This window comes from Zingiber officinale, chromosome 8A, assembly GCF_018446385.1.
Source record: "Zingiber officinale cultivar Zhangliang chromosome 8A, Zo_v1.1, whole genome shotgun sequence".
In the NCBI taxonomy this organism is placed as follows: domain Eukaryota; kingdom Viridiplantae; phylum Streptophyta; class Magnoliopsida; order Zingiberales; family Zingiberaceae; genus Zingiber; species Zingiber officinale.
The window spans coordinates 41,380,018-41,443,737 of NC_056000.1; the positions used below are offsets into that span (position 1 = coordinate 41,380,018).

General features: G+C 39.8%; 4 protein-coding genes across 4 annotated transcripts; 2 read left to right on the forward strand and 2 right to left on the reverse strand.

Moving 5' to 3' along the window:
• Positions 1-7,939: 7,939 nt before the first annotated feature.
• On the reverse strand, positions 7,940-9,394 carry LOC122011437. The gene is made up of 3 exons (XM_042567829.1): positions 8,608-9,394; positions 8,351-8,523; positions 7,940-8,272 (listed from the first exon to the last, which is right to left on the reverse strand). Exons 1-3 carry the CDS (start codon positions 9,388-9,390, stop codon positions 8,125-8,127), a joined length of 1,104 nt encoding a protein of 367 aa, XP_042423763.1. The 5' UTR covers positions 9,391-9,394; the 3' UTR covers positions 7,940-8,124.
• Positions 9,395-27,502: 18,108 nt separating this feature from the next.
• Positions 27,503-38,378, forward strand: LOC122008604 (cyanelle 30S ribosomal protein S10-like). The gene is made up of 3 exons (XM_042564389.1): positions 27,503-27,756; positions 27,827-27,886; positions 37,856-38,378. The coding sequence occupies exons 1-3, from the start codon at positions 27,562-27,564 to the stop codon at positions 38,165-38,167; spliced, it is 567 nt and encodes a 188-aa protein (XP_042420323.1). The 5' UTR covers positions 27,503-27,561; the 3' UTR covers positions 38,168-38,378.
• A 1,880-nt stretch (positions 38,379-40,258) lies between these two features.
• LOC122010718 (cysteine-rich repeat secretory protein 8-like) lies at positions 40,259-48,618 on the forward strand. Its single transcript, XM_042567213.1, has 2 exons — positions 40,259-40,839; positions 48,042-48,618. Exons 1-2 carry the CDS (start codon positions 40,259-40,261, stop codon positions 48,616-48,618), a joined length of 1,158 nt encoding a protein of 385 aa, XP_042423147.1.
• A 3,801-nt stretch (positions 48,619-52,419) lies between these two features.
• LOC122008605 (DNA damage-binding protein 2-like) lies at positions 52,420-56,997 on the reverse strand. The gene is made up of 11 exons (XM_042564390.1): positions 56,611-56,997; positions 56,438-56,528; positions 56,176-56,303; positions 55,558-55,680; positions 55,375-55,463; positions 55,175-55,295; positions 54,167-54,258; positions 53,677-53,806; positions 53,301-53,549; positions 52,947-53,143; positions 52,420-52,874 (listed from the first exon to the last, which is right to left on the reverse strand). Exons 1-11 carry the CDS (start codon positions 56,824-56,826, stop codon positions 52,661-52,663), a joined length of 1,650 nt encoding a protein of 549 aa, XP_042420324.1. The 5' UTR covers positions 56,827-56,997; the 3' UTR covers positions 52,420-52,660.
• Between the last annotated feature and the right edge of the window lie 6,723 nt (positions 56,998-63,720).

Sequence of the window (63,720 nt, forward strand, 5' to 3'; positions counted from 1 at the left end):
GTGATTTGGGGAGTGAATACAGTTCGAATCAATTTTTACATTTACTTGCTTCTGATGGTACTATTCATCAAACTTCATGTACAGATACTCCTGAACAAAATGACGTGGCTGAATGAAAGCATAGACATCTTATTGAAACAGCTCGTTCATTTTTATTGTCTGCTAGTATTCCTAATGCCTTGGGGGGGGGGGGGGGGGGGAGCAATCCTTACTGTTGCTCATGTCATTAATAGAATTCCAACCTCATACAATTCAGGTTTGTCACCTTTTGAAAAATTGTATGGGTATACTCTTGTCTATTCCACTTTGCGTATTTTTGGTTGTACTTGCTTTGTCCTTCATCCGCATGCAGAGCGTAATAAGTTAGCCTCTCCGTCTGCTATTTGTGTCTTTCTGGGTTATAGTGTTAGTCAAAAAGGATATCGTTGCTTTTATCCTGTTAGTCAAAAATTGTATATCTCTCGTCATGTTGTGTTTCTTGAGCATATTCCATTCTTTTTTATTCCGGATAGTTCGCATAATATGACAAAGTCAGATCTACTTTGTATAGATTCTTTCAATACCGATACTGAGGAAGATTCACCCACAAATCCTACTAGTAGTTCAATTGAATCTAGTACTTTGGTTCCTGAGATATCTTCTTCACATGTTCCTCCTTCTGCCACTACCCAATTATCTCATGAGGTTGCGGATAATCCTTCTCTCCACCATCGTCAATCCACTCGTGTTCGTAAGTCTACTAAACTACCAGATTTTGCTTACTCTTGTTATTCTCGTTCTTTTGCTTCATTTGTTGCATCTATTCATTATCTTTCTGAGCCTGAATCCTATAGAGAGGATGTTTGTAATTCACTTTGACAGAGTGCTATGACTGAGGAACTAATTGCTTTGGATCAGAGTCATACATGGGATTGGGTTCCATTGCCACCAGGAAAACATACTATTGGTTCTCGTTGGGTATATAAGATCAAGACTAAATCTAATGGATCTATCGAACAATGCAAAGCTCGTCTTATTGCTAAAAGTTATTCTCAGGAGTATGACATAGATTATTAAGAAACATTTGCTCCTGTTGCAAAAAAGACAACCATTTGTACTCTGATTGTTGTTGCTTTTGTTTGTCAATGGAGAATATCTTAGATGGATGTCAAGAATGCATTTCTAAATGGTGATCTTCATGAAGAAGTTTATATGACACCTCCTCCTGGTATTTCACACAAACCTGGTGAAGTTTGCAGGTTCATAAAGTGCTTTATGATCTCAAACAAGCACCTCGTGCTTGGTTTGAGAAGTTCTCTACAGTGATTACTTTGTTTAGTTTTCATCCCAGTAATCATGATTCAACATTGTTTATCAAATGTACGAGTGCAGGTCGTATTCTTTTATCATTATATGTTGATGACATGATTATTACTGGTGATGATTCTGATAGAATTACTTCCTTGAAGTCTGAGTTGGCTCATTGTTTTGCTATGAAAGACTTGGGTATACTACGCTACTTTCTGGGCATTGAGGTTGCTTATTCCCTAAAGGTTATATTTTATCTCAGTCAAAGTATATATCTGATCTGTTTGAGCGTGTTCATCTTATTGATAATATAGTTGTTGATACTCCTATTGAGACTAATGCTCGATCTTCTCCATCTGATGGCTCACCTTTGTCGGATCCTAGTTTGTACATAACTATTGTTGGAAGCTTGATTTATCTCACCGTGACTCGTCTAGATATTGCGTATGTTGTTCATGTGGTTAGTCAATTTGTCGTTGCACCAACTACAGTTCATTGGGCTACTGTTCTTCGTATTCTCAGGTATCTTCGGGGCACTCAATTTTAAAGCCTTTTATTTCCTTCTACTTCATCTCTTGAGCTGCGTGCATACTCTGATGCGGATTAGGTTGGTGATCCTACGGATCGCAAGTCTACCACTTGCTTCTGTATTTTTCTTGGTGATTCCCTCATTTCTTGGAAGAGTAAAAAGCAAGATGTTATTTCTAGATCTTCCACAGAAGTTGAGTATCGTGTCATGGCCTCAACTACTTGTGAGATAGTTTGGTTGCATTGGTTGCTTACGGATATGAGTGTCTCTCTTCATCAACCTACTCGTTATATTGTGATAATCAGAGTGCTATTCAAATACACGCAATTCAATTTTTCATGAGCGAACGAAACATATTGAAATTGATTGTCACATTACTTGTCACCATCTTCAGATTGACACCATCACATTGTCTTTTGTTCCTTCAAAGTTACAGATTGCTGATATATTTACGAAGGCACATTCCGCTTCACGTTTTCGTTTCTTATCTGACAAACTCTCAATGCTTCTAGCTGTAACATCGTGAGTTTGAGGGGGGGGGGGGGGGGGTTTGATTATATATTTATTTGTTTATAGCTTTTAGGGAAATTTGGACCTTTTCCTTTTTTTTATAGAGTTTAGGGTTTCTTAACTATATAAGACCTTATACTTTGTATCAATTTCAAGATTTAATAAGATGGTTAGTTTTTTTCCTTTTCTTAATTTTTTACATTGTTAAGAATATAAGTGGATGTCATTATGATTGAAGATCTATCCTTTTACCTTACCTCGATTAATGATTGAGACTTTTGGTTTTGATCGCCCCCCTTTAATGTAAAGAGACCTATCACTTCATTTTATCTTCATTAATGTATTGTTTATATTCTTAGTCCTATAAATAGGACATGTACACAGTTATTGAATGTACTTGATTGGAAATCAAATAAATATCTCCCCCTTCTTTTCTCATGTTCATCTATCGCTCTCTTGTTGTTATGCTCTTAGTTTTATAATACGTTATCAGCACGAAGCTTTTCCCATTTGAGGAAGTTAAGTTGTTTGGGGTAGTTAACGGTAATTTTGAAAACTTTCATTCATTTTGTTTCTAAAGTCATCATTAATATTTCTTTGAGTTATCATGCCGAACCTCATGAAATTGGAGTTCATGTCTCTTGATATCACCGGAAAGAACTAGATATTGAAATTCACTTTACTGTCAATGGTCTTAGAAACACCATTAAAGACAAAATTATGACATCCGACCTAGAAAAGGCCAAAGTGATGATCTTCCTTCGTTGTTATCTTCACAAGGCTTTGAAAATTGAATATCTCACCGTGAATACCCACTTGTTCTTTGGAAAAATTGAAAGAGAGGTATGATCATCTAAAGATAACAATCCTCCCAAAAGCTCAGGTTGATTGGATGCACTTGTGTTTACAAGATTTTAAATTTGTGAGTGAATATAATTCGGTCTTATTTCAAATTACTTCTCAATTGAAATTATGTGGAGAAATTGTTTTTGATTGAGGTATATTAGAGAAAACATTCTCCACTTTTCATGCATCAAATGTGCTCCTATAACAATAATACTATGCAAAGAGTTTTGAGAAGTATTTTGAATTGATCTCATCTCTCCTATTAGCCAGACAAAATAATGAGCTTTTGATGAAAAATCATGAGGTCTGTTCGACTGGATCAACTCCATTCTCTAAAGTGAATGTGACAACATATAACTTTGGAGGTCAAGCTCGTGGTCGTGGTCACGGCCCTGGTCGCGGCCCTGGTCGTGGTCATGGTTAATAATATTTTCGCATTGATCATCCTCGCTATATGAAAAAGGGGGAAAGTACTACAGGGACACACGAGGAAAAAAGGCCAATGCAGTAAAAATATAAAAAATATATGCTACCATTGTGACATGAAAAGTCGTTAGTCGCATACTTATCATATGCTGAAACATCTTATTGATCTCCATCAAGAATAAGTGAAAAACAAATGAAAGAAAGTGACAAAGACAAATTTTGTCTCTAATGATGACAAAGTTGATTATGGTTTTGATGATATCTCCCAATTTGATTTGGTAGATTTCTTTGTCGAGCCTGAGAATAATGTTGATCACACTATTAAGTGATCATGAATTAGTATTTTATTTTTATGTTGTAATCATGAATAATAATTGACATTTACTTTATTACTTTGTGATATATTTTATTTAAAGTTTATAATTTTCCTATGTTTATATGAAGAAAATGAAAAATTCTCAAATCAAATTCTCGATCAACGACAATGATGATTGTCTCGCAGATAGCGCATCAACTCATACTATTTTTAAAGACAAGAAAATTTTTACATCATTAATAATGAATAGTGCAAATCTGAACATTATATGCGGGAATATAGAAATGTCTAAAGTCTTTGGAAGAGCTAATATCCATTTACCCAAAGAAATAAAATTTGTTATCGATGATGATTTATATTCCTAAGTTTTGAAGAAATATATTGAGTTTTAAAGATATTCGTCGAAATGGATATCTCGTCAAGACTATGAATGAAAATAATACAAAATATTTATGCATTATGAATATTATCTTGGGTAAGAAAGTTATATTAAAAAAATTACCCACAGTATCATCGGGATTATACTATATATATATATATATATTAAAGTATATACCATTGCAAACCAAATGTTTGTTGAGCAAAATAATTTCATCGCATGACATGATCGATTGGGGCATCCTAGATCTATAATGATGCAGTGAATCATTAAGAATTCATGTGGGCATTCATTGAAAACTAGAAGATTTTTCTTCCCAATGAATTTTCATGCACGACTTGCTCACAAGGGAAGTTAATAATAAGGCCATCAATAACTAAGGTTAAGGTAGAACACTTAACATTTTTGGAACGGATTTAAGGTGATATATGCCAGCCCATACACCCGCCTTGTGGACCATTCAGATATTTTATGGTATTAATGGATGCATCAATAAGATGGTCACAAGTGTATTTATTATCAACTTGTAATCATGCATTTGTGAGGTTACTTGCACAAATTATTCGATTACGAGCTTATTTTATGAATTATTCGATTAAAGCCATTCGTCTCAATAATGCTAGAGAATTTACTTCCCATACTTTTAATGACCATTGCATGTTCATTGAAATAAATATTGAACACCCCGTAGCACATGTTTGCACAAAAAATGGCGTCATAGAGTCATTGATTAAATGTCTTCAATTAAATACAAGACCTTTATTAATGAAGACAAAACTCCCAATTTCTGCTTAGGGACATGCTATTTTATATGCAGTGGCACTAATTCACATCAGACCTACAAATTATCATGAGATCTCCCCTTTACAATTAGTACATGGTCAGGAACCAAATATTTTCCATCCTAGAATTTTTGGATGTTGGTATACATGCCTATTGCTCTACCACAATAAATTAAGATGAGTCCCCAAAGGAGATTGAGAATTTATATTGGATATGAGTCTCCATCTATTATTAAATATATAGAACCATTGACAAGAGATTTATTTACGACACATTTTGTCGATTGTCAATTTGATGAAATGTAATTTCCAACATTAAAAGAGGAGAATCAACAGTTAGGAAAGGAAATTATACGGCATGAGTTATCATTATTTCATTTTGATCCTTAAACAAAGCAAAGTGAACTAGAAGTTTAGAAGATTATTCACTTGAAAAATTTAGCCAATCAAGTATCAGACGCATTTATTGAACTAAAAAAAGTGACAAAAACATGTATTCTAGTTGCTAATGCTCCAATCAAAATCGGTGTCCTTGAAGGATGACCTAAGATTGTTAATGAGCCTAAACTACAAGTGAAACATGGTAGATCTATTGGTTCCAAAAATAAAAATCCTCAAAAAAAGAAAAACAAAATAGAGGCTCAAAACGAGGAAATAATAACTCCAGAAGAATCTCCAATCATTAATAATATGATTCTAGAAGAACCTCAGATACCTGATAATCAAGAGATCTCAATAAATTATAGTACGACTGGAAGAAGATGGAAGCGAGATGAAATCGACGTCAATAATATTTTGCATATCATATTGCATGCAATATTATAAAAGATGATGAGAATCTTGAACCAAAGTCTGTTTATAAATGCAGACAAAGAATGATTGGCGTAAATGGAAAGATGCGATTGATGCAGAATTGAAATCATTCACAAAACAAAGTTTTTAGATCTACTATCCCTACACCTGAGGATGTAAAACCGATTGGATATAAATGGATGTTTGTGCGTAAACGGAATGAGAAAAATGAGATTGTCATATATAAGGCATATCTTGTTGCTCAGGGTTTTCTTTTAGAGATCAGGAATCGATTATGAGGAGATATATTCTCCTGTGGTGGATGGAACAACATTCGATATTTGTTATGTTTGACAATCCATGAAAAATTAGAAATGTGATTAATGGATGTCATTACAGCCTATTTGTATGACTCACTTGATAGTGACATATACATGAAACTCCCTAAATGATTCAAAATGCCAAAAACATATGATTCATATCACCGAAAATTATATTTGATTAAGTTATATAGATCTCTACATGAATTGAAACAATCTAGACGTATGTGGTATAAACGTCTTAGTGAATATCTGTTGAAAAAGGGATATCTAAATGATCCCATTTATTCATGTGTATTTATTAAGAAATTTGGATCTAAATTTGTTATAATTGTAGTATATGTTGATGACCTAAATATTATTAGTACTATTGATGAACTTTTTGAAACGATAGATTGCCTAACGAAAGATTTTGAGATGAAAGATCTTGGAAAAATAAAACTCTGTCTTGGTTTGTAAATTGAGCACTTTGAAAATGAATTATTTGTCTATCAAACTGCTTATATATCAAAGATGTTACAGAGATTTTAGGTGGATAAAACACATCCATTGAGTAGCCTAATGGTCGTTAGGTCTCTTGATGTAAATAAGGATCCATTTTGATCTTGAATGATTGACAAAAAACTTATTAGTCCTAAAGTATCATATCTTAGTGCTATTGGATCACTAATATATATATCTTACCAGTCATACAAGACTTGATATAATATTTACTATAAATTTATTAGCAAGATATTCTTCTCCAACAAGAAGATACTAGAATGACATTAAACATATATTTCAATATCTTCAAGATACGATAGATATAAAATTATATTATCCTCATACGCCTGAAGCGATATTGATTGAATATGTTGATGCTAGTTATTTATCTGACCCTCATAATAGTAAATCTCAAACAGGTTATATATTCACATGTGGCAGCACAATCATATCTTGAAAATCTATGAAATAAACGATTACTGCTACATCTTTTAATCATTCTGAGATCATAGCAATTCATGAAGCGAGTCGGGAATGCGAATGGTTGAGATCTGTAATACATCACATTCGAAAGGCATCCGATTTACCTTTAAATAAAAATGTCCCAACGACATTATATGAGGATAATGTTGTATGCATTGCTCAACTAAAGGAAGACTACATTAAAGATGATCGAATGAAACATATATCACAAAAAAAATTTTTTACGCATGATCGTTAGAAGAGAGGTGATATTAATGTCTAACAAATCTGATCATCAGATAATTTGGTCGATTTATTTACAAAGGTTTTGCCTACTTTGACATTCTTTCAAAAATAATACATAACATTGGGATGTGAAAATTGAAAGATATAAGGAGATATGATAAAGAGGGAGAGTAATTATATTGTACTCTTTTTCCCTTCACCATGATTTTTTCTCATTATATTTTCCTCATAAAATTTTTAATGAGACAGTATCATAAATAACATCCAAAGATGAGTGTTAAGAATATAAATGGATGTCATGATTGAAGATTTATTCTTTGCCTTACTTTTGGTTTTGTCTTCCCTTTAATTGCCAATAGACTATCACTTCATCTTATTTTTATTAATATATTATTTATATTCTTAGTTCTATATTATTTACATGCACAAAGTTAGTGGAATATACTTGATTGGAAATCAAATAAATATCATCCTCTTCTTTTCTCACGTTCATCTTATCTTCTTAGTTTTATAATAAGATTCAATATAAACTAACTTTATTATCATAAAACTCTCCCAACAAGACAAGGAACTATTCTTTCATTCATATTCCCAACATGAAAACCAAATACTTGTAAGATTTGGGAGGATAAGATACATTCTCTTATCAAACAACTTTGGACACCACAACCCCACTTGATTATCCTAGCAAAATTTACGGCCGCATACAGTTGCACCGGTAAGAAAGAGCTAGCACCTCAACATTTTTAGGAAGCAGCAACAATTGAAGGTGGTGGTGGTAGAGGAGGGGGAGGAAGTGGCGGACTTGATCCTTGAAACACGGCAGGCGGGCTCTCGATGCCGCTCTCATCCTCCGTGTCCCACAGGAATTTAGCATAGGAAGCCATGATGTAGCTGCAATTCCAAACATTAGTTTAATTAATGCTCGTCGATGAATTAGCAGAAAGATGGATCTGTTTGTACATGCGTCACCTGTCGTGGGGCGCAGCTTGGACGGCACGGGCGAAGTAGCCCTCAGCTCGAGGCGCATCCCTGCTGCTCTGCCACACCAGATCCGCGTAGAGGGTGAGCACGCTGGCGTCGCTTGGATTAGCCAGGATCGCCTGCTCGCAGGACGCTTGCGCTCCGGCCATGTCTCCTCGAAACTGAAATGAATCGCCCAGCACAAACGCTACTTAATTAACAGAGGAGATCGAAGCGGAAAGAGTTAGAGAACCGTTTTAATTTACCTTTATCAAGAACTTGGCATAGTTCCCAAGGATGAGAGAATTGCTCGGGTTGACTTCGATCATCTTCCGGTAATACGCATCGGTGGCTTCTATTCCGCCATCCGAATCCGACAGATGGAATCCCCGGTCTCCATCGTCGCCGCCGCTTCCGCCGCCGCCGCCGCCGCATATCTTTCCACCACCATCCACGCCGCCAACGCAACCCTCGGAAACGACGACGCACTGATTCTCTTCTTCCACCACCATCACAGCGCCGGGATCATCCATCCGGGAGCTGGAGAAGAGACTGGCCGACGAGGAAGAAACGGAATTGGATTTTCGAAATTGCCTCAATCCATCGGTCTTCCCTATTTCCGCTTCGTCCTGAGAGACGGATGACGGGAAGAGGGAGGGCAAAGGTGCCGCCCTCGGCTTGAGGTGGGAGAGGCCGCTGTCAGACAGAGCGCGGGAAATGGGCGTGGACGTCCGCCTCCGGGAGGCGGGAGACGAGGCAGAGGATGAGGAAGAAAAAGTGGAGCTTGAGCAGAAGGAGAAACAAGAGGTGAGGTGGGAGCGAGACCTGTATAGGGGCAGTTCTGCAACCCCCGCCGAGAACTCGTGTGCAGTCGCCTCCTTCGCCGCAGCCACCCACGGCGAGTTGAACGGAGGCGACGAAGCGCTGCGAAGTAGCATCGTTCGCAACAGATTAAGAACAGGACAGCGAAGAGGAAGAAGAAGCAGCAGCAGCAGCGGCAATAGAGGCGCTCGCTTTGAGAAAAATAGATTCGACGGAGATTGATACATTCTCGGTCATTAAAGCTTGGTCACCACTTGTCGTGGGACCCTCGAGTAGGGCCGCTGTGACGTAGCGAGAAGACGTATAATTAGGTGGATTTGGAACGAGGGTACGAAATAATAACAAGGAATAATATTTAAATTATGAATTTGAAAATAATAATTTAAAAATAATTCGATAATTTATCAAAATGTATACTTAGATTTTTTGAATTTACTAAAATAAGTATACTACTTTAATATTTACCAAATGACTCACCTTTTTACAATAGTTTTCTATTTTACCCTTCTGACAAATTTAATTGATTTCCTTTTTCTTTTTTTGTCATTTCTCTCTCTTCTTTTTCCTACTATGCATACAACATATCTTCTTTTTCCTTCTTCTTTTTATTACCTATATTGGGCCTGATAACATTTAGATTGATTTCTAAATGTATATAAATTTAAAGAGGGAAAAAACAACAGGTCCACTATTATCAGGTCTAATAACAGGGAAAAAAAAGATATTTAGATTTTTCAACACCTCTGGTCCATTACTATAAATGCCGAAAATAACGTGAGTCTAATATCTCTTCATATCAGGCCCAATGTGGGCCTGATATCTCCCCATATCAGGCCCAACGTGGGCCTGATATGGGAGATATCAAGTCTAAAAACAAAAAAAATAAATAAATAAAGAAAGAAAGAGAGATTTAGGTTTTTCAAAACCTCTGGTCCACCACTAGGAATGTCGAAAATAATAATGAAAGGAATATTTGGACTCCTTGCAATTTTAAAAATCCACACGAACTGAAATGGGTACAATCGGAGCTCTCTAGGTCCATTAATGGGTTTCGATCAAAACCCACTGATGGACCTACAGAGCTCCGATTCCACCCATTTCAGTTTCTGTGGATTTCTAATATTGCAAGGAGTTAAAATATGCTATCTATTATTTTTTTCAACTTCTAGAAGATGTTAAAATATAATAAGAAAGAATCAGCAAAACAATCCCTATGCATTTTAGGTTTTTCAAAACCTCTGGTTCACCACTAGGAATGTCAAAAATAACAATGGAGAATGTATTTGAACTCTTTGCAAAATTAGAAATCCACAGAAACTGAAATGGATGCAATCGGAGCTCTCTAGGTCAAAATCTCTCTTTTTTTCTTTTTTTTTTTATTAGGCCTGATATGAAGAGATATCAGGCCCACGTTGGGCCTGATATCTCTTCATATCAGGCCCAATGTGGGCCTGATATCTCCCCATATCAGGCCCAACGTGGGCCTGATATGGGAGATATCAGACCTAATAATAAAAAAATAAATAAATAAATAAATAAAGAAATAGGGATTTAGGTTTTTCAAAACCTCTGGTCCTAGGAATGCCGAAAATAATAATGAAGAGCATATTTGGACTCCTTACAATTTTAGAAATCCACACGAATTGAAATGGGTGCAATCGGAGCTCTCTAGGTCCATCAGTGGGTTTCGGTCAAAACCCATTGATGGACCTAGAGAGCTCCGATTGCATTTATTTCAGTTTCTATGGATTTCTAATATTGCAAGGAGTTAAAATATGCTATCTATTATTTTTTTTCAACTTTTAAAAGATGTTAAAATATAATAAGAAAGAATCAGCAAAACAATCCCTATACATTTTAGGTTTTTCAAAACCTCTAGTCCACCACTAGGAATGTCGAAAATAATAATAAAGAGCATATTTGGACTCCTTGCAATTTTAGAAATCCACAGGAACTGAAATGGGTGCAATCGAAGCTCTCTAGGTCCATTAGTGAGTTTTGACCGAAATCCACTGATGGACCTAGAGAGCTCCAATTGCACCCGTTTCAGTTTCTGTGAATTTATAATTTTGCAAGGAATTCAAATATGTTCTCCATTGTTATTTTTAGCATTCCTAGTGGTGGACCAGAGGTTTTGAAAAACCTAAAATATATAGGGATTATTTTGCTGATTCTTTCTTATTATATTTTAAGATCTTTTAGAAGTTGAAAAAAAAAATAGATAGCATATTTTAACTCCTTGCAATATTAGAAATCCATAGAAACTGAAATGGGTACAATCGGAGCTCTCTACGTCCATCAGTGGGGGTTTAACCGAAATCCACTAATGGACCTAGAGAGCTCCGATTGCACCCATTTCAATTCGTGTGGATTTCTAAAATTGCAAGGAGTCCAAATATGCTCTTCATTATTATTTTCAGCATTCCTAGTGGTGGACCAGAGGTTTTGAAAAACCTAAATATCTCTTTATTTATTTATTTATTTATTTCTTTTTTTTTATTAGGCCTGATATCTCCTATATCAGGCCTACGTTGGGCCTGATATGGGGAGATATCAGGTCCACATTGGGCCTGATATCTCTTCATATCAGGCCTAATAACAAAAAAAAAAAAAAAAAAAAAAAAAGAGAGAGAGATTTTGACCTAGAGAGCTCCGATTGCATCCCTTTCAGTTTCTATGGATTTTTAATTTTGCAAGGAGTTCAAATATATTCTCCATTATTATTTTTGGCATTCCTAGTGGTGGACCAGAGGTTTTGAAAAACCTAAAATGTATAGGGATTGTTTTGCTGATTCTTTCTTATTATATTTTAACATCTTTTAGAAGTTGAAAAAAATAATAGATAGCATATTTTAACTCCTTAGAATATTAGAAATCCACAGAAACTGAAATGGGTGCAATCGGAGCTCTCTAGGTCCATCAGTGGGTTTTGATCGAAACTCACTGATGGGCCTAGAGAGCTCCGATTACATTCATTTCAATTCATGTAGATTTTTAAAATTGCAAGGAGCCCAAATATTCTCTTCATTATTATTTTCGGCATTCCTAGTGGTGAACCAGAGGTTTTGAAAAACCTAAATCTCTCTTTCTTTCTTTATTTATTTTTTTATTTTTTTTGTTATTAGGGCTGATATCTCCCATATCAGGCCCACGTTGGGCCTGATATGGGGAGATATCGGGCCCATATTGGGCCTGATATGAAGAGATATCAGGCTCACGTTATTTTTGACATTTATAATAGTGGACCAGAGGTGTTGAAAAATCTAAATTTTTTTTTTTTGTTTTTTTCTATGTTGTTAGGCCTGATTGTAATGGACCTATTGTTTTTTTCCCTCTTTAAATTTATATACATTCAGAAATCAATCTAAATGTTATCAGGCCCAACGTAGATAATAAAAAAAAAGAGGGAAAAAGAAGATACGTAGGAAAAAGAAGAGAGGGAAATGATAAAGAAAAGAAAAAGGAAATCAATTAAATTTGTCAAAAGGGTAGAATAGGAAATCATTGTAAAAAGGTGCGTCATTTGATAAATATTAAAATAGTATGCTTCTTTTGGTAAATTTAAAAATCTAAGTACGTCTTTTGATAAATTGTTGAAAATAATTTCTAAATTTATAGGATTCAATAAAATTCATAGAATTAGATAATATTCATAGTCATTCGCTACCTCAGTTATTATTTAAATATATATTATGTAGTTTAGATGTGACCTATAATTATGAGATAATGAATTTCTGAAGTATTGTTTTTCTTAATCCCGATGGTTGATAGGAGATAGAAAATTTTTATGGGATAAGTCAATTGCCTCAAATTCGATGTTAGTTGATTCATGATTGATTTTTTTTAATAGGACATACATGGCTGAGTTCCTTACGTGAACGATCCTATGCGTCAATATTTAATTGACCATTCTAAATGAAAGTAGGACCATCTCTCTGTATCTCCCGAAATTTAACAAAGGATGCACATAGATTAAAAAGAAAAATTAAATCATGCATCATAATCATATTTGAAGGCGGATTAAAGAACGGATTTGAGTGACATTTTTAATGTATCCGATTCATATTTGAAATATTGAAATTTAAAAATAATTATGGTATTTCGAATGCAGCAATATCAACATCTTTCTCCCCTACTCTCTTCGTACATGCAAACCTAATCTCTTCTCCATTAAGTCACCAGAGGTAAAAATTCAACACTCTATTTTAATCCGCGAGATTGTCCCACGCAAAAAGCGTTTGCAAGTGTCTTCTTATGTACCTCTTAAGCAACAACCACTCGCTTAGAGGGTTCGATGAAACCCATATATTGGCTTGGTTCGACTCTCTGTATTTAAGTTTAGGATTTGTTTGTTGTCTATACTATCATTTCATAATGGCACATAAGGTGTGGCAAATGTTTTAGCCTCTGGTTCTTGATCATCCGCGAAGATATGTATCATGGACATATTTAGTCTTTAGTGTTGGTGTTTGTCTCATGTGAGTTAGGATCTCATTGTTTTTAACAAACACATTGAGTTGTTTAAGTTTGTAATTTCATTGACCAGTTAGGATGTAAATTACATTAGATTTCAAAATAGCATTACTGTTGTACTGGATATGTTTAGAATAATGTCCATCTGAATTTGAAAAATCACCACAAGTGTGAATTTAGTTGTTAATAATTTCAATATTTAAAAATTATAGTTGATGTTAGACAGAAATTGTATTAAAATAGTATGTTAGGTTACTTTAACAGTTTTTTTTCAGCATCCACAATGAAAGGAAGACATTGTAGTTTTGTTCGTTTACATGATCAACATATAATGATTATCAAACAATCTCCCTTTAGTACTTTCTTGGACATACAAGATATGCAACATATCTGTGGTAACTTAAGTACGAAGTAGTAAGTATTTTAGTAAAATCAGATAGTTTGAGAAACTTAATATTTTTTTCTTTTGGTCAGCAGAAAATATATCCTAGAATATAACTAATCATTTTAGAATTTTCGGATGTGTCGATTACCTTCTCTAGAAGATACGTGTCTTTATTACTTGGTATTGCAGACCTAGGTTCTTAGGTTCCTATGAATTCAACTAAAACATTGGGTGACCTTTTTGTTGCTCACTTATCAAATTAAAAAGAACATACCAAATCAAGAATTGAGGAGTTGCTTAAATTATATTCCTATAGAGTTGAAGTAGGTGATAATGTTTTAGTATTTTATAAATTATATATTTTGTATATATTTGTTTGTGCCTTATTATTATTATTATTATTTTGTATATATAAAGTTTCTTTAGGTCTTGTAGTTATAGTAGATGATTTTGACAAACTTAGAAGATTCAACAGGGTTAAAGTCATCCATCAATTTATGGCTTCACAATTACCTAAGATTGAAGACCTATTTTCATCAACTCATATAAATCAATCCAACATCATACTCCTTTACCTAAAGGGATTTGCTAGTCTTTTGACTGTGAGTTTATTTTTGATATTAAATTTGATATTATCTTATGGATGTTTATGAATATGTAACCCTTGTTATGATGAATTAGGCATGATTTTTTAGAGCATGTTCCAATCCAGAAACTATACAATAATGAAAGAGCACGAATAAACAAGTGGAGAAATATTCCTTCATATATTAGTAAGGTGAGAGTCATGTTCGATAGAGTCTTACTTGAAGAGATAACTATTGAAGATTGTCACCTAACTTAGGTTAATATACAATTTCTAAGATTTATTTTTATAATTTGACAGATTATGATTGAACTAATCGCTATCCAATATAAAAATATATTGGTTAAGAATCTTGATTTCGTTGATGATATTCCATATCCAATGGAGACTTCATAATTAGATGGCCCAGAAGCTAGATACCAAAGTAATAACAAATGTTGTAACTGCATCATTCAAACAAACCGATTCAAGGAGCTAACATTGGAGAACATACAGTTAAATGAAATGGTGAAAGAATTACTCAAAATAATAGAAAATAAAGGTATGCCGGCTAAATTAATCAATCCTGTAGTTGATCCTCATCTTGAACTAGTGACTTTCAGAACAAGAAGTTAGAGAGGGCATGCTCAAAGTCGCTATGATTATAAGGATATTCCAATTGATAGTTCATTGTGGCTCTAGCTTTTACCTAAGAGAAAGTAGAGCAAGAAACAAATCTGTGAGCCTTTGGAGAACATCATAGCAAAAGGAGGTGAAAAATTTATAAAAAAACTTGATGATGTTGTAGACAGGGGAAAGGAAAAAATTGATGGGAATGGTATAGATGGAAGAAGAAAGAAAGACTCTCTCAATTATAGTAGGCAATTTTGAAGAAGAGGCAGAGAATGATACAATAAAGATTACCCAACGTAACAAAATGAGAAAATAAGTCATTGTCATAAGTGTGTATTTGCACATAAATTAGTCTTAGTCATTTGATTTAATTTATTAATTAAATATGTTTTATGTTTATGTTGTAGTATGTCAAGAAGCAATTTAAGACTTTGAATAACAAAAAACAAGACAAAGATGAGACCTATTTGTTAAAATAATTAGAGAAGTTAAAGTATGATAGTATGAATTCTGAATTACATAGTTTATTTAATTAAGTGACAAGTTAAGATAATTATTTGATTTTGAAATTTATTTTCTTGATTATAGTAATTGATTTACTTTGTAGGTTTTCAACTAAATTAGTTTAGGAGGAATCACATTTTATTTTAACTATGTCTTTCTTCTTATCTGGTGTGAATAGAGAGGTTTTACAATATGATAGTTAATTGACACCTATTGTTTTATTCTGTTTTGAGGGGCATTCTCATCTGGTAGGCTATACAATAAGTTTATATATCGTTCAATATTCTTTACTATAAGGAATTTAAATGATTTAAGGATATATATTAAATCCACACGACCAAAGAATGGGAAAAACTTGATTTTCACATGGCTGTGTCTCATAGGCACGGTCCGGACCTTTTGGAGGCTCTAGACTCCGTTTAAGTTTCGTTTTCTATCAAATTTCTTCCGTAGGATAATGTACGTGTCAAGGAATATGGCTAGAGCGTATTTCTTGACTAAATCTCTAATTTGAAGGTCTTTTGAAAACCTTTTCCTTCATGTATGTTTCGTGTGAGCATGCTCCTTCCTTCGACTTAAAGTTTTAAGCTTTTTTTAGTCCATTTTTCCTCCAAAAATACGTCATATCAATTAAAATAAGTAAAGAACAGATATCTGAATAAAAGGAGTGGAAATATGATATTATAATTAAATAGAGGGTAATAAATATAGATTATGCTCATGAAATATAAATAAATATACATCAAAATATATATAAAAGTTTATAAAATCTACACACATCATGCATAGAATCAAATCTTGTTGTTATGCTGTCGGTCGAACAAATAAAATAAACGTTGGGACCTTGATGCCCGGCTAAAGAGGGTGAATAGCCAATCATCTACGATGTTCGCTTCCTATATTTGTTAGTGTAGCAGAATACAAAATAAACAAGTACTAATGAAAGCTAACCCTAGAAGACTATAACGACAAGAAGAACAAACCACAATATACATTGTGTTTAACACGGTTCGGAGATTAAGACTCATATTTCATGGTTATCCATAAGGTGGATGATCCTAATTCATCGTTGGATTATTCCCCAAAAAGCTCCAGCTAACTCAAGTTCCTTGTCGATGGAGAAACCTCGCCATAATCTCACACACACACATTTGATCACGCGAGAGCTTGAAAGACTCTAATAGACTTTAACCAAATTTATTTCGTCAACTTAAGCCACTCACCCCGAGCTCTCATAAATAGAGTTTGGGAGGAACAACTTATTGTTCATGTTGTTACTAGTCGACTGGTCCTCTGTGAAATGATCCTTTATGAAATTCGATTGTTACAATTCAATGGCTTGATACCAGTTGACTGGTGTCAGGACCAGTCGACTGGTCCACTTCAATTGAGAGAATAGAAGTATTCTATTCTCTTTCAGTCCAACCACCAGTCGACTGGTAAACCCTAAACCTAGGGTTTTACCCCGATTATAATCTCTTAGCACTCGTCTGTTGGTGCAACCTTAGGTCAAGGTTGACCTGGTTGACCCGACTCGAGTTGACTTGACTCGAGTTGTATTTTGATGTTTGACTTGGGAAGATTGTTGATGCAACCTTAGGTCAAGATTGACCTAGTTGAGTTGCATGTTGATGTTTGACACTCGTGGAAGAGTTGTATTCTTGATGTGAGACAAGAATAGATGGTTGGGAGATTATTGGTGCAACCCTAGGTCAAGGTTGACCTGGTTGACCTGAAAAGTCCAAGTATGGAGACTTGGCAAACGGAAAAGTCCAAGCAGGGAGCTTGGCACGCGAAAAGTCCAAGTATGGAGACTTGGCACTGGAAAAGTCCAAGTACGGAGACTTGGCACGGGGAAAAGTCCAAGCAGGTAGCTTGGCACGCGGAAAGTCCAAGTATGGAGACTTGGCACGGGGAAAGTCCAAACAGGGAGTTTGGCACGGGAGAAAGTCCTGGTGAGTGAAGCCAGGCAGTCGGAAAGTCCTGGTGAGTGAAGCCAGGCAGTTGGAGAAAGTCCTGGTGAGTGAAGCCAGGCAGGGGAAAGACCTAGTGAGTGAAGCTAGGCAGTGTGGAAATCCTGGTGAGTGAAGCCAGGTGAAAATCCTAGTGAGTGAAGCTAGGTGAAAGGGAAAGTCCTGGTGAGTGAAGCCAGGTGAAAGTCCTGGTGAGTGAAGCCAGGCAGTGGGAAAGTCCTAACTGGGATGTTAGGCAGTGTGGAAATCCTGGTGAGTGAAGCCAGGTGAAAGTCCTGGTAAGTGAAGCCAGGCAAGGGAAAATCCAGATGGATCAGGGATGATCGGACATCCGGTGTTGAGGAAAGTCCAAGTAGGTCAAAGGATTGACCGGACACTGGGTGGAGTTCTAGCAGTCAAGGGTGACCGGATGCTAGGGATGAAGTACCAATAGGTCAAGGTTGACCGGATATTGGTTTGAAGTCTTGGGACTTGGTTTGGGCCAAACCAAGCTCGGATCGGTCACCGCACCGATCCGGTGTCTGTTTGCTCCGATCGGTCGGTGACCGATCGATCATGAAGTTTCGTTGGTTATCGATCGGTGACCGATCGCCAAGCCAGAGGCAAGAGAGGTAGGCCGATCGGTCCACGCATCGATCAATGTCCTGATCGGTCGGGGACCGATCAGAGACGATGTCGCTGAGAAAGCAAGGGTTGGGATCGGTGCGTGGACCGATCCAGGTATGTTTGATCGGTCCACGCACCGATCGTAACCCGCAGAAGGTGGGCAGTCAGAAGAAAGTCGATCGGTCCGGGACCGATCAGAATAGGTCCTGATCGGTCCCCTGACCGATCCAGGCACTAGCCGTTGCGTCGCAACGGCTAGATTTCTTCTGTGTTTTCTTCGCTTTCTTCGCAGGTATAAATGAGGGCTACAGGACTTCGGTGAAATCTCTCCGTCCTGCTACTGCTTCTTCCCTCTGGAAGCTCTCTCCTGCCTGAAGCTTCTGCTTCTTCTGGTGCTCCGAGCTTTGCTGAGCTCAACCGCTGCTGAAGCTTCGCGTGAGCTTCCCCGACAGTGTTTTTCTTCGACTGGCTTGCTGTTGCATCTGTCCGTGAAGTTGCTACTTCATCCGGGACCCCAGTCGACGAGAAGGCGAGTTAGTGTTTGTACATTGTTCTTATCTTTCTACTTGTATTCCTTGTATTCTATCTTGTTGTTGCAAGTTATTGTGGCGAGGTTTCTCCACCCACAAGGAGTATATTGTATTAGCCGGTTCTCCGGGGACTCATCCACCGACGGATTGACCGGACTCGTCCACCTTACGGACACGCCGAGGAGTAGGAGCCCTAATCTCCGAACCTCGTTACATCCTTGCGTTGAGGTTTGTTTTTCTTCTCCTTAGTTTCTTTCTTGTATTTCCGCTGCGACTAACCTAATCGTAGGAAGAAACGCGAAAGATTTGGGGCGGCTATTCACACCCCCCCTCTCTAGCCGAGTACGAAGGATCCTAACAAGTGGTATCAGAGCGAGGTTGCTCTTCATCGGATCAACACCCGTGGGAGCAAAGCTAGAGATGGATCAATTCGGAGAAGACATCACCATTCCACCCTTCTACAACGACAACTTCGCATATTGGAAGGTAAGGATGATGTATTTTCTTAGGACTAATATGTTGAATTGGTTTTGTGTACAAGAAGGTTTTACTCCTCCAATGGATAAAGAAGGAGAGCCTCTAGAGAAGAACAAGTGGACGAAGGAACAAGTCCACCAATCTACAATCAACAATGAGGTAACTAAAACAATTGAATTTTCATTACCTACTAATATTTTGTGTAAGATAGGTAAGTACAACAATGCCAAGGAATTATGGGATAACTTGGCCAAGTACCATGAGGAGAGCTCCACTTCAAGCCATGAAGAGGAGCCTAGTGAGCCAAGTAGCTCACATCATGGAGGGAGCGAATTGGGAGTTGAGGGCTACTCAACATCCAAGGAAGAAGAGGAGGAGAATTCCTCTTGTTCAAGTTCGGAGCAAGAAGAAGAAGTTTCCACCTCCGGAAGGGTTGAAGAAGAAAGCTCATCTCCATTCACAACTCTAGGTAACTCAAACACTGTGATTTCAAGCAAATTACACATAATGTGTTTTGAGTGTAGGAAACATGGACATTACAAGAGTAAGTGTCCAAAGAGGGTAAGAAAGACTCCACCGGCACCAAAGGTCAAGGAAGCCGGAGTCCCAACACGCAAAGGCAAGGAGCACATCGTGTGCTTCCAATGCAAGCAAAGGGGACACTATAGGAGCCATTGTCCGAGGGGGAGGCAACCTCACAAGGGCAAGAGACCGGGCACATCGATAGGGGGAGCTAAGGCAAACCCTAAGGTAATCTCTAAGGTTCATTATTGCAATTCTAATAAAACTCATGCTAGTAGTTTTGTTGCAATTGTTAATAATGATAAGCATGTTAACTTTAGGAACCAATACATGTGCTTAGGAGCTAAACATGTTAGCCTAGGTAAGGATAACACTAGAAATACCAACCCTAGGATTAACGCTTCTAAAGTTAAGGAAAACCTAGGTAGAAATCCCAAGAAGACTAGACACATGCCTAGGAATATCTCAAGAGAAATGACAAATTAAAACTTGAGGTATTAGAGAGGGAAAATCAAGTCTTGAGGTCAAGACTTGATAATTTAGAAAAGGCTCTTAAAAACATGGAGAAGCCATCTCTAGGGTTTAAGAGTCAAAAACCCAAGTCCAAGGACAAGAAAGGTTTGAGTCACAAACCTAAGCCCCAAATGGTCAAGCCCACATATCATAATGTTCCATTTGATTATGGAACAAGACCTAGGGCTAGGAAGACCATTACCAAGGTCACAAGGGGTCACCCCTATAGTTGACCTTGATGAGACCCAAATGACCAAGGCTTTAAAGCCTAAGAGGGTCATTAGGAGGGTTGCTAGGGAAGTCATCCCTAGTGAATTTTTAGTGAACCCAATGAGCTCAAGTAGGTATTGGGTTCCTAGGAGCATTTTCTCTACCCCATAGATGGGTTAGAGAGTGTCAACTCCAATAAGAAGGGTAGTTAACCCAACTTTGAGGAAATTGACACTCAAGGAGCATTTTCAAGGTTTTTGGGAACCTTTGACAATGAAATGGAATAATCTTTATCATTCACTCCTTGGAAGAGTAAAGTGTGCCAAAGTGAGAATATATTAATCTCACTTTAAGTTGACACAATTTTGAAAAACCTAGAGAAATATCAAATTGGGATTTTGATACTCTCTTAGGTAATCAAGGCAATCCGGGCCTTAATTTAGAAGTGCTACTCTTGTAGAGTTTTAAATGGTATAAATCAAACAAGAGATCAAGAAATGTCAATTTGGGTTTTGACATTTTCTTGGAGCACTTTGGGCAATCTAGGATTAGGACTTAAGTTAGCTAAGTGATTAAGGATACTTAGATAGGGAATTTAGGTATTTTATTTGTGCTAACTTGCCATGATTGGTTGCCATATGCCATGCCATGACATCATATTTATTTTATTATCATTTGAAATGTCATGATAATGCTTAGGTTATCTATATGTCATGTGTTAGTTTAGTTTCAAACTTTATGCCATGACATCATGACATTGGCACATGTTTTCATTTATGTTATTAATTTATGCCATGTCATCATCTCTTGCATTAATAATCAATGAAATTGATTTAAGGATGAAAAACACATTTTGATATTAAGATCAAATTTGTGTTTAGAAAATGCATGAGACCTTAGTCTAAGATACCTAAACCCATATCTCACATCAAATTGACTTGAATGTGATTTGATACACCTTAGATGTGTGTGAGATATTAGGATCATGAGTTAGGATCAAGGTACATAGTTCTTGTACCTAGATGAGCCTAATTCAAGAAATGGGGGATCATAGGGAAAGCTTGTGTACAAGTCATGTGCATATAGCCCTAAGATTGTGGTCTCAAATTAAAAGGTTTAAAATCATTTTGAAATTGATTTGAAAAACCTTGATGAAGCTTTCCTAGTGATAGCACTCATCATTGAACATTGTGATACAAAACTGACTTAACTTTGAACTATTTCAAAGTTTTCGAATTTTGTATCAAGATTTGAAAATGGAAACTATTTTCATAGAAAATTATTTTTCCATGATAGTGTATGATATGAGGAATGTATCCTCAAAGTTTTCGTAATTTTTCGAATTTTCTGGAATTTTCTAGGAGTTTCTGAATTTCCGGAAGGGGAAATCAGAAATTCTGATTTCAGTGGCTGGATCGGTCCGGGGACCGATCCAGGGAAGCTCTGATCGGTCGGCGGACCGATCCAGAGTATCTGCAGACCGATCCAGTGAGATCCAGTGCGATCGGTGAAAGTTTGGATCGGTCACGGGACCGATCCGAGGGGTTCTGATCGGTCCGGGGACCGATCAGGGCGTGCCAACCTGCTGAATTTCAGCTGTTGTCTGAAATTTCAGTTATGGAAGTTGTGATTTTGGATTTCTAAAGGTTTGGAACTCTCAAAGACATTGTTGGTGCAATGGTCAAGGGGGAGTTGACCTTTAAGGGGGAGTTTTTACCTAATTGTCAAGGGGGAGTTGACTTTTAGGGGGAGTTTTTACTCCTTAAAACTTTTGAGGATTAGTGATATGAGATTATCACTAAGTTGATTGTTGAGTTTAGTATCAAGGGGGAAATTAAGAGTTTCAATGAAAGGTATGGGACTTTCATTAGGAAGAAACTCTTGACCTTGATATCCTCCTTTACTTTTGATGTGTGTCAAGGGAGATTTATTGGAGAACCCAAGTTAGGTTATCGGGTTACCATAAGCTCGGGGAAGACTGTCAAGTAATGTTCAAGGAAGAACATTGGAATTCTTTTTGATGTGTGTCAAAAAGGGGGAGAATTATTGGAGAACCCAAGTTAGGTTATCGGGTTAACCTAAGGGGAGAATGTCCGGAGAATGTTCAAGGAAAGAACATTGGACATTGGAAGATGGTTGGAAAACCTAAGTTAGGTTATCGGGTTAACCTAACTTGATTATAGTTTTGTCAAACATCAAAAAGGGGGAGATTGTTGGTGCAACCTTAGGTCAAGGTTGACCTGGTTGACCCGACTCGAGTTGACTTGACTCGAGTTGTATTTTGATGTTTGACTTGGGAAGATTGTTGATGCAACCTTAGGGCAAGATTGACCTAGTTGAGTTGCATGTTGATGTTTGACACTCGTGGAAGAGTTGTATTCTTGATGTGAGACAAGAATAGATGGTTGGGAGATTATTGGTGCAACCCTAGGTCAAGGTTGACCTGGTTGACCTGAAAAGTCCAAGTATGGAGACTTGGCAAACGGAAAAGTCCAAGCAGGGAGCTTGGCACGCGAAAAGTCCAAGTATGGAGACTTGGCACTGGAAAAGTCCAAGTACGGAGACTTGGCACGGGAAAAGTCCAAGCGGGTAGACGGGCGAAAGTCCAAGTATGGAGACTTGGCGGGGAAAGTCAAACAGGGAGTTTGGCACGGGAGAAAGTCCCGGTGAGTGAAGCCAGCGGTTGGAAAGTCCCGTGAGTGAAGCCGGGCAGTTGGAGAAAGTCCCGTGAGTGAAGCCGAAGGGGAAAGACCTAGTGAGTGAAGCTAGGTGGAAATCCTGGTGAGGAGGCGGTGAAAATCCTAGTGAGTGAAACTAGGTGAAAGGGAAAGTCCAGGTGAGAAGCGGTGAAAGTCCCGTGAGTGAAGCCAGGGGAAAGTCCTAACTGGGATGTTAGGCGGTGTGGAAATCCGGTGAGTGAAGCGGTGAAAGTCCCGTAAGTGAAGCCGTGCAGGAAAATCCAGATGGATCGGGGATGATCGGACATCGGTGTTGAGGAAAGTCCAAGTAGGTCAAAGGGATTGACCGGACACTTGGCGGGGAGTTCTAGCAGTCAAGGGAGTGACCGGATGCTAGGGATGAAGTACCAATAGGTCAAGGTTGACCGGATATTGGTTGGAAGTCTTGGGACTTGGTTTGGGCCAAACCCAAGCTCGGATCGGTCACCGGACCGATCAGATACTTTGCTCGATCGGTCCGGTGACCGATCGATACGAAGCTCTGTTTTCTTGTCGATCGGTGGCCGTCGCCAGCGAACGAGGCAAAGAGGTAGGTGATCGGTCCACGGGCATCGATCAGGTCCATCTGATCGGTGCGGGGACCGATCAGGACGATGTCGCTGAGAAAGCAAGGGTTGGGATCGGTCCATGGTCCGATCCGGTGGCTCGATCGGTCCACGCATCGATCGTAACCCGCGAAGGTGGGCGCTTTCGTGAAGAAAGCTGATCGGTCCGGGACCGATCGAATAGGTCCGATCGGTCCCCGACCGATCAGTACTAGCGTTGCGCCGCAACGCCAGATTTCTTCGTGTTTTCTTCGCTTTCTTGCAGTATAAATGAGGGCTGTGACTTCGGTGAAATCTCTCCGTCCTGCTACGCTTCTTCCTCTGGAAGCTCTCTCCTTCCTGAAGCTTCGCTTCTTCCGGTGCTCCGAGCTCAACCGCTGGTGAAGCTTCGCGTGAGCTTCCCCGACAGTTTTTTCGACTGGCTTGTTGTTGCATCTGTCCGTGAAGTTGCTACTTCATCCGGGACCCCAGTCGACGAGAAGGCGAGTTAGTGTTTGTATATTGTTCTTATCTTTCTACTTGTATTCCTTGTATTCTATCTTGTTGTTGCAAGTTATTGTGGCGAGGTTTCTCCACCCACAAGGAGTATATTGTATTAGCCGGTTCTCCGGGGACTCATCCACCGACGGATTGACCGGACTCGTCCACCTTACGGACACGCCGAGGAGTAGGAGCCCTAATCTCCGAACCTCGTTACATCCTTGCGTTGAGGTTTGTTTTTCTTCTCCTTAGTTTCTTTCTTGTATTTCCGCTGCGACTAACCTAATCGTAGGAAGAAACGCGAAAGATTTGGGGCGGCTATTCACACCCCCCCTCTCTAGCCGAGTACGAAGGATCCTAACATCGTCTTCGCCCGCATAACCTTGACCTGCCTTCTAGTCTCCTTCATCAGTCTTATGTCCCTCATATGCTTCCTCATCCTTCACATTTTACTTTTAAGAGCTTCCTTCAGCCTTGTCCTTATTGTCGATTCTTCCATTGCCAAGAGCTCATTGTTCCGGAACTTTAACCTTGCCAAGTCACACTTAGACTTACGTTGTCAAGACTACATGCTTGGACTTACACCGCCAAGACTCACCCTTGGATTTTCCTTTTTTGCCAAGATCACACTTGGACTTTCTTACGCTTGGACTTTCTTGTGCTTGCACACTCAAAGGCACATCAAATACAATAATAAACCTAACTTAAACGTTTGCCCAAACATCAAAATTTAGAGCACCTAGATTACTCCAACAATAAATTACCTAAAATGGAAAAGGCTACTTTTCTAATTCATTCTTTTAGTTTATCTTCTATTGAGATAATTGGATCGAGCATCACCTCCACTTGACGACTATGTTTTTGAAGTCATTCCGAACCAAAGAAACCATAAGTCATCAATCAATATAATAACAACAAACTATCCTAGTTTGGTTAGTGCATGACCTACCCTAAAACCATTTATTCCTAGACACCCTGAACCCTAAACCAACTTTTTTCAATAGACTGTCCTAACAAGACAACTTGAAACCCTAATTGCTTCATAATTGAAATGCTTGCTCGAATTTGACCATGCCTTAAACACTAACTATAACTCCTAAAGAAACCATTATAGAAAGAAAACTAAATAAGCAATGGAGCTACATACATCAATTATGGTTAGATGACAGGGATGCTAGAGATGATGGTTGCATAATTATCGCCATATACATGGCTCCAATGGAGAAAAAAAGCAGAGGTTTCGAGAATGGATATGATGGCGGTCCTGAGCAGGAGGAAAGTGTCATTTAAAGTTACTAAGTTCGATGGAAATTGGGTTGACTTAAGTAAATGATCAAGTCTTAACCATTTGTAAAATAAGTTGTTTCTGATCTGATTCTAGATCAGACTAAATGTGGGACTAATATCCCGAAGACTAAGACCACATTCTAGCTGAAAGTTAGTATAATATTGAAGAGCCTACGGAGAGGTCAAAAAAATAGAGCATAGTTGGACTCCTTGTAGCCTAAAAAACTCACAGGACCTGAAATAAATGTTATCAGACTTGTCTATATAGATCAGTGGATTTTTACTGAAACTCACTAACTAACTTTAGCTATTTGGATTTTTGTAAACTTACAACCACTAGGAAGGGTTAAGTGAGGACAAGATACATATGGTATCAAACATAAGTTCTGATTAAGGAATAATGTGGGTTTGCTGTCGGGAGATTGACACTATCACATGTCTGGTCTAATTCATATTAGGTCCAACGTGAGCCTGATCTCTTGGATACCAGGACCACTTTCTAGCTAAAAGTTAGGATAACATTAGAGCACCTCCTGAGAGATCGAAATAAGCAAAGGAGGAAACCGTTGGACTCTTTGCATCCTTAAAAATCTACAGGATTTGAAATGCGTCCAATCAGACCTGCCTAGGTCAATCAGTGGATTTTGACCGAAATCCGCTAATGAACCTAGACTATTTAGATTTCTATAAACTTTCAACCACTAGGAAGGGTTGATTGAGGACAATGTACATATGATATCAAACATTGGTTCTGAGCAAGGAACAACGTGAGTCTGGTGTCAAGAGACCAACATTACCGTAGGTTTGATATGATCTCATATTAGACCCAACGCGAGACTGATATCCTAGAGGCCAGGATCACGTTGTAGTTGAAAGTTAGCATAATAGTGGAGGAGGATACAATTGGACTTCTTGTAGTCACAAGACCTGATATGAGTGTAATCAAACATGTCTAGGTGGATCAGTGTGGGTTTTTACCCAACCCCATTGATTGACCTAAGCTATTTGGATTTCTACAAACTTGCAACTAGTAGGAATGATTGAGCGAAGATAAGGTACATATGATGTCAAATATTGATTATGATCAAGGAACAACGTGAGCATGGTGTCAGGAGATTAACATTACCATAGACCTGGTTGGATTCAGATTAGACCAAACGTGGACTTGATTTCTCAGATACCAGGACAACGTTATAGGTAAAAGTTAGCAAAACATTAGAGCTCCTCCAGAGAGCCCAAAATAAGTAATGAAGGGTATAGTTGGATTTCTTGTAATCTCAGAAATCCATATTATCTAAAATGAGTCCAGTCAAATTTGTCTAAGAAGATTAGTAGTTTTTGCTCGAAATCCATTGATGGACTTAAGTTATTGGATTTGTGTAAACTTACAACCACTAGGAAGGGTTGAGTCTACATAACGTATATATAATACGAAATATTAGTTCTAAACAATGTCAATTTAGTTATGGTCGTGTGTCATTTTGTATAAAGTTTAAAATAAGATAATCCTTTTTAGACTTATTGAGATTGATTTACATTGACGATTTTCAATGATTCTAATTTATACATTGTAATTTCTATTTAGCTAATTAAGTTAAATTGCATGAGTGGATTTTGACTTTTAATTTTTGCCTTATATATTTTTATAATTTCATGAGATTTTAAATCAATTTTAAATTGTAAAATATTAAATATTCTGAAAATTTAAATTTATTAACTCTAGTTATTTTAAATTTAAAGCAACTTAACCTTATTTTAGTTTGATTTTAATTTAATTTTTTACAAATTTAAAATATGTTAATTATTAATTTACATAAAATTATTTTTAAAATTAAAATTAATTATCTTAATTTTGAATTTATTTTTACAGATAAAAACATTAATAAGAAGATGGTATATTCGTCCGGATAACGCGAGAGGATAGAGCGGACACGAGCGAGCCGGAGAGTCCAGAACCATGGCGGCGACGTCTTCCTCACTGTCCACCGCGACACTGCCCCTCCTTCCGCTCTCCAATCGCGCCTCACTCTCTTCCCGCCCCCAAACCCTCTCCCTACCGCTCTTGTGTTCGAACCCTCCTATGTCCCTGCGCTCCCGTCCGCCTCCGTTCTCCCCTGTCTTCTCCGCGGCCGCCGCCGTAGATGCAGCAGAGGTACTTCATCTTCTTCGGTGAAGCAAAATCTATTTTGTTTTTCTTCAGGTGTTTGTTCTTTGTGTGTTAGGTAGAAGAGGACTCGGTTGTTGCCGCCCCTTCCTTCGATGTCGAGGCGGATACTGATAAGGTAGTCAGCTCTTTGGTTGATTCTGTTGTAGCATATAATTGTTACTTTTGATGCTATAATTACTGAAAAAAAATCATTTCACGTTGAAGGTCTTAGTATGGTTAAGGAACTAAGATAAAATGATGCAGTGGAAATTGGTTGTCCGTTGTTGAGGTGGATGTTGAGGTGGTGATGAGGATGCACAGCTTTCCAGCGAGGTGAATGCTAAGGTGGGGATGTTGTTTGACTCGCACTTTGTGTTTCGACTAGGATGGTGTAGGGCGATCTGTGCACATTACAACAACTGTCAGAGGACTTTGGAGTTGTTCTGCAAATCCTCTTTGATGCTTAACTCACTATAGTGTAGTGGAAGCAAAAGCACAGTAGAAATTGTGAGGAGAGATTCTGAACCTGTAGATGATACTCATTACCTCTTATACGTGTGAGAGAACTGAGAAGCTTGCATAAATTGTGATTATAATCTCCAGGAAAAGAGGGCTTGCCCTGATTGTTTCAACCATTTCTTATTTAATTATCATTGATGATGATAGCGTCAACTTCTCGACCATTGTTGGCTATACGACAGTTATAGAGGGGTCATAACTGGGGTCACCGACCATGTCAACCTGAGATTGTCACACTGAGTAAGAAGCCACACATGAACCTAATATAGTCAAAAGCTTCTTGAAATAGAGCATGTAACCATGACCTATTGACCTGGAACAAATCGATTTACCGTATCATTAGTTCTCAAATTGAGGTGAAGTATATGAGACTCAACTCGTCCATTCTGGTCAGCCGGCCGTTGCTGGACTAAAAGGGGCATGGTCGAGTCGGAGAGGTCGACAATCGAGGGATGACTTTGATAGATAGTTTGCCCATTTTGCAATTTTGAATCTTCTGCCTGTAATTTGAAATGTTACTACTCATAGCATTGTTCGCATTTTGTCAACCTTCCTTCTAAACATAGAGGAGTATCCTTTTCTTTGCATTAAATGGAAGTACTTCATTCACCACCTTTAGATGCCCTTCTAGGGTTAGGGTTGATCTCCTGGTCTCACTAATAGACTTTGGGAATGAGTCATCAGGGGCCATTGAGGTGGCTTTCGGTGAAATTTGTTTAGAATCAGCCCAAAGACCATGACATGAGACCTGGAGAACTTAGTGCACCGAGGATACTATGATAACAATCGATGAAGGATACAGGATTCCTCCAAATTTTGAGGTAATATTGCCCAAGTTGAGCGACCGACCTCATCATCCAATACTTCGAGCCATTACCCAATTTGTAGGTTAGTTGGAGGGTGACCTACGCATCCCGATCTCTCTTTTCTTCCAACAAGTAGATGACTACGTTAGGATCTCTTTGAGCCAGTTACCCCTAATTTTTTTTTTTTCAACTTTTAGCTGAGATGGACAAATTGTCTTTTGGCATCTATGTCATCCCCTTACCCCGTATCTTTTATTATTTTTTCTATCTGTAGAGGTCTGAGGTCTGAGTGATTTACATTGCTGTTCGAGCCAACTTTTAATTTTTTGGGGCTTATCCGTCCTAATATAAACACAGGAAGGAGTTTTTCCTTTTTGTACGTCCTTTTGTTCCTTTTCAGTTTTGCATCCCTTGGAGGAGAATTTCCCTCCCATGTCAGATTTAACTAAGTTCAAGGATGAGGATACCTTCCACCTGATTTTTGTACCCTCTGAGGTTGCCTTTTGACGTCGGTGTCCTTATCGAAGAGGACCTACTTTATTAATATGGGTTGTCTCAAGATGCCTCTAGGCAGTTATCTATATCTTCATGTTTCCTGCAATTCTAACAATTGAGATATGACCTTTGCTTTATTTATGCAAAGGAGAAGATGTCATAAGTGGTCGCCTTAAAGAAGCTCTGAAAGAAAGGTGGCCTCCTAAAAACTTTGATAGATCCTGTCGACAAGCAGACACTGACCTTTAACGGTCTTCCAGCTTCAACCTCTATTTGAGAGGCTGAAGGGGCTTCTTTAGTATGGAAGAGGCAACATTAGTCCACCTCTTCGAGGCTTCAGAGATCTTAGAAGTCCCTCTCAGGTAGAAGAGTCTTTGGAAGCCCCGTTGGCACCTTTGGAACCTCAGTCATCATCCTCTAGGGGGAAGCCTTCAATGTCAGAGCCGAGTCCTGCCCCTACCATCTATCAATAGGAGAGTAGGGAGCTTCTAATGAGGGGATCCTGTAAGTGTGCCCCTTCTTCAGCTCAGCCAAGATTGCCTCCATTGGAAGACCTCCAAAAGATATGTTGCTTGTCGTTGGGCTACTTGGTGCAACACCTTAAGATAACTAACTTTATTCCTTTCTGGGTAGCGCATGCTCACACAGACGTTAGTGCTAGATCGGGAGTTGCTAAAGAGGATTATGCATATCTGCAATAATCAACCCATAGAAGGTCTTGGGAGACTGAGCTAAGATCGCCGAGCACTGGGAGAAGGAGGCTAAAGTCGTTAAGGCCCAGGAAGCACACCTCTCCAAGTAGCTTGCCAAGGTTATGATAAAGTTGGAGACTACTAAGGTAGAGCTTGATCGAACTAAGGTTGAACTAGCGGTTCACTGAATAGGGGAGGACGAACCACAACAAAAGTGGAGGGTAGACTTTCTCCCATCTTCGGACCCAAACGCGATCCTAGTTGATTGAGCTACCCCGTTTCTTTGAACTTGAGTTTGAGGGGTATGTAGCTCAATTCAAGACACAAGACTATTCGCTAGATGGAATGCCAACCGACTTGCTGGATTGTAGTTGAGCCTTGGAGAGCATTTCCTAGAAGGATTTTGAGCAAAAGCAATAGTTGTAACTTATATGAACCATGTAATGGACTCATTTTTGAATGAAATGACAAGTTGTGATGAATGTATCTTGATTGTACTTGAATTGTGGGTGAGCAAGCCAATTAGTCTTTATGTGAATCTTGAACCAGAGAGATAATTGAACTCGATCTCACAATTTGGTGAATCTCTGAGGTAGGAGAGATAATAGGAACTTGATCTTGCGACCTAGATGAACCTTTGAGTTTGAGGAGAGATGGAAGACTTAATCTTGCAACTTGTGCGAACCTATGAAGTCAAGGAGAGATAGAAGACTCGATATTGCGACCAACTTGGGTGAACCTCTGAGGTCAGAGAGAGAGAGATAGAAAACTCGATCTTGCGAATTGAGTGAACCTTAAGGTTAGGGAGAGATATGTGACTCGATTGTGTAACCTGGGGAACCTTTGACATTAGGGAGAGATAGAAGACTTGATTTTGCGATTTGGGAGAACCTTTGAGTTCAGAGAGAGATAGAAGACTTGATCCCGCAACCTAAGTGAACCTTAGGGAACCTCTAACGTCTAAGAAATAATATTCGACCTACAACCTTGGTGAATCTCTAATGTCGAGGAGAGATAGTAAGAAATTTAATCCCGTGACTTGCGTGAACCTCAAAAGTCAGGGAGAGATACTTGATCTCCCAACCTTAGTGAGCCTTAGAGATCAAGGACTAGGAGAGAAAAGATTTGATCCTATGACTTAGGCAAACCTATAAGGTTGGAGAGAGAGAGAGTTGGAAACTTGATCTAACAATGTGGATAAACCCTTGAGGTCGAGGAGAGACAGAGGATTCGATCTTGCAACCTGAGCAAATATTTAAGGTCCGGGAGAGATGAAAGAAAACTTGCTCTTGTAACCTAGGTGAACCTTTGAGGTTAGGGAGGGATAGAAAACTTAATCTTGCGAACTTTAAGGTTGAAGAGAGTTAGTAGGAAATTCAATCCTGCGACATGGAGGAATCTATGAGGTTAAAGAGATAAAAGACTCGATCCCGCGATTTGGGTCAACCACTGAGGTCTGAGAGAGAGAAGACTTGATCTCGTGACCTTAGCGAACCTCAGAAGTCACGAAGACATAGTAGGAAACTCAAATCCTTAACCTAGGTGAACCTCTCATGTCGAAGAGAGATAGAAGACTCAATCCCACTATATGGAGAATCTCTAAGATAATAGGAATCTCGATGTTGTGACCTGGGTAAACCTTTGTGGTTAGGGAGATAATAAACTCGATCCATGATTTAGTTGAACCTCGGAGGTCCGGGTTAGATAAAAGATTTGATCTTGTGATGTGGGCGAAACTTTGAGGTCGAGGAGAGATAACAAACTTAATCCTGCGATGTAGGTGAACTTCTAAAGTTGGGGAGTCATTGTAGGAAATTCGATTCTGCAGCCTAGGCGAACCTGTGAGTTTAGGGAGGGATAAATATCTCAATCTTATGACCCAGAGAGAGAGTAAGAAACTCAATCTTGTGAACTTGGCAAAACTCTTGTCTGGAGAGATAAAATATTCAATCTCGTGACCCAGCGAACTTATGAGGTTAGGGAGAGAGGGAGAAATATTAAACTTGAGATCTTGTGACCTGGGCGAACCTCTGCCGTTGGGGAGAGATAGTAGGAAACTTGATCCTATGACTTGGGTGAATCTATGATGTTGGAGAGAAAATAGATTCAATTCCATGGCTTGTGTGAACTTCTAAATCGTAGAGAGATGGAAAACATGATCCTCTGACCATGTGAACCTTTGAGATTGGTGAGAGGAGATATAGTAACATGATCTCGCAACCTGGGTGAACCTTGGAGGTCGGGGACATAAAAACTCGATTTTGCGACTTGGGTGAATCTCAGAGGTCAAGTTGAGATAAAAGATTCGATTTCGCAACATAGGCAAGCCTTCGAGGTCGTGGAGAGATAAAAGATTTGATCCTGCAATGTAGGCAAACCTCTGACGCCGAGGAGAGATACATGGCTTGATCCAGCAATTTGGGTGAACTCAGAGTGAGGTAGTAGGAAACTCAATCTTGTGACTTGGGTATACCTCTGAGGTTGGGGAGAAATAATTGACTCAATCCTGCAACCTAGTGAACATTCGAGGTCGGGAAGAGATAGAAAACTTGATCCCAAGATCTTGGCGTACCTCTAAAGTCAAGGAGAGATAGTAGAAAATGTGATAGTGAATCTTTGAGGTTTGTGAGAGATAGTAGACTCGGTTCCGCAACATGATGAACATTTGAGGCCGGGAAGAGATAGAAAACTTGATCCCAAGATCTTGGCAAACCTCTTAAGTCAAGGAGAGATAGTAGAAAATGTGATAGTGAATCTTTGAGGTTTGTGAGAGATAGTAGACTCGATTCCGCAACATGGGTGAACCTTTAATGTCATGGAAAGATTGTTAGAAACTCTCACGACTTGAGCGAACCTTTGAGGCCATGGAGAGATCATAGTAAACTTGATCCTAAGGCTCGTGTGAACCTTGAGGTCTATGAGCAATACAAGACTCGGATCTCACAACTTGAGTGAACCTCTAAGGTCAGGCAGGGGAGACAGAAGATTCGATCCCGCGACCTAAGGGAGGGATAAAAGACTTGATCCATGACTTGGGAGAACCCTTAAGATTAGGGAGAAATAGTTGGAAACTTGATCTTGTGACTTGGGTGAACCTCTAAGGTCGTGGAGAGATAATTTATTTGATCCCGCAACTTGGGCGAACCTCTAAGGTTGGAGAGAAGACTTGATTATTTAATTTGGGTTTACTTTTGAGGCCGAGGAGAGATAGTACGAAAGACTCGATTCCATAACCTAGGCAAACTTTTAAGTTCAAGTTGAGAGTTGGAAACTCAATCCTACAACTTGGCCGAACCTCTAAAATTGGGGAGAGATCAAGTAGAGATTATAGAAGACTCAATTCCTAAGTCACAAGCCTAATGGGTGAGAACATAAATATCTACGTATAAGTGAACCCTTATTTTCAAAATTAATACTAAGCACATTCTTGGAGTAAATATCTCAAGTAACAAGGAGTAAAGAATACATCCTCAATGTCCATGTCTTGTCAATCTCTTGAGATCATGCCGATGATCCCAAGTGTGGGATGATTGTAGCATCCAACCCCTTCCTCAGTGTTATCCTTTCTTCTCGAGAAGGTGAGTCACGTCGTTCGCAGGCATGGACTCTTTGCGAACCTGCGCCCATCCTTAGGGATCTCGGACGCTACACTACTTGACCTTTTTCTAGGGAATACCTCTCTAAACAGAGAGGGGCCTTATATGATAACATGCTCGATCTCTCGACTGATTTGTTGTTGCTAACAATCATGAGTAGCATGACCATATCGATGATGGAAGAGCAAAATAGGTCAAACGAAGGCCTCTTAGGCCCTTTCCTAAAACTCGAGGGTCGTTGTAAGACTAGATTCTCATTGTAGATTTGCAACGCCCTTTCCTTGGACAAACTTAAGGGTGTACAAGTGGTGAGATGTCCACAAGGCTCAATCCTTGGTGGTTGTTGAGATTCTGTCCCTTTTTCTATCCTCCTGGAAGGTCAAGCAATTGGCTTATGCTCTTTTCTTTTCAGTTGTTGAGCCTCCTCAATGTTAATATATTTCTCAACTTGCCTGAAGAGTTTGTCGTAGCTGAGTGCCAAGGATTTGAAGAATTCCCTTCTTGGAGGCCCTAGGAGAAGGCGTTGGTTAGTACCTCTCGAGTGGCAAAAGGTAGAGCTACCCGAGTGAAACGTTGGATGTATCCCCAACGTAACTCATGCCCCTCCTTCAAATTGAATAAGGGGGCCTTCTGGTGTTTCTTGCTGCTAGCAAAATGATGTAAGAATGCCAAGCATAAGTCCTCAAAGGACAGGATAGAATTGTGTGGGGCTTCAATGTGTTAATCCATTGCTAAGCCGGTCTAACTAGAGTTATTAGGAAGACTAGATAGTTCACTCTGTTTAGATAATGGTATAAGAGGATAGGATTCTTGAATCGACACAAGTGGTCTTCTAGGTCAAAGGAACCATTGTATTCTCTTAACTGTGGCGACCTGAAGGTGGTCAGTAACTCTTTGTCAAGAACTCTTGCCGAGAAGGGAGTTCACTTGCGTAATGTGACTTCTCTCATTTGCTTGTAGGCTTATCGAAAGTCACCTTATTGATCTCCTTGGTCGTTCGGGTGAGTTTGGCCACTTTGAGCCCTCTAGACCATGAAATCCTGAGGCAGCTCAATTTGAGGCTCTCGCTTGCCATCCCAGGCATTCGAAGAGGGAGGGTGCTGAGCGGTTCACCTCAGAGAACTTCCTCCACTATCAATGTAATTAGATGGGTTAGCTGTACGCTATATATATACACACACACACACTTGGTCGTTCGGGTGAGTTTGGCCACTTTGAGCCCTCTAGACCATGAAATCCTGAGGTAGCGCAATTTGAGGTTCTCGTCGCCATTTATATATACACACACACTTGGTCGTTCGGATGAGTTTGGCCACTTTGAGCCCTCTAGACCATGAAATCCTGAGGCAGCTCAATTTGAGGTTCTCGCTCGCCATCTCAAGCATTCGAAGAGGGAGGGTGCTGAGCGGTTCACCTTCAGAGAACTACCTCCCCTCCCCCGGAAAAAAACTTGGGTTAGTTGAGCCAGGGTGAGGAGTCTTGCTGCTCTCTTCGAGTTATTTGGAAGGGATTGGTCGTATCCGCTCATGGAAGACCCGGGGTATTCTGGATTTGCTCTTGTCGTTACAATTTCAATGTTTGCACTTGATCCACTCAATTTTCCATAAACGACACCAAAATGATGCGGTAGAAATTGATTATCGAGTTGGATGTTGAGGTGGCAATGAGGATGTGGGACTTTCCAGTGAGGTAAATGCCGAAGAGGGTATGTTGCCTGATTGGCACCTCATAATCAGATTGGGATGGTGTAGCACGACTTGCGAACACTAGAACAAATGTTAGAGGGCGTTGGAGTTGTTTGACAAAGCTCTTTGATGCTTAAGTCATTAGGGGGTAATGGAAGCAAGCAGAGAAGAAATTGTGAGGAGAGATTCTGAATCTTTGGATGATGCCCATAACTAATGATATACTTGGGGGTCTTGTCCAGGACGGTTTATTTGGAACACCCCTGATCTGGAACATCCCTACAACAGCTTATACGCTTTGGGAACATGTCCGATTGGCCCCACAGCAGCTAACACACTTTGGGAACATCCCCGATTGAGAACATTCATGTAATAACTCACATTTTGAGAACATCCTTGACCAAGAACATCCCCATCAAGCCAGATACCGCAAAACTAGAACCCCGACCATTCTTGACAACTGCGATCGTCAGCCAAAATGCCAATACCCGTCACTGACATGCCAGAGGGCATGAACATGACTCGCAGTGGATGTCTAGACGGTAGCAGGCATATGGTGCTGATGCTGTCGCCTCTACTACTTGGGACAGCCCCGTCAATCAGACCAGACACAAGTTGAGGTGGCATCCTATGTGGGTGGTCGCACCCCAGTATAAAAAAGGTTGGTAAAGGAGAAAACCCGGATACGCGCTCTCAAGCATGCAGGCTCGCTTTCTTCTCATTTCCTCTTGTGGTTTTGGACTAACTTGAGCGCTAGAGAGGTCATGTTGGTCATCGCTGGTGCCTGCTAATCCATGTTGATGTGCAAGCCTTGAGGCAGCCCGGATGGGGGGAAGAAGGTGTTCTACTGCTCAGAGCCCACCCAGATCACAGCAGGGCGAGCCACATCACCTAAATACTTACAAGTGACGTGAGAAGTCTACTAAGTTTGTGACCACGATCTCTGGGAAAAGATGGCTGTTCTGGCTGCTTCAGTCGTTTCTTAGTTTAATTGTTATTAATGATGATAGTGCTTATTGCTCGGCCAATGTTGGCCTGATATGGCGGGTCATGAAGGAGGGACTATTACTAGGGTTGTGGGTCACATCAACCTGATACCTTTATTGAATCGAGAGCTTGAGTAGCCGAGCTAAGCTAGATGGACTCAAAAGGCCGAACTAGACTAAGAGGTTAGGTAGCTGAGTTGGATGAGGAGCTCAGGAGACCATACTGGTCAGAGGGTTTGGGAGCTGATCCATGAATAAGGAGCCACATTGAACTCGTACTTAGTATAACCAAAAGCTTCTTGAAATAGGCCACATAAGCATGATGCGCTGTCCCCGTACGAACTGCTGTAGGTATCATAAGATATCCAACTTAGTACTCACAACTCTTGGTCTGTGATACAAAAGCGCCTTAATTTGGAGGATTTTTCCCTTAAATTTCCAACATATGAAACAAGATTTTGCCTTTCCTATTAGGTTCCCAAAGTCTTTCAGGTTTGAATTTGGCGCATCTTGATCTCCCTTGAGTAGTAGAAGCAACAAAACATGACCAAAGGTAGATATTTTTGAAGCCTGATAAATAAGAAGGCCATAATGCTTTATTCCACCAAGAAAACTAGGAACTCTTAAGGTTCTTATATATTTGTTTGCATACTAGTTTTCTGATCAACAGATCTGTAGAACAGTAGATGCCCATTAGAATGACTCAATGTATTTTAGTTACAGAAATGCTGAAACTATTGCTTGGATAGTTCTATGGTGGAGTTACACAATGCTTCAACTCAGCAAAACGTGTGAAATAGTTTTCTGATCGATGAGACTTAGTTGATTTGAGTTCCTTTTTTGCAAGATGGCACTATATTTCAGTATTTCTTGCATTTTTAATGTACAGTAGGATCAACATTCTTTGGAAATACACCCACAGTGGATGTATTCTGATGGAGTTGAGCTCAGTCTACGTATTTAACCTTTTTGGCTTTGTGTCTGTGACAATGAGCCGTGGTCTTTTGTACCATCCCCTCTCTCCTTGGTCTTTGTGAAGACAATCTAACTAAAAAATGTGGTTCCTTAATCTAATTGAGCGTGTTGAGCTAAACAATGATTGTTGAGTTATTCTGAATAAGTCACTTGCATTTTGGTTTGATTGCTGATCTAGAAAATAATCTTTTGGAATTTAATGTACATACTAAGACTCCTTGACAGCTCGTCTTTGATTTTATTAAATTTGACTTGGATGTCTGAATTTCTATAGTAAGGGTTAATTTCTAACTAACCTTCTCTTTTGGCTATCAATCTAAGTATAGATGTCTTGTGAACTTCTATTACCAGATGGCACCGAAGCAGAAAATAAGAATCAAATTGAGGTCCTACTGGGTGTCACTGATTGAGGATTCGTGCAAGCAAATACTTGAAGCTGCCCGAACAACCAATGCAAAGACCATGGGTCCAGTGCCCCTTCCCACAAAGAGGAGAGTCTATTGTGTCCTCAAGTCACCCCATGTTCACAAGGATGCTCGGTTCCATTTTGAGATTCGAACTCACCAACGGCTAATTGACATTTTGTATCCAACCGCCCAAACAATTGACTCGCTAATGCAGCTTGACCTTCCTGCAGGTGTGGATGTTGAGGTCAAGCTATGATACCATCACAACTGATGTTTTTTTATTTTCCCATATGTTTCTATTTTCTTTTCATCCATTTTCAGCTCTGCCAGGAACTAGAAGGCAAGGCTTTATACTTTGTACCTATGGCTTGTTCAGTGTTCTCAAGTTTTTTTCTGTGAAATTGTTGAGAGATGTTTGATTCCAGTTGTAGCAACAAGTTGTGTTATTTGACTTTTTTCTTGGTTTTTGTACATGATTATTTCTTGTTCGTACCCAATTCATTTGAACAGGATGAAGCTTGAAGGACAGTTGGACAACATATGCCTTGTATATTGTAACTGTGAGTGAGTCTGTTTATTCAGTGTCTGGCCTTCGGTGGGTTTGTGTATGACAGATGGTACGAGATCTGGTTTTTGTTGAGGACTTTATTTCTCTTTAGTTAGGCAAGATGATTGAACTAACTATGTCTATATCTCAATTTTGTCACTGTAATCATGCCTCAAGTGTTCGAGTTTTACTTTGGATTTTGATGTGTGGATAAAATGTCTAAGTTGGGACATGTGATTTTGTTTGATACGTGTGTTTGAGTTATATAGGACTTAGTGGATGTACATATGGAGACGGAGACGGAGACGACTTGGTGTTGGCTGGTAGACAGAGTACGCAAGTAGATTATGAAAGATGGCATGAGGAACGAGCTAAGGGCACAGGTACATTTGAGAGTGAAAAAGATAGAGAGGAGATAATTTTGTGGCAGAGATGGATGTATGATGAGTTGAGAGCATATGTACTCGATTGACGATAGTTCTTAACTTGGGTGAGACGCAATCACTAGGATGATTAGTTGAAAATAATCAATTTGATCTAATTGATTGATGATTGAGTCAACTAATGGAAATAGTAAGTCAGTTGGGAAACTCAAAATTCTAAGCTTTGTTCAAGGTTTGTGGTTTAGTTGAGTCTATTATGTGGAAATTAGTTTATTGATGACTGAGTCAAGACATCTCAAGTCAAGGAACAACTATGTTGGAATCATTAATGGTTTGGTAATTCTAAACTTTGTTCAAGGTTTGTGGTTTAGTTGAGTCTATTAACATGGAAATTAGTTTATTATGACTGAGTCTTCTTAGGCTGAGGAGCAAATATGATGCTAAAAGATGAATACGTTCGTCCCCAGTCTCTCCGTCAATCCGTCCTAGGACCAACACGGAGGAAGTAAATCACGGACGGTTACTAATCTTTGGAACAGTGATTAGCACATAAGAGGTCGAGGAACAAATATGTTGGAATCATTAGTGGTTTGGTGTGATTACGAGTTTTGATGTTTGAGCAAAGTTAGACTTTGTATTGTGAATTGATTTGTGTCTCTAAATGGAGTGTTTTGTGGCTCAAGATATGAGTTAAATAAGAGAATGGTGATATGAGAAATCTGAGACCACAAGATGCGGAGCATTTAAGTTGTGCCCGGAGAGAAGAAGACATAAGTGAGCATGTAGGATGAGGAGCTTGATGAAAGAGTATATTAGTAGAGCGATGAGGATGATACAAGAAGGAAGTTGGACGACTTGGTGTATCCATCAAGTGAGAAATCTAGCGAAAGACTATTAGAGATGGAAAGACAGTTGAGTTAATGTAATTGGGCAAGGGTAGGATTTAACTTAGGCAAACTCGGTCCTTGGATGAGCTTGAGTCAAATAAGTAGGCAAACTAGAATGTCAACTATGGGTCAGTTGACTAAGACAATCAACTAGAAATCTAATGTAAGGCGTTTGGTTCAAATTTATCAATCGGAATGATAATGAGTTTGATTATGGAGTCAATGGGAATGAGAATCAGGATTATATTATCAGCGTTTGGTTCAAAATCTTGAATGAATATGATTATAATTGATGATGTTTGTTTCGAATCAACATTAGTAATGGGAATCAAATAAATTTTTAATTTTACCCTTATTAGTTAATGCATTAAAGAGTTTATCTATAATATACATTGGTTTATCTATAAATGTACATTGGTTTGAAGCAGATCAATTGCATAAAGAGTTTCTAGATGTGGAGCAGCAGAAAGTTGAGCTTCCTCCTCGGCCTGATCCGGTTCCTGCTCCTTCTCCAAGCTCCCACAGCGGCCATGGCAGCGAACCCTTTCAGAGCAGATTGCGGCGGCGACGCCTACAACTCGAGTAGCAGCTTTGGCAGAAGCCTAAGCGGCCTCTTGTCCTGCCTCACTTTCCTTTCCTCCAACTCTAACTCCGCCAACACCACCGCCGGAGCCGGTAGAGACTCCGTCTACGGCTTATACATGTGCCAAGGCGACCTCTCCGGCTCCAACTGCCAGAGCTGCATCCAGACGGCCATCGTCGGCGCCAACCAAAGCTGCCCGGGAGTTCGTCGAGCGATCGTCTACTACGACCAGTGCCACCTCCGCTACTCTGAAGCAAACTTCTTCGGCGTCGTCGACGCTGACGGATTCAACATGACCAACCCCTTGGAGGTAACCAGTTCACGGATGGCGTTCAACATATTGTCCGATTTGGTGCAGGCGGCGCCCCAGCGACGGCCGCTCATGTTTGCCACCAACGTGTCGGATATGTATCCCCTGTTCGCCCTGGCTCAGTGCACGACCTACCTGAGCCCCGACGGCTGCCGGAGGTGCTTGACGGCGAGTCTGGCGGCCATCGAGAACTGTTGCATCCAGAGGAAAGGGTGGCGGTATCTCTCCCCTGTTAGGACCAAAAGTAGCTAGAGGGGGGGGGGGGGGGTGAATAGCTCGTCGCGTTCGCTCGGTGCTTGGCGTTGCTCGGCGTTGCTCGGCGTTGATTGTTTCTTCAAGAATATGCAGCGGAAAATACAGAAACAAATACAACCACGCTAACACTAGGATTTTACTTGGTATCCACCTCCAAAGGAGGTGACTAATCCAAGGATCCACACCACGCACGCACCCTCCACTATGAAACACTCCTTTTCGGTAACTACCGAGGGCAGAGAAGCCCTACAAGACTCTCGGTACAAGAAGAAGGAAAGGTAAACAAAATACAAGCACAAAGCTTACAATGAATGCAGAAAACCCTAACCCTAGCTTCTCTTCTTGCCTTTGATCCGCCTCTTGACTCGGAGAGCTTCCAAGAACCTTCAAGAACTGGCGATCACGAGCTTTGAGAGTGCTGTGGAGGAGCTGGCGAAGATCTGAGATGAAACGGTGAAGAGATTCCGAAGGAAATGAACGTCTGCGGCCTTTATCGACGCCAACGGTCGGATCCCGATCGATTCGAATGTTCCCAATCGATCGGGGAGGCTTTGGATCGATCCACGGATCGATCCAGAGCGCCTCTGTGCTATGGAAAAGCGCCTGGATCGATCCACGGATCGATCCAGCGCTTATCGCGCGAAGCAGCCGCGTCTGGATCGATCCACGGATCGATCCAGAGGCTCTCTGTTCGCTTAGGAGAAGCCTGGATCGATCCACTGATCGATCCAGCTCCTGGATCGATCCAACACTTGGTTTTTGCCCAAAACCAAGTTCCAAGCCTCTCAAACCAACATCCGGTCAACCTTGACCTGTTGGTACATCATGCCTAGCATCTGGTCACTCCTTTGACCTGCTAGGACTTCCCACCAAGTGTCTGGTCAATCCCTTTGACCCATTTAGGCTTTTCTATTTATGCCAAGTATCTGGTCACTCCCTTGATCTACTTGGACTTCCCAACACCAGATGTCCGATCATCCTTGATCCATCTGGATTTTCCCTTGCCTGGCTTCACTCACAAGGACTTTCACCTAGCTTCACTCACTAGGGTTTTCCATCTGCCTAGCTTCACTCACTAGGGCTTTCACCTGGCTTCACTCACCAGGACTTTCACCTAGCTTCACTCACTAGGGTTTTCACCTGGTTTCACTCACCAGGACTTTCACCTAGCTTCACTCACTAGGACTTTCACCTAGCTTCACTCACTAGGGTTTTCCTTCTGCCTGACTTCACTCACCAGGACTTCCACCTAGCTTCACTCACTAGGGTTTTCACCTGGTTTCACTCACCAGGACTTCCCTGTCAAGTATCCGGTCAACCTTGACCTACTTGACTCTTCTTCAATCAATTTCTTATTGTCAAACATCTAAACTCAAACCAAGACTCAGCTTGGTCACCCAGGTCAACCTTGACCTGAGGGATGTTGCACCAACAATCTCCCCCTTTTTGATGTTTGACAATACCACAATAACACTTACAATACCACATGTAAGTTAGGCTAATCCTATAGCCTCAATCTTCATGCCACTAGGTAATGAAACATATAAATTAAGCTCTTCATTTTCCCCCTACGAGGGCACACTCCCTCTAGGTAATGAAAGCCTAACTTACACCCATTCATAGGTCCTTTCATTCTCCCCCTATTGGCACACATCAACCCATCTTTGGGCACACATCAACCCATGCCCCAATTTTGGGTACACATCAACAAATCCATTTGTTGACGACTCTCCCCCTGAAGAGTTACTCATCATTGTTCACAACATCACTCGTTGTGATCAACACGATAATGAAGGTCCCATACCCTTCATTTATCCTTAACTTCTCCCTCAATGTAGACAAATACCCAACCTTGAGCATTATCTAACCACTTGAGTTCCCACTTGAAATAATGAGGATATCCACTCCCCATTTCAAGTTCAAAAGCTCATACATGAGCATTTTCTTTAAAGAAGGTTAACCACCTTCCAAGGTTCATGAAAAGTAATTTTTCATGTCTTTAAAGAGTCCCTCCCCCTAAAGACATGGTGGTAACTTCTGTCATTGCACCAACAATGACTTGGAATTCCTAAACCTTTAGGAAACCCAAATTTAGAAGTTTTGAGGTTCAAATACTCAAAATTTGAAACAAACCTCAACCTAAACTTCAATGAAGCCTTCCTTAACCAATCCATCCTTGTTTTCACATGAAAACACCCTTTGTATGTATACAAATGTATTTTAGGGGTTTGGAATGGTTACCTAGACTTAAAGAGGGTCAAAGATGCTGAAATCAAGCCTTCCCAGCCAAAATCAGCAACTTGGATCGATTGGAGTTGGGTTCCAATCGATTGAACCTTTCTGAATCGATCCACTGATCGATTCAGACTACCTGGATCGATCAGCCGATCGATCCAGCGAGCTTCTGCTCGCGGGAGTCTTGCCTTCTGAATCGATCCACGGATCGATTCAGGATCGATCGGAGCTCTGATAGTTGCTGAAATTCCATTTCAGTCAACTTCAGAAACCCCTAGAAAATTCTACAAAAATCAAAAAATCATGAAATTTCGTGTAGACATTATTTAGGGCATACTTAATCATGGAAAAAATATCTTTCTATGAAAATACATCATATTTTCAAGGATTGACACAAACTTGAAAACTTACAAAAACTTTAGTGTTTTTCTTCAAGTTTGTGTCTAACTATTCAATGGTGATTACTATCAAAAGATAGCCTTCACCAAGGTTTTCCAAAAACATTTTTAAAACATTTTCAAAACCAATATCCCATCATGTTCCTTGGGCATAATGCACATTACTTGTACATTAGCTTTCCCAATGATGGGAAAACACATAACTATGTGTTTTGATGAACCTAAAAACTCAAAAGAATGCACTAAATCAACATCTTGAGCTTTGTTCATCATCCTAACATCTCACTTGTATCTAATGTGCACTAATCACATACAAGTCACCTTATAGTCTTTATGAGATGTAGATTTTAGTTTTTGCCCTAATCTAGGGATCATGCATATCTATCTAGGCATTTTAGAAATATTAGACATCCACCTAGGATGTCACTTGTCAATAAGTGTCGTTAAATGCCATTTGTCCTTAATTACAAGGAATTAAACTTAATGCATGATTATGTTATGGCATACATCAAAAGAAAATAATTTTCAAAAGAAAATATCCTATTACTACATGATGTATGAATGTCATGACATGGTATTTTTGGATTTTTCATAATAAAACATGAATGCAAAACTAGACATGATGTCATGGCATATGATGGGCAAACAATCATGGCAAGATTTAGCATAAATAAAATATACCTAGATTAACTATCTAAGTATCCTTAAAGTCTTAGCTAAACTTACACCTTAAACCTAGATTGTCCTAAAGTGCTACAAGAGAATGCCAAAGCCTAAATTGGCATTTCTAATTTCCTTGATTTAATGTATGCCAATTGAAAATAAACATGTCCTCAAATGTTGGCATATTCCATTTTTCCTCAAGAGTGATTACATAAATCAAGGCCCGGATTGCCTTAAATTTCCAAGAGAATACCAAAATCCCAACTTGGTATTTCTCAAGGTTTTCCCAATTTGTGCCATTTTAAGATAAAATCAAATTTTCACCATTAGACACATTTTACTCTTTCAAGGAGTAATCAATAATTCCATTTCATTTTCAAAGGTTAACTAAAACCTTGAAAATGCTCCTTGAGTGTCAATTTCCTCAAAGTTGGGTTAACTACCCTTCTAATCGGAGTTGACACTCTCTAACCCATCTATGGGGTAGAGAAGATGCTCCTAGGAACCCAACACCTATTGGTGCTCCTTGGATGCTCTAGGTACTCACTAGGGATAACTTCCTACATACCTTCCTAGTGACCTTGTTGGGCTTCTTAGAAGCCTTGGTCACATTTTCTAGGTCAACTCTAGGGATAGCTTCCCTTGTAACCTTCTTTGTGACTTTCTTAGACTTCTTAGAAGTCTTAGTCACATTTATTGCAAAAATACTCTTAGGGATGACTTCCCTAGTATTCTTGGCTTGACCACTAGACCTAGGGTTTGTTCCATAACTATATGGAACTCTATGGTAAGAGGGCACATCCTTCTTAGCCTTTGGTTTGTATCCCAAACCTCTATGGCCATTAGATGACCTTTGTGCTCCTAGACCTAGGCTATGCTCATTTTGCCCTTTTAGGATATTTTCCATCCTTTTTAGGGTCCTTTCCATTTTATCAAGCCTTGACCTCAAGACTTGATTTTCTATCACTAAGTCCTTAGTTTTAGATTTTTCATTTGATTCATGAGCATATTTGTTCTTGGGCTTGTATCTAAAATCCTTAGAGTTCTTGCCTAGACTTTTACCTACATTCCTAGCCTTAGGTGTAGTGGTTTTAGCATGAAAAGCTATATGTTTTTCTTTAACGCTATCATGCTTTCTATTTTCATGGTAAATAGCATTAAAATGATATAAGTTAGAACTATCATGCTTTTTACCATAATGTAAAGGGGTAGGCTCAATAAATGTTACCTTCTTCTTTACCTTGGAGGCTCCCCCTTGACGAATGCCTCCTTGAGCCTTGACCATCTTCTTCCCCTTGGGGCATTGACTTCGGTAATGCCCCTTTTGATTGCAAGAGAAGCATATAATATGCTCCTTGCTCTTCTTTGTGTTGGGGATGATCTCCTTGGGCTTCGCCTTGCCCTTTTGTGCCACTTGGCCCTTCTTCTTGGCCAATTTAGGGCACTTGCTCTTGTAGTGCCCATGTTCCCTACACTCAAAGCATATAATATGATTTTTATTTTTAATTGAAATATTTATACCTTTGCTTGTAGGGGTGGCATCTTTCCCTTTGGATCCGGAGGTAGAAGCTTCCTCTTGATCCGATCTTGATTCTCCTCCATTTGATTTTTCTTGACTCGTGGAGGTAGAAGCTTCTTCAATCTCTTCATCTCTTGACCCGGATGTAGAAACTTCTCCTTCTTCTTGATCCGGTGTCACCAAGGATTGCTCCCCCTCAATCCTAGAGGTGGAGGCTTCATCATCTTGAATATGAAACAAGGAGTATGCTCCCTCCTTGTTCCCTTCGTTGCATTCCCTTGAAGATGAAGCTTCTTCTTGAACTTCTTCTTCGGAGGTTGAGCATCTCTCAACCTCGGAGTCCTCCTCTTGGTCTTGATCCAATGAGTCGCCCTCTTTGGATTCTCCTTGATTTGGTACAGTGGAGGGGATCTCATGAATTCTTGCCAATTTGCTCCAAAGCTCCTTGGCATCTTCAAATTCTTCAATTTGTTCCAAGATGTTGCTTGGCAATAAATTGACCAAAAGCTTGGTCACTTTGTCATTGGCCTCACATCTTTGGATTTGGTCTTTGCTCCACTTGCTCCTTTTGAGTACTTTGCCCTTGGAATTTGTGGGAGCTTCAAAACCTTCCATGAGAGCAAACCATTGCTCTATCTCCATCATAAGAAAATTTTCGATTCTTGATTTCCAAGAATCGAAGCTTGTAGATGAATATGGTGGAGACACCCTTGTGTCAAATCCAAGTCCATCTTGGAATTGCATCTTGAAGTTGAGCTTGATAAAATCTTGAACTTGAAGAATTTGCTCCAACTTCTTCACCCCTCTAGCTTTTCTTGTTATGCTTGACCCTTCCGGCGATGATTCCGGTGAAGAGCGGCCTTGCTCTGATACCACTTGTTAGGACCAAAAGTAGCTAGAGGGGGGGGGGGGGGGGGGAATAGCTCGTCGCGTTCGCTCGGTGCTTGGCGTTGCTCGGCGTTGCTCGGCGTTGATTGTTTCTTCAAGAATATGCAGCGGAAAATACAGAAACAAATACAACCACGCTAACACTAGGATTTTACTTGGTATCCACCTCCAAAGGAGGTGACTAATCCAAGGATCCACACCACGCACGCACCCTCCACTATGAAACACTCCTTTTCGGTAACTACCGAGGGCGGAGAAGCCCTACAAGACTCGATACAAGAAGAAGGAAAGGGAAACAAAATACAAGCACAAAGCTTACAATGAATGCAGAAAACCCTAACCCTAGCTTTTCTTCTTGCCTTTGATCCGCCTCTTGACTCGGAGAGCTTCCAAGAACCTTCAAGAACTGGTGATCACGAGCTTTAAGAGTGCTGTGGAGGAGCTGGCGAAGATCTGAGATGAAACAGTGAAGAGATTCCGAAGGAAATGAACGCCTGCGGCCTTTATCGACGCCAACGGTCGGATCCAGATCGATTCGAATGTTCCCAATCGATCGGGGAGGCTTTGGATCGATCCACGGATCGATCCAGAGCGCCTCTGTGCTATGGAAAAGCGCCTGGATCGATCCACGGATCGATCCAGCGCTTATCGCGCGAAGCAGCCGCGTCCCAATCGATCCACTGATCGATCCACGGATCGATCCAGAGGCTCTCTGTTCGCTTAGGAGAAGCCTGGATCGATCCACTGATCGATCCAACACTTGGTTTTTGCCCAAAACCAAGTTCCAAGCCTCTCAAACCAACATCCGGTCAACCTTGACCTGTTGGTACATCATGCCTAGCATCTGGTCACTCCTTTGACCTGCTAGGACTTCCCACCAAGTGTCTGGTCAATCCCTTTGACCCACTTAGACTTTTCTATTCATGCCAAGTATCTGGTCACTCCCTTGACCTACTTGGACTTCCCAACACCAGATGTCCGATCATCCTTGATCCATCTGGATTTTCCCTTGCCTGGCTTCACTCACAAGGACTTTCACCTAGCTTCACTCACTAGGGTTTTCCATCTGCCTAGCTTCACTCACTAGGGCTTTCACCTGGCTTCACTCACCAGGACTTTCACATAGCTTCACTCACTAGGGTTTTCACCTGGTTTCACTCACCAGGACTTTCACCTAGCTTCACTCACTAGGACTTTCACCTAGCTTCACTCACTAGGGTTTTCCTTCTGCCTGACTTCACTCACCAGGACTTCCACCTAGCTTCACTCACTAGGGTTTTCACCTGGTTTCACTCACCAGGACTTCCCTGTCAAGTATCCGGTCAACCTTGACCTACTTGACTCTTCTTCAATCAATTTCTTATTGTCAAACATCTAAACTCAAACCAAGACTCAGCTTGGTCACCCAGGTCAACCTTGACCTGAGGGATGTTGCACCAACATCCCCGAGCTGCTGGATAAGGTACGAGCCCACTCCGTTCTTCGACAATTACCCCAACAACTTGAGCACGTACATCATCCGGAGCCAGTGCTCGAGCTTGGACGTGCAATCCGACGACCTCAGCGCGAGGAGGGCCAATTTAAGAGGCCTCTTCAACGACCTGAGTGCTCAAGCTCCGGCGACGGGCTTCTACAGCTCTTCCGCCGGAGACGGCGGCGATAGGATGTACGGCCTCGGGCTCTGCGCCGAGGACGATGCAACTCGCGGCGAGTGCGCGGCGTGCCTCGCCACAGCGGGGCGAGCCATAGCAAACGAGTGCCCCAATAAGACGGAGGGGTACATGTGGTACGGACCGTGCTTCTTGAAGTACTCGCAGCAACGCTTCTTCGGCGAGCTAGACACCGACGTGCACACCTTCTGCGGCGGCGCGGCGCCAGTGACCGTGGAGTTCAGTCGTGCTACAGAGGCGGGAGCGCGGAGCATCGTGCAGGAGGCGAGGTGGTGGCGTTCGACGAGGTGGAGGCGTTCGGCGAGGTGGCGACGTTCAGCATCGAGCGGCGTTGGCTTCGGTTGCAAAGAGGAGAGGAGAGAAATGTGATGGAAAATTAGGTTAAGGATATTTTTGGTATTAATGAGAAATTGTGATTGCGGCAAATACAAGAATGGATGATTGAAAGGTTGGGATACTGGAATAAGTTATTACCCACTAATAAGGAATCATTCCCTCATTTATATTCCCATTGTTGTAATCCAAACATTAACATTGATTGTTATTCTCATTCCTTACTTCTATTCCCTTAAACCAAAGGTCCCCTAAATCTATCGCATGAAGTGTGGTTGACTAATGGCTTATGATTAGAGACTATTTACTATTAGTTGACTTCTATGGGTGGAAGGAGTGATGGTAGAATCGATCAAAGTTAGTCAACCGCATGGTTAGTCCATTAACAGCTTTAGTCGACTAATGAACGTGGTTTAGTCGACCAAAAACCATGTGGATTAGAATTGAGGAACCGGTCAAAGTTAGTTGGCCAAATGGAGCGCCTAGTCGACTAATAGACAAATGAGCACGTGTTTGATTTACAGGACCTAGTCAAGGTTAGTCGACCAAATTGAGCAATTTAGACGACCAAAGGGTGTCGTGCTAGGTCTTCACAAGAAGCAACAACTAGCAAGAGAAGTGGTTGTTTTGGTCAACTAGAAAAGAGCACTTAAACAACTAAAGCTTGCCATGTTAATAAGATTGAGTCAAAACTTCGTTGAGTGGAGGAGGTGTTTAAATAGGGTTAAGAGGTATGAAGAGAAGCATCCATCTACAAGACAACAAAGAAATTTTATTTGTTATTTTACTATGCTTTCTTGTAAAACTATAATTCCCTTTTATGAGGTTTCTCTACCTCTGGCACTACTGAAGAGGAGAAAGATAGTGACTTTTTAGAGTAATCTATCAAAAGGAGTATAGGTTATGGACTACAAGTTAGGGGTGTTGATGGAGACAATATCAGATAATCAAATTCATATTTTGATATTAGAAAAAAAGTTTAAAGTGAGATATTATGGATTTGATATAGGTGTTGAGTGTGCAAGTCACTTAGCAAGGAAAATTTTACTGGGTCAAGAGGACCAAACACTAGGTGACAAAGATTTAGTGGATTAAGAGAACCATACACTAGGAAGAGGAAGACCGGATGAGTTAATGAATCGGACATCTGACAAAACATACTTGATGGGTCAATAGGATCAGACATCAAGTAGGAGAAAGCTTTGATGGATTGATTAGGCACTAAGCAGAGGAAATTCAAATGAATCTACATGTCCGGACGTTTGACAGGTAAGAAAAACAAAGTAAGTTCAGCAGAGGTCCTTCTGAACAGAAGTTTGTGAGGAGAGTCTAATATCTTGGGACGAGGGTAATCCTATGATTAGGTAGTGATCTAACTAAGAGATCAACGTAGATTTCAAAGTCGAGATCAAATAATTTTTCAACTAAATAATAAAGTATTCACGATCATATTTTATTTGTTAACTTTGTTTTGCATGACTATTACTATTTTTATCTATTATGCTAACTCTGTTTTTATAGGAAACAATCATTCGGTAGATCGAACGATTCGGACAACCAAATAAATGGGTTCGGGCGATTGACGACGTGGCAGACAAAGCTAACATGACATCAAATGATACGTGGCCGAAGATAAGATCGAATGCTAGATTGGTCGACAAAACCTGTTGATTGGGTGACCGACATATCCGATCAACGGATCAAGTGGGATGTGATCCAACCCTAAATGGAAAGTTGAGGATCTATCGACCATTCTTGATGATAAGGCGGCTGAAAAAGCGTATCAAGTGGGATGTTGATTTGATCCGCTGATGAATCTGGCAGAAAGATCACACAGTTATATATCGGTTGATCGAACCTGTTGATCAATCGACCAAAAAGCTGATTTCGAATACTAGATTGAGCAAGATCAGATTTTTATCAGTCAATAAAAAAAAAACTGATCGATCCGTTATGATCAATCACTGTCAAATACACTATCATTTTTTCCTTTAAAAAACTTTTTAAAAGTAGGGAAATCTTTACAAGATTAGTTCATACAATAAGAATAAAAGGTTCGAAAAACTTATACATCAAGATTTTAGCGTCAAAAAAATAATGCACAAAGATTAAGCAGTAGCAATCAAATGAGCATTATAATAACAAGTTGAAATAAAAATATGAAACCATTACAAAATTATAGAGGGAATGCTGCTTTAAGAAGAGTCTTCAAGGTGTATTGTTTAAAGATCTTGTGATGTTCTGATCAAGCAACCTCGAGTCCCTTTTTATAGATGCAAATCAATATGCTCTAATTGACTGGTTACCACCCTCTAGTTGATTGATCCAACAGATTCAATCATTATCCACGACGATAGTTATTTGACTATTATTTGAGTTGAATTGACTAAATATGTTCATTAGTCAACCACAATCTACTTCTTGATTAACTCACCTTGTCTGTAGTCAGATAAACTCTTGTCTTTTAGTCAACTACCATTGATTTTATCCTCGGTCGAGTTTCCTTTGACTGAATTTATCATTGATAGAATAGAATTCTTAATCGACTAGAAAGCTCATAATAATCAACTAATTTTGATGTTATCCTGTTTAATTTACAATAATTCAAAATTAATAGTGACATTAATCAATTGGACTTTGAAATAAGATAAATTTGGTCAAACAACTCATACAGTCGATTGGAAGAGATTTCAATCTACTGGCCTGACTTTAATTTTAAAACACCTATTAGTTTCTGGTAAGTCGGTGCCTATGTTGCAGAAGAACTAACCTCACCTAAAAATATAGGTCACTCTCTCACAACTCTCATGCCAGTTCTCTTTTGGATGTCTTTTCCTTTGCATGGTATTTTGTTAACTTCGACTTACTGAGATTTCACCCGCTTGGTATCCGATCATCCTTGATGTATTAAGACTTCACTTGCCTAGTATCTAATCTAACTAACCTACTAAGACTTTAGCTACTTAATATCTTATCTACTTAACCTACCAAGACTTCATTAGTCTTCTGCAGAGTTGTCATAACATATTAGTCCATAAGACAATCAAAATCAATTTTAAATCATTACTTATACGTCAAAGGTTCGATTAACACTTCTCTTTTATAATATTTATATTCCTTGTGATTGTAAAAAATGTCTCTATTTCCAATAGTTGAATAAGCATTAGAAAATTAGTTGTGCTTTCTGTGAGTAATCGATCGATGGATTATAGACTCTGCTGTTAAACCACGCTAAACAAATGTGTTGGCGATTGTTAATTTGTTTATGCTTATTCTACTCCGCTAATTACTGATATGGCCCATGTTGAGAGGAAGATTAAAATCACATTTACAGGTTAAAATCACTCCCCCACCCTCTCTAGATCGGCCATCCAATCTAAACATGATCAAGGGCAGTGCAAAACTGAACTCAATTGAGCCTTCCAATTCTTGGGAAACTTCAGCTCTATATGATATCATCCTACAAACCTGAGTCGAACTAAAAGTCCAGTTCAAACAAATCCAACTCAATCTTAACTGTAGCCAGCCCTAACTCCTACCCAACTGCTCGAACTAACCCAACTCAACCTTTAACAACAGCCAGCCCCAACTCGGACCCACCGAGGTCACCTTAGCCTCATTCTCCAATCAATATCAGAGTTACGTTTCCGAAATGAACAATCTTTTACAATCTCTAATACTTCTACTACCATAACAAGAACATTTGAGGAGAACATGGCTTAGATTTTGGAAGTAGGCTGAATAACTGAACCTCAAATGCTCAATTTGTTTTTAAGGAAAATACTGATTAAACTTTCGGAACGATGGTAATGAAAGATCCACATTAGGCAGATATCCTGTAACTAAAAACTGCGACTGATGTATAGCCCCACAACACAATATTTACAATGTAAAGAGGTTATATTTAGTGCCACATGCCAATAGGGACAAACAAAATGTGGCCAACTACAAAATAAGGGTCATCAAAACTATGCAAGCCATAGGCATTCAAACTTCACATTTCAATTAAGTTATACCAGTCATCAGCGATTAGAAGATTTCTTCATATGAGCTTTAGTGTATTTGTCTCCCTTCGGGGTCAAGATTTCTTCATACCAGATTTAGTGCATTTACTCTGGCATTTCTTAGTCTTGCTTCGTCTCCCTTTGGGGTCGAGATCAGAATCACCATCACTGTCACTGTCAACTTTTCCATGACGTTTCTTCTCAGTGTTGTTAAATATGAATTGCTTCCTCTCTGGTTCTTTCTTTGTTTTCCACTTTTCCGGTTTTATCTTCCAAATTAATATTGTTCTGCAAGGAAATAGAGTTAAAACGGTCAAATGTGAGCACCGATAATATGACAAACAAAAATTAAGTCAAAACCTTGAACTTCCTGACGCCAGAATATACTCGTGAGGATGAAGCTTATTAACAGGGGTGATTGTTGTTACATCTGTGTCCATTACTTCAGCCACAAGCTTGCCAGTACTTGTGTCTATAAAGTCAATAGGATGTAAAGCCACTCCATCATAGTTTTCACTTATGTAACGACCAATAACAGCAAGAGATTCAGAAGGATCCTGAACAAATTACCAAATTCAGAGTTGGATGTTTGCATCTCATAGATACAAAATCATCATAAATTTGACCATTTGCTAAGGTAATAGATATCAAACACATCTTTATTCCTTCCTTAAGCATAATTAATTTAGTTTTTGTGAAGAAAATAAAGCCAACCTTTGGATCCCACTCGGCTCGGAAAGGAGTTAGGTGACGGTTGAAATCATGACTGTGGACAATCTCCCTACTTGGAGATTCCAAATTGCCAAAAATTGAATCCCACACTCTAATGCGATTGTCTTGAGATGTAGTTAGGATTTTGTTTCCAGACAAAGGTGAGAAATATGCTGAGTTAACAACACGTCCATGTGCAAGACTAGCGAGAGAAGAATCAATATTTAATCGTCTTGCATCCCATATCCGAGCCTGACATGCAAACTCAAAGGTTTAGCAGGTTTAGTTGTTTAAAGGAAGAGACTATAGGATTCACCTCAAATTCTCCTTTTAAACAATAATCAAGGAATTGGCAGAGGTAAAAATCTAAGAAACTTACAAAGTGGTCATTGCCACAGCTTAGAAGAAGATCTGGTTGTACAGGATTACAATGAAGCCCCACAACCTTGCTACCCTTCTTATGTATTAAAATTGGTTCGCCAGTGTGCTTGTTTGATCGCATATCCACACTAATGAAACAGAAAACATGTGATAGCCACCAAAATTGCATATGAATGAGGAAAATCTGGGCTAGCAAGACAAGGAATTGTAACCACGGTTAAGTATTATCAATGTAGAAGGACCAGATAATCTTACAGTTTTTGCATACAAGATCAAGATTGTAAAGTGCTAAGTTCAAGATGGTAAGATGCTAGTTTCAAGATATGCAATGTTTCCTACTCTTATTGTAAAGTGATGCAAGTACTCAGATCAACAGAAAGGACTATGCAAATAATAAAATAAAACAAACCTCCTATCATGTTGGCACCAGAGACAAATTAAAAACAAAATGAAAGGACCAGAGTAGGAAATCAGTGATAGGCACTCACGAGTAGAGATATCCAAAGTTGTCTGCTACAAATAAAACACTTCTCTCAATATTAACATCCATGCCATATAGCATCCTCCAAGTTGCAGGTCCCTGAAATGCAATTACAACTAAAGCTCATAACAAGATCTTACATAGATCCAACTCTCTTCAGCAAAATAATATTAACAAAACAAAACTTGATATGACCACCATTTAAAGATAAGCGCTAAAAAATCATCCACATACACATTTAAAGTGTACAAAGACAAGCACTAGAACCCTTCACAAGGATGATAACATAGTTTATTTTTTCCCCTTGACCTCCTGTGTTGAAGTTGATCACTTTGGCATGTGATGGATTGCAAGAATACGTGACCAACTCATAAAAAAGACTCAGCACAAGGGAAAAACTAAAGCAAGGTAAATCAAACAATTAGCAAAAAGAAAAACCATTAGATAATCTTTCAAACTAACATAAGATGCAAAGGTTAAGAGTTGTTGGGGACCACAACTATACATTCAAGTAGACATGGACTTAACTGATTTCTCCTTCCGAGAAGAGATCAAGAGAAGAACAAAATGAAAAACAAGAATAACAATAAGAAGGAAATTTAATCTAAAAGACACAGATGTAACTACAATTAAATGATATTCTTTTATTGGTGACATTATTCAGACAACACTGCAACATTGCCGAGGGGTTTATTAGAATGTCAAGCAGTAGATAAATTTGTCATTCCCAGGAAACTGGCAAAAACCATGACAAACTAAGATGTATGAAGATTTGACATTTCCAACACAATCAAATATTTTATTAACAATGTAAATAAATGGATCAAAGCAACGATATTACTGAAGTAGAAATGTAGAATACACAAAATCCCTCCCAAATTACTTCTTGCTGGATCCAAAGATCATTTTCAAAATTAAAAATAGTAGCCAAGAACAGCAACAGTGCTATAAATAGGCTCGTTCCACTCAAACATTGAATATAAATAGATCTCATTGTTTAGAAATCAGTACATACATTCCATCCTTCAGGATTAAGATCAAACAAAAGAGTTTTGATTCCAGTCTCCATGTCAGTGCAATTGACAGTTCCATCAGAGGATGATGTATAAACCATTGCATCATTGCCTAAGCTAAACCTGAATGAGGAAGAAACCATAACTTCTTGGATGACTAAAGTGAGAGAGTATAACCCATTATTACAGCAAGAAATCTTACTTTATGTTGTTAACTATGCATGAGTGTATGGACCCATAAATTGTCCTTTCAAGCTGTTTGACATAGTTCCAGATTCCAAGTTGCCCTTTCTTTGGCAAAGGAGAAATCAGATAACAAGAAAGTGCTTATTAAAACACAGATGGAACAATAATAACAATCAGTGAATTTTCATGGACTGTTTACCTTATCTCCGGATAGAAGAATGTTATTCCTTGTTGGATGAAATTCCAAGCATGTTATTCGTCTGCTATGAAACCTTATTAACCCACAGTCTACTTGATCAGGGATCACAAATTCAGGTTTGATCTAGAAAAAACAATGAAGGAAAAGATTCATCATGTAAGTTATACAGCTTAAGTGGATGTAAAAAAAACATAACGAGAACAACGAAGCAAAAAAAAATTCAGTAAATGCTTGTTCTTGAATTTATTTGACTTCACAAAAGTTTTGATAGGGAAGATCACATCTGGTATGTTATGAGTTTAGTCATCAATTTATGTTGAGAAAAATAAAATCAATTGACTAACAGCTGTCACCACATGATCCTTGCCAAGAATGAATCTTCTGTTGTGGCTGGGCCATGGGGAAGGTAGCCGACTGTATTTATTTACAAAAGCCTGCTGTCGATGTAATTGGTTGTGTTAACTAGCTTAGTTGGTAAGCATCTAAAAATTTGTTACCAAGATCTTGGATTCAAAATTCTTTTTCACCAAGATATGAGTGCTTGAGGGCTCTTATAGCTACCTTTAAAAAAACATTAGTAATTGGTTCAAAAGAAATTTTTTCACATAAGTTCCTCACTTTGGGAATTTTATCATTAATTTGCCGCTTGAAGATATAATCCAATGACGTCTTAGTATTCTTTTCAGGGGCCGGAATCACCCCATGCTCCATTGCTACCCGATGGGGACAGAACATCGTAGTGTGACCTACAAAGTTAAACGTGGACACGATAAGACAAACTAGCATGCAAGAATGGTTCCACTGAACTTGTCTAATTAAGAAAGATGAAAAAAGGGGGAAATTTTAAAAAAAAAAAATGAAACGAGAAACAATAGTTCACCAGGCATTTTGCAGAGGAAACAAGGCTTTTTGGGGCAGTCGATGTAGGTAGCTCCCCTGAACCCCGCTTCGTGGCCCGACTCCTTACACACCTGCAGCACCATAGCAGTAGTGATCAAGTGAACCCTAGGTTGGAAGCGAGAGCGAAGAAGGCGAGGGTGAACAAAAACGAACCTTGCAGACCTTCTTGAGACTGATGGTGATGGGGGGCGGGCGCTTCCTCTTGCGGAGAGCAGCTTCCTCAGCGGCATCGACTTCCTCGACCGGGGGTTCCTCCTCGAAACCGAAGCCGTTTTCTTCGTCGGATGAGGAGGTCTCGCTCTCCTCGTCGGACTCCGCAGTCCGGCGGACGAAGCCGGGCGTAGATGAAGAAGAAGAAGCGAAGGGCATGGGGTCCGAGGAGGAAGACGGGGGATGTTGGTTTTACGGCAACAGAGGGCAAAGCGGGTGCGAGGCGGGAGATGAGAATGAGAGGGAGGAGAGGTTGACAACAAGGGCAACCGACATACTCTGCTGCTTCCGCCGTCGGGTGTAGCGACGCCGACGTGGTTGAACTTGAACCAGACTCATGTATATTTATAAAAATATATATTTTAAAATTTTATTTTATTTTAGATTTTCTTCTTTACATTCAATTATCATCATTAAAAAATATATATATACATATTAAAATTAACATTATATTATAAAAAAATATAATTATAAAAATAAATTAAATACCTAATATTTGATTTTCCATTACCTATCTGCACTTCACTTATATATGTCTAATATTAAATCCCCATGACTAGTTGCTCATTGTTTCACGTCAAAATTGTTGCGACGAAGTCGCCATGCTGACCTTCCGATTATCTTTGAGCAGGCTAGCCCATTGTTTCACTGCTTTCGGTTGCACCACTAGTGCCCCTTGTGTTTCCAATTGCACTCGAGGTTCAGTGGTTGTAGTATCACCCAGGCTATCAAGATCAACTCTGTTTGCCATACTATCCACCAAGCCAATAGCCACCTCCTTGTTGTCCATCAAATCTATAGCCATGATCGTATTACGTACCTGTGGTAGTAGTTCGATTTGCTATATTGTGTGCCAAGTTTCAGTTGCTCCTTTGTGCTCCCTGCTCCATGCTCAGATCTAATGAAAGGTTGTGCGGGCTACTTTTGGGGTGTTGGAAGCTTCTGATTGGTATGTGGTTCTGTCTTGCACAACAACCTTACTTGTGTTGGAAGAAATAATTTGTTGTCAGATATTTACGAGGTATTAATTAAATTTAAATTATACTGAATTAAATTCAACTTACAGTTGAGATGACCTGAGTGAATAATCTTAGACTGCTAGCAGGAGTTGATTTCTGCTACGTGCCGAAGAGCGGCAAAGCAGACAGAGTCGTCGAGTGAGCAGATTGGCTGAGTAGCAGGCCTGTGTTGCCGAGCGGGCAAATCGACCAAGCAGCAGAGCAGACTGAGTTGCTGAGCGGGCAAATCCGCCAAGCAGCAGGTCCGTGTTGCCGAGTGGGCAGATCGACTGAGTTGCAGGTCTGTGTTGCTGAGCGGACAGATTGGCCAAGCAACAGGTCTGTGTTGCCGAGCGAATGGTCGTCCGAGAAGTCAGAGCGAGAGACCGAGTGGACCGACCGGGTAGTGCAGCCGATCGGACAGAGCAGCTCAAGCAGGCGTAGCAGTCGAATTGGAAAGTGGTCAATCGAGCAAACAGCAGAGCCACCGAGCGACTAGACGAGCAGAGGAGCCAGAGTGGGCAAACAACCGACCGGAAAGCTCAGTTCGTGAACAGTGTCGCCTGAGCGGGAAAAAGGACCGAGGCCTGTGAGAGTCGCAGTTTCCTTGAAACATATTCACCCCACCTCCGGCTGTGCTTCGAGGTTTACTAGGGTCGTTTGTTTTCCAAGATACAACGGTTGATCATGATTCTCACAAGCACTGGTGTTGCTATTACAGGCACTCTGCCGAGCAGGAGTTGCATGACAGGGGAGGAGGGGAATGAAGGTGGAGAGCTTCTGTTTGTGAGTGTCTGCGTGTGTCCTCTGCCTGTGATCACAGAGCTCAAACCAATGGGCAGTGTTAATGATCTTAATGATCATTATTTGCCGAGCAATGAAATGCTCACTGTTTCACTCGTTCGTTTTGTTTCTACATTAATCTCAAATTTAATACTAGGGTTGTTTGTTTTCCAAGATACAATGATTGATCGTGATTCTCACAAGCACTGGTGGTTACGGTGAACTAAGTGACACTCGATTGCTATTACAGGCACTCTGCCGAGCAGGAGTTGCATGACAGGGGAGGAGGGGAATGAAGGTGGAGAGCTTTTGTTTGTGAGTGTCTGCGTGTGTCCTTTGCTTGTGATCGCAGAGCTCAAACCAATGGGCGGTGTTACTGATCTTAATGATCATTATTTTCCGAGCAGTGAAACGCCCACCGTTTCACTCGTTCGTTTTGATTCTGCATTAATCTCAAATTTAATTCATATGTTACACAGCAGCAAAACGTTGGTTATTCCACTTGGGCAAATTTGCCCCGACCAGTCCAGCATTTGGTGCGCACAGGTCATGCCCGCACATGAGTCAACATGGTTCAGTTCAATCCGAGTCCTGGATTTGTACCCCCCCCCTACGCACTCACGCGTGAGAGAGAGTCTCTCCTCATGCATTTGTTCACATCATCAAAGCATATGAATCAATATAAACCAACCAATATACTAAGAAACTCCCAATGTGAGACTAAAGTCTCATTCACAATGGAGCTTCTATCTTCTTCCACCTCTCCTCCATTGACACATATTCAAGAATCCCCACATGAATGGAGATAGGATATGTTAGCATTCAGTAGTTGAGTTAAGTATAGGATAGGTAGGTTTTACCCTTTAAATCTTGCCTTGTGAAGATCTGGTTGCTTACTGGCTAATAGTAAACACGATGTCTTTGAAGTATATTGTCGTCTATGTAAACAGTGACAAATCTCACCCAAGACTCTCCCTGATACAACTCAGTTCTTATGAGTGTATTCGTTCTTGACCATGAACACGTCTGGTTCTATGAGAAGCTCTAAGAATTGTGTCTCCAATTCTCTTTGAAGTGACCTCACTTTTTTCTCACATAGGCGATCCCTCAAGAGTTGTCATCTACTCTTCTTGATCATTAAAAGTCCATCAGCTTACTCTGGTCTAATCACTGTTTCATTGGACTATCCTCCACAATATGTCTAGTCAGAGCATATTAGTTGTCCCTTTGAACCTAGTTCTTGGGATCTCCGATCAACATAGGTTGGGTGTCCTCTGCACTAATCGTTGACAACATGATCAAACTCATTCCTCGTAATGAGCTTACAACTAACTCTCAATTTAATCTCTTGGTTAGCGGATCCCCTATGTTATCCTTTGACTTTACATAGTCAATCGTGATAACTCCCGTTGAGAGTAATTGTCTTGTGGTATTATGTCTACGACGCATATGCCTAGGCTTACCATTATACAGATGGCTCTGTACCCGACCGATTACTGATTGACTATTATAATATATGCAAATCGTCGGCACAGGTTTCGACCATCTAGGAATATCTTCTAAGAATTGTGGTAGTCACTCAACATCTTCACCACATTTGTCAAGAACTACAAACTCAAATTCCACCATAGATCTGGTTATTACGGTTTGTTTAGAAGATTTCCAGGAAATGGTTGCACTTGCTAGAGTGAATATATATCCACTCGTAGACTTAGAGTCTTTTATATCAAATATCCAACTCGCATCGTTGTATCTTTCGATCACAGTAGGATATCTCGTATAGTGTAGTTCACATTTACGAGTATACCTCAAGTACCTCAGTACTCTTGTTATCCCTTTCCAGTACGCAACACCAGGATTACTTGTGTGTCTACACCATTTACTTATTACGTAGACAAAGTTTGGTCATGTACAACTCATCAGGTACATCAGACTTCCAATCACTCGAGAGTACTCTATCTGCGAGATACTTTTACCTCGATTTTTCGATAGATGTTGACTCGTATCTATCGACATTCGTGCTAACGCAGTATCACCCTTGGTGAATTTCTCAAAAATCTTGTCTACGTAATGGGACTGACTAAGAACAAGTCATTCTGTCATTCTAAGAATTTTGATTCCTAGAATCACATCAGCTAGGCCCATGCCTTTCATGTCAAATCTTGAGTTTAACATATTTTTAGTGGATTTGATTATCTTATCATTACTCCCAATGATAAGTATGTCATCTACATATAGGCACAAGATGACATAGTCATTCTATATGATTTTCATGTAGACACATTTATCATAGTCATTAATATTAAATCCACATTTCTTCATAGCATTGTCAAATTTCTCATGTCACCGCTTTGGTACTTATTTTAAGCCGTATAACGACTTCACTAATCTACAAACCTTGTTTTCCTATCCTAGTACAGAAAACCCTTCAGGTTATTTCATGTAGATTTCCTCTTCTAAATCCTCATCTAGAAAGATTGTCTTTACATCCATTTGATGTATCTCCAACTTTCATAGAGCTGCAATAACCAATAATACTCTAATGAAAGTTATTCTTGACACCGGAGAATATATATCGAAGTAATCAAAGCATTCTCATTGTCGGTATCCTTTGATTACCAATCTAGCCTTGTACTTATCGATTATGCCATCTGACTTCATTTTCTTCTTAAAAATTCACTTGCACCCTAATGGTTTACTTCCCGGAGAAAGATCCACAAGTTTCCAAGTGTGATTTTGCAAGATAGACTCTATATCAGATGCAATTGTCTCTCTCCAGTGAGGTCTATCAGAAAAGCTTACTGCTTCTGAGTAACTTCAGGGCTCACTTTCCAACATAAAAGTGATAAAATCCAATCCGTACGATTTTTCTATTCAAGCTCTTTTGCTCCGTCTAAACTTAACCTCGACTAGTTCATCATTATCTTCTTTGCCTTGTGTTTCATATGTTTGTTTTGAGGAGCTAGCATCCTCTCGGGTCTTATACAGAAACACATGCTCGAAGAACGAGACATTTCTCAATTCTATTATCGAGTTCTTGTGTATATCCGATATTTGTGACTCATACAGAAAAAATCAATACACACTGCTATTTTGTGCATATCCAATAAATATGCAATCAACAACCTTTTCGGATCATGCACTAACACTTTGGCAAGACACCCCTACATTCATAAATATTTGTAGGACGGTTGTCTTCCATTCCACAACTCATAAGAGCTCTTATCTATTTTCTTTCGGGGCACCTTATTTAAAAGGTAATTAACTGTTAACACAACTTTCCCCCCACATGAACTCTGGCAGTCTAGAGCTCAATAGAAGAGCATTCATCATCTCCTTTAGAGTTCAATTCTTACGCTCAATAATGTCATTTTGCTGAGGAGTATAAGGAGTTGTTATTTCGTATTTGATTCCATATTTAGCACACAACTCAGCGAACGGTGATACATATTCACCGTCTTGATCACTTCGAACCACCTTAATCTTTCTATTAAGTTGGTTTTCAACCTCATTTTTATAGAGAGCAAATTTCTTTATAGCCTCATCCTTACTTTTGAGAAGATACAAATAACAATATTTTGTGTTATCATCTACAAAAGTGATGAAGTATTTATTACCACAATGTGTTGGCGTTCATTTTTGGTGGCACACGTCAGTGCGAATTAGGTCAAGTGGTTCATTACTTCTTTCAATATGTTGAAAGGATGACCTTGTAATTTTAGCTTCAACACAAATCTCACACTTCGATTTTGGGTCAAGGTGGAATGTATGTATGCTTTGCATATTTATTAATCTATGCAACACATTGTAGTTAACATGTCCTAGTCTACTATGCCACAAACATGAAGACTCAAGCATATAAGTAGAAGAGCTTTTATTTTTATTTATCTTAGGCCTAATGGTCATTACATTGAGCTTGAACAACCCATCATATATATAACCTCTTCCTATAAACATTTCATTCTTAGACAGTACAACTCTGTCTTACTCAAAAATAATGCAAAAGCTATGCTTGCTTAACAGTGATCTGGATATTAGATTCTTCCGAATCTCCGGAATATACAACACATTGTTCAGAGTAAGGTTCTTGCCCGAAGTCATCTTCAGCACCACATTTCCTTAGCCCATGATGTCCGAGATTGCTGAGTTCCCCATGAACATCTTGTCTCCATTGACTTTTTCAAAGTTGTGGAGCAACTCCTTATTGTAGCAAACATGTCTGGTGGCTCCACCATTGCCACAGGTTTAAACCCACCAGGTTCAACTCAGAGACCACAGCGCAGAGGTCGTCTATTTTTGGTCTCTCGTTCAGGTTGGCCTCCTGCTTCTTCTTCAGCTTTATTGCATTCCGAAGATTTGTGACCAGCTTGACCACAGTTGAAACACTTCCCAGAGAACTTTTTGTTGATGCCTCATAATGGGTTCCATTTTGGAAGACTTAGGGTTCTTTCGTTTCGAGCTTTGACCATGCTCGACCACAGTAGCTTTCACAGTGGCTTGAGAGAACAACTTTCTCTCTGAACTCTTGTTGTCTTCTTTGATGGAAAGTCGAACAATGAGTTCTTCCACATTCATCTCCTTCCGCTTGTGCTTCAGGCAGTTCTTGAAGTCCTTCCAACTGAGAGGCAGCTTCTCAATAATAGCAGCCACTTAGAAGGTTTCATCAGAACCATCCCTTCTGAGTGGATCACGTGCAAGATCACCTGAAGCTTCTGGACTTGGCTAATCACTATCTTGGAGTCAACCATCTTGTAGTCTAGGAATCGGCCCACTATGAACTTCTTGGTCCCTACATCCTCCGTATTGTACTTCTTGTCCGTCTTGTACTTCTTGTCTAGGGACTCCCACAGCTCTTTAGTTATTCTCTTCATGCTATACATAGCGTACAGCGAGTCGGCAAGGCAGTTGAGGATGTAGTTTCGACGAAGGAATTCAGAATGAGTCTATGCCTCCACTGCACTGATGGTCTACGCATCAGCATCCTCAGCACACTTGGGAGAGTCCTCGGTCAAAAACCGAGAGAACTGCAAGAATCGCAGTGCCCGCACACAAGTCAACATGATTCAGTTCAATCCGAGCCCTGGATTTGCATCCCCTGCATACCTACGCTTGAGAGAGAGTTTCTCCCCATGCATTTGTTCACATCATCAAAGTAAATGAATCAATATAAATCAACCAATATGTCAAGAAACTCCCAATGTGAGCACAATGGAGCTTCTATCCTCTTCCACTTCTTCTCCATTCACACATATTCAGCACTTTGTCAATTTCT

What these genes read in the sequence shown, in the direction of transcription:
- LOC122008605 (XM_042564390.1), bottom strand. Translation starts at nt 56,826, where the DNA reads ATGCCCTTCGCTTCTTCTTCTTCATCTACGCCCGGCTTCGTCCGCCGG. An exon ending in TGCATAGTTAACAACATAAA is followed by an intron (nt 55,296 to 55,374) that starts GTAAGATTTCTT and finishes TTCCTCATTCAG; the next exon opens with GTTTAGCTTAGGCAATGATG. An exon ending in GCTGTGGCAATGACCACTTT is followed by an intron (nt 53,550 to 53,676) that starts GTAAGTTTCTTA and finishes TTTGCATGTCAG; the next exon opens with GCTCGGATATGGGATGCAAG.
- LOC122008604 (XM_042564389.1), top strand. Translation starts at nt 27,562, where the DNA reads ATGGCGGCGACGTCTTCCTCACTGTCCACCGCGACACTGCCCCTCCTT. An exon ending in CCGCCGTAGATGCAGCAGAG is followed by an intron (nt 27,757 to 27,826) that starts GTACTTCATCTT and finishes TTTGTGTGTTAG; the next exon opens with GTAGAAGAGGACTCGGTTGT. An exon ending in TCGAGGCGGATACTGATAAG is followed by an intron (nt 27,887 to 37,855) that starts GTAGTCAGCTCT and finishes TTCTATTACCAG; the next exon opens with ATGGCACCGAAGCAGAAAAT.
- LOC122010718 (XM_042567213.1), top strand. Translation starts at nt 40,259, where the DNA reads ATGGCAGCGAACCCTTTCAGAGCAGATTGCGGCGGCGACGCCTACAAC. An exon ending in ATCCAGAGGAAAGGGTGGCG is followed by an intron (nt 40,840 to 48,041) that starts GTATCTCTCCCC and finishes CTGCTGGATAAG; the next exon opens with GTACGAGCCCACTCCGTTCT.
- LOC122011437 (XM_042567829.1), bottom strand. Translation starts at nt 9,390, where the DNA reads ATGTATCAATCTCCGTCGAATCTATTTTTCTCAAAGCGAGCGCCTCTA. An exon ending in ATGCCAAGTTCTTGATAAAG is followed by an intron (nt 8,524 to 8,607) that starts GTAAATTAAAAC and finishes GATTCATTTCAG; the next exon opens with TTTCGAGGAGACATGGCCGG. An exon ending in CAAGCTGCGCCCCACGACAG is followed by an intron (nt 8,273 to 8,350) that starts GTGACGCATGTA and finishes TTGGAATTGCAG; the next exon opens with CTACATCATGGCTTCCTATG.